The following is a 72,089-nucleotide window of genomic DNA, read 5'->3' as shown; positions in this document are numbered from 1 at the left end:
TTGATGTGAGCATATCATTCAATGAAACAGAACAGAAATTCCAGAAATAGACCCACACATATATGCTCAATCTTTTTTCACCAGAATTGTTGAAACAATTCAATCAAGGTAAAGGCTGTCATTTTACCAAATAGTGGCAGAATAACTGAATATTCATATGGAGACAAAAATACTTGATCCTCACCTCACACTGTACATTAAAATCAGTTGAAATGGATAATAGACCCAAACAGAAAGGCTGAAACTATAAAACTTCTAGAAGAAAAAATATTCATCACCTTAAAGTAAATATTTTTAGGACACACAAAGCATGAGATATGAAAGGAAAAACATAAATTTTACTCCACCAAAATTAATCTTTCCCTCTTGAAAGACAGTTTTAAGAAAATGAAAACCAAACCATAGATTGGGAGAAAATATTCATAAAATATATTCCAAACAAACAACTGGTATCCAGAATGTGTGTATGTGTGTAGGGTGTGAAGCAAACCTAACAATAGGTATTATTTGGGGACACCTATTGTATGCCTGGCATTCTGTATGTGTGTATATATGTGCACGTGTATGTGTGTATACAACTCAATAACAAGAAGATAAACAATTCAACTGAAAAATGGACAAAAGATTTGAATATTTGCTTCACAAAAGAAGACATACAATTGGCCAATCAGTACATGAAAAGATGCTGTGTTAGTTTCCTAGGGCTTTTCTACGTATCATAAAGTGGGTGACTTAAAACAATAGAAATTTATTCTCTCACAAGTCTGTAAGCCAGAAGTCTAAAACCAAGGTCTCAGTAAGGCCATGCTCCTTCTGAAGGCTCTAGGGAAGGATCTTTTCCATGACTCTCTCCTAGCTTCTGGTAGCTGCTGGTAAATCCTTTCCTTGGCATTCCTAGGTCTGTAGATACATCATTCCAACATCTGCCTCTGTCTTCACATAGCATTCTTCTCTATGTTTGTGCATGTATGTATCTACGTGACCTTCTTTCAAGGATACCAGCCACTGGATTTAGGGCCCACCATCATCCAGTTTGACTTCAACTTATCTTGATTACATCTGCTACCAAATAAGGTCACATTCACAAATACTGGAGGTCAGGACGTCAATATATCTTTCTGGGGGACCCAATTCAACCTGCAACATATTCCCAACATCATCAGGGAATTGCAAATTAAAACTACAATGAGAATGTCTACTTCAATGGCTAAAATTTTTCAAAAACATCTGACAGTACTAAGTGTTGACAACAATGTAGAACAAATAGAATTCTCATATAAAGCTGGTGGTTGGTAAAATGGTATAGCCACTTTGGAAAACAGCCAATTTCTTATCGAGTTAAACAAGTTATCACCCTAGGCCTAGCAGTTCCACTGTTATTTACCTAAAATAAGTGAAAACATATTTGTACTAAGTCCTACACATGAATGTTCACAGCAGCTTTATTTACAGCAATAGCCCAAACCTGGAATCAACCCAAATGTCCATTAACAAGTGAATGGATAAACAAATGGTGATAAATCCATACAATGGAATAGCAGCAATAAAAAAGAATAACGTACAGTTACATACAATGACTTAGATGCATCTCTCAAAATTAGTATGGTGGGTGCAAGACATCAGAGGCCAAACATTACATACAGTATGATTACATTTATATGAATTTCTAGAATAGAGAAAACTAATCTATAATGACAGAAATCAGATCAGTGGTTTCCTTGAGTGGGAGTTGGGAGAACGGAAATTCATTGAAAAACATCATAAAGGACTTTTTAGGAGTGATAGAAATGTCCTGTATCTTGATGATGGTGGTGGCTGCACAAGTGTATACATTTGCTAAAACTTAATAATGAATATAGCTAAATAGGCTCATTTTATTTCACATAAATTATGCATCAATAAAGCTAATTTTTAAAATATAGGCATCTGTTATTGGAGTGAGACTTCTATGGGATAACTACTCTCCCTAATTCACATTTAAGCCAGACAGTTATAACTAAATAGAACAGCACCTGCTACTAACCTGTACCCACCCTACCATACAGTCAACTGGAGCTCTTTCCTGTTAGGAAATTTTAGGACCTATGACATAGTGTTAATATTTGTATATATGTTTATTCAGTGGTGGCTAATTATTCTATTTCACAGATGTGGACAGTTACATCATTTTCTGAATTTTGCTGGTCTTGTAGCTTTTATAAATTACAAACTCCTAATATAAACTTGATTGTGGGATAGTGGAAAGAGCTTCAAGCCTAATCAGCCTGTGGTTGAAATTCCAGCTTTGCCACTTAACAGCTGTGCCACATTCATTCCTTCATAAAATATATCTAAGGTGATTATGATGTGCCAGGTATTTCCCCAGGCATAGGGAAATGCTCTTGACCTCGTAGAGCTTACAGTCTCAAGCGTCACCTCACTTACTGTCTCCAACTTTCTGGATTTTGCCATTTTGAAGATGGGGTTGTAATACCATCTTCACAGGGTGGTTGTAAGGATTAAGTAAGATCACCACCTCGTTTACTCAGAATGTGTTAGACAATAAGGGTTCCCCCTCCTGCTATACCCATCTTTGTGTGTTCCCAACTCCCTTATCGGCCCTCTCCTTCTCTTCTATCCTATCATAACCTACTCTTTTCCTATCCTTTTCCTCTCCTTTCCCATCATGAATTTGATGTCTCCTGTACTGTAATAATATACTACAAATGCCACCACTTGTTTCTTTTCGCAGCTAAAAAAGTCATTTGCACTTCTGAATGCATCCGTTCATCTTTTTTGCTATTTCAACTCTTTTATTGTTAAACTTAGGGTTGGATGGTATTTAAAAAACAGTTCTGGACTTGATTTTTATGCTATCCAAAATTAAACGGAGTATATTCTTCAACAATAACTCTTTCTATTCGTATGGCCTTTTACCTTTACAAAGCCTTTTTGTATCTATTGGCTCATTTAATGATCTCAACAATCTTATGCAGTCAATGAGGGGATTGACTGTACAGATTCATATACTGAGGCTCATCTAGTTAAAAAGGTATTTAGATCAGAGCTGGAATGTGCACCTGCTTGTGTTTTCCATTTGTTTATGTATTTCACCGAATTGATTGACTCCCGGTTGTATACTGGGCATCATGTGATGCTGCCCTTAAGAAGCTCATTGTCTGTAGGGGCAGGATTGCAGCTGGAGAACAGTGACTATGATAATTGTTGAAGATACAGCGAAAGGCCATGGACCAGTGAACAGGATGGAGGAGCAAAGGATCAGCCTTGCTGGGACACAGGGGAAAGGGTTCTATGATATACCACATAGGCAGAGGATAGAGGCTAGTTATGGTTTTTCCATGAGAATGAAGAAGGGAAAGGCCTTCCTAAAACACCCCAAAACTACTCACTGAATGGGCTTTTTTTTTTTTTTTGATAAATGGAGAAAACAAGGGCTTGTTTCCTGCAGCCATTTCTTGGGCCACTCTCCATGAGACGCAGGTCCCTGCTCAGGCTGGATGGAGCCTGTGCAGAAAGGCAGTGGGAGATGGGATTTGTGTCCATCAGCATACATTTCTTGAAACTGGCCACCAGTGAACAATCAGATCTCCTTGGAATATTCTTAAGCTTCCTTACATGTTTGATTAGTTTTTCCCAGTAGGGAATGAAAGAAAGGCAGCAGCAATTGAAAAAACTCACTCTCTTCATGGCCCAGAACTGGCTCCTGGAGTGACATTGATCTTCAGAACAGACAGGAAGGTCAGAATCATTCCAAGTTTTAATGGACAGCCCACTACTGGAAGTACTTGGTCCTGGTGGTAGATGGGGTGGAGGAAGCAAGAGAGTCTGAGGTCTCTTTCTGACTGTTCCACAGGCCCCTTAATATTCTTTCTTCTCAACTTCCCCTCCATAAAAGAAGATGGATTCACATATAATATTCTTTCACTTATTCATTCTCTTGCTAGCCCACAGAACCGGTACTACATAGCAGGCCCTCTGCTAGGTGTCACAGATATAAGGATACAAAAGTAAGATACAAGGAAGCTGTAGCTCCCTGCAGGGGCTCCTGGTGCAATGGGGCAGTGGACAGAAAGACTGGGTGGGGCAAGGGCAACGTGAGCCCAGGTTAAGGGGCCAAGTTATCCCCTAGGAAGCAGCAGAGAACCACGAGGAGAAGTGGGAAGGGAGAAGCTGGATGACTGTATGGCTTGAGCAATTTTGGTGTAGAAGAGAACTATCTAATGAAGATAGTTTACATTATTTTGGTGGGATATGTGACATAAGCCCTCTCTTTAGTATTGCTCATTAATATTTGGTGAAGTAGATTCTTTGAAAAGAAGTGCTGAGCCCTGCTTCAGGGTTTATGAGGAACATAAGAGGCTGGACATAAAAAAAGGAATGGAACTTAAATAAATACATATATACATATATATATATCATCTATATACCTAACTAATTAATAATAAGTACATACATATGGTATATATTTAGATCCCCTTAAAGCTTCTTGGGGAACAAAAAGGAGTGTTATTTGGACAATATGTTGTTAGTAATAACCTGAGTTAACACTTAAGTAGTCACTATGTACCAGATTCTTTTCTAAGTACCTTAAATGTAATACATCTTCTCTAATCTTTATAGCAACTTCATGAGGTAGGTACTAACATTATCACCATTTTGCAGAGAAGGAATATGAGACACAGAGAAGTTAGGTTACTCTCCCAAGGACACACAGCAAGTAAGAGATAGAAGCTGGGATTTGAATCTAGGCAGCCTAGCTCAAACCCCTCAACTCTTAACCACTATGCCTGATTATATAAGATATGGTTCATTTTTAATACTTTTGTGAGGAATTGAATCCTTCAGGGAGCCTAGAGTACAGATGGAGGAGGAAAGGAGGCTTTGATTCTCGAGCAGTCAAATGTGGGGAATGGAGGCTTCTGCTTTCCATGGTGCTTTAAATGGATTGCTTCCTGAATTTGATTACAGATCTTGGACAAGATTTGCCAATTTGGTTCTTTCATTCAGTAACTATTTATTGAGTAGCTACTCTGTGCCAGAAATTATTTGAGGTGGTAGAGAAAGAGCAGTGAACCAAATGAGCAAAACCCCAATTATTATGGAGTTTATTTTCTAGTGGGGAAGACAACAGAAGAGTGAATTGATGGTTTGTACAACCGTGGTAACTGCTATGGAAATAAGGGACGTAGTGAGAACACAGAGGAGGGAGGGGAGCTGCTATATAACACGGGGTGATCAAGGGAAACCTTATTGACAAGATCACATTGGAATGGAGACCCGAAGGGAGTGAAGGAATGAGCAAACAGTATCCAGGAGAACAGCACTGCAGGCAGAGGGAAGGGCAGGTGGGAAAACCTTGAGGTCCAATTGTGCTTGGCATGTGGGAGGAATAGACAGGAGACCGGTGCATCTAGTGTAGGGCGAGCTGGAAGCAGAGGGGTAGCATGACACATGAGAGATTTAATGGAGACTTTGGTTTTTACTCTGAGATAGGAAACCAACAGAGATGTCTGGGCAGAGGCATGAAGGAATGATGTCTTTCTGCCTTATGTTTTGAAAAGATTACTCTGGCTGCTGTGTGAAAAATAAACTCTTAAGGGCACGTGGGTGGGAACAGGGAGGGAAACAAAGTAGCTATAGTCCAGGCAAGGAATGATGGTGGTAGTATTGGAGGTGGTGAAAAGTGGTTAGGCTGTGTTCTGAAGGTAAGGCTAACTAAATTTGGAAGTTGTCCCCGGATAAATGATATTTAAGCCATAACACTGACTGAGATCACCTAAGGAGTTGAGTCTTTTTTTTTTTTAATAAATTTATTTATTTATTTATTTATTTTTGGTTGCATTGGGTCTTTGTTGTTGGGTCTTCATTGCTGTGCGCGGACTTTCTCTAGTTGCGGCGAGCAGGGGCTACTCTTCATTGCAGTGCGTGGGCTTCTCATTGTGGTGGCTTCTCTTGTTGCGGAGCACAGGCTCTAGGCGCGCGGGCTTCAGAAGTTGTGGCACGCGAGCTTCAGAAGTTGTGGCACACGAGCTAGGAGTAAGTCTTAGCAGAGAAGGAAAAGTGTTCAAGGATGGAGACCTGGAAAACTCTGATGTTTAGAGGTTGAGGAGGTGGGAGGGACCAGCAAAATGGGACTAAGAAAGGGTACCCAGGGAGGAGAGAAAAACCAAGGGGGAATGGCCTCCCAAAAGTCAAGTGAAGAAGGTCCTTCATGTAGGAGGTTGACCAGATGTGCGGCGTGATACTGACAGTAAGTAGGGACTGAGGACTGACCATTGGGTTAAGTAACAAGGAGGTCACTGGTGACCTTGACACAAGCTGCTTTGGTACAGTAGAGGTGGTGGGGTGAAGCCTGATTAGAGCAGATTTACAAGAAAATTGTTACCTCTGGATATGCTTTCACATGAGGCTGTCGTCTGAGTGGAAATGGAATCCGCTTTCACACTCCTCAGGGGCCTGAGACTTGTCCTTAGAAAACCAGCGCTCAAAGGCCCAGGGCTTTAGAAGCAGCAGATAATAGAGTGAAACCTTTGAACTTGGGAATAGTATTAAAGCTGTCATCTGGGCTTGATGACAGATCTTGCTCCAGGAACTAAAATGGACCAGTTGTTGGGTTTATTCTGGTTCTCTGCCTGGGACTACAGCTAAAGAGTCTCCTTTAGATATTTACCCAGGGAATATGTCCCCCCAGCCTTCCTTGACAACAAAATGCAGTGCCCTTAAAAGTCTGGACTCTGGAGAAAAATTATTCTTTCTCTCTCTGATGAAATTTTCTTTATAGTTCATAGTCTTCTTCATTTGTTGGCAGAGCGTCCTCTAAATGCCAGATGTGGTTGGTGTGAATATTGGGCTAGGATATCAGAGAAATGAATTCTAATCCCTGCTCTGTTACTAATTTGTTGGGCAAAATAATTGTAACATTATATCCCTATGTACCTCAGTATTTTCATCTAGTTTGGCAGGATAACTTTTGAATTCCCTTCTATGTCATATCTTCTGATCCCTTCTAAAATTCACTTATGTTTTCCAAGTTCCTAATTTATGTCAGCCATCCCTTCTTTGTATCAATACTAATCACAGTACCCTCTCACAAGAGGAATAAGGGATATTTTCCAACCATTCGATCATCTTTATGAATCTTCTATTGGTTTGGGAACCTATAAATTGTGGAGCACAGCTTTCAGTTTTGATGTATCAAAAACCCAAGACTGGGGGGCTTCCCTGGTGGCACAGTGGTTGAGAGTCCGCCTGCCAATGCAGGGGACACAGGTTCGTGCCCCAGTCCGGGAAGATCCCACATGCCGCGGAGCGGCTGGGCCCGTGAGCCATGGCCACTGAGCCTGTGCGTCCGGAGCCTGTGCTCCATAACGGGAGAGGCCACGGCAGTGAGAGGCCCGCGTACCACACACACAAAAAAAAAACCCAAGACTGGGCTCAGAATGGCAGCTGATACCTAGAGTCCCTCTGGGACTGGGACTGGTTGCTTCCTTTGAGCTCTCAGTGCTCTCAGCAAAGTCCCAGGTACCCATCACTGGCTTTGTGTTCTTGGTCAAGGTAATTAGCTTCTCTGTGCTTTGGCTTCTCAACTGAAAAGGGAATATCACTATCACATGTGTTGAGAGAACAAATGTGATAGTCCTTGGATCCTTCACAAGAGTAGCTACTATTACTTACCTATCTACTTACCTGATAGGTAACTGCTAATTGTAGGTACCTGGTGATATTCACTCTGTTCAGATTTTGCTGTGCAAAAATGACCAGAGAGGTTGTCTTCACTCAGGACTTTATGGAAACAACCAAGAAGTTAAATGAAAACCAAACACACTATTAGGAATGACATTGTCTGCAGCTCTGCATACTGTTTAGTGGGTTCTGAAATCGACTGCCTGCTTCCGCTCCCTTTGAACCATTTCTGTTTTGGTGTGGTCTACATCTCTCCCCCCAGATTCTGTTGGCTGCCTCCTTTTGTCTCACGCTGCTCTTTTTCTGTGTATGCTCTGGTACTGATCACTTCCCTTGGGTTCTTAGTATAAGAGTCAGTGAGATCGCAGCCTTTGCATAAGCAAATATTTAAAACACACTTTAAGAACCAAGTCTGCCTGGCTCAAGGGGTTTGTCTCCCTACCATGAGGTCTACAAATTTAGTGGCTGCATTCTGAGTGGCCTCTTTCTGCATCCTGCATTCTGTATTCCTTTGGCGCACTTCTAAAAAGAATAGGCATTTGAAATAGCTTTGGGGAGGAGAATTCAATCATTTGATCCCATTTGGGGTTCCCCACATTGAATAGAAATATGGATTATGTGATTTAGCCTGTGTAGCGTTATTCATCATTTCCTTTGCCCATTTGACAAAGAGGGAGGGAGTATGGAATGGATGGCAGGGCCCACTAATACCATTTCTATTGTCTCTTCCACTACAAGGTGAGCCACTTAGGGGAGAGCTAGTACCTTTCACTTCTGCACATCTGATGCCTCACGCACGGCCTGGCCCCCATGAGGAACATGGTCAGTAGCTGTTGGAATGAATTGTTGCGTTGAATCCACCATCCCTGCCTTGGGTAGTAGTACCAGGTGTCACAGCACAGCGGGATCAGAGATAAAGGGCTTCTCTTAAGGTGGTCCGGGAACAAAGGGTCGTGGGTGAGGAGTTGCATGGCATGGACTCAGCTTTGGAAAATCCCAGAGAAAGTCATGATTTCCTGAAGATTTGCAGGCTGAGTAGAAGTTCCTCAGTCTAAGAATGGCGGTTCCCAAATCCTGGTCCACAGAGTGGTGTTGGTCACCAGTGAAATGAAAATGGGCAAAGTAGTGACTTTTTTTTTATTTCAGTAAAAGAAAATTAATGCTTTTAATCTGAATTTATGGCCTCCTTGCATTATTTTTCCATATCCTGCTACATTGACGTAACCTTTAGGAAATTTATGGTGATGGTATATGGCAAGTGTTGTTCTTCATGCTACTGTTAGGGAGGAAACATTGTTACCTCACGTTGACTCCTAGTTTAGCTTAGTTTTGGCATTTTTCCACCCATGTCATCTCTCTAAGGTGTACTATTAGAGCAATGGTTTCTAATGAGACAGGGACTGTTCAATAATCTGAACTAAAGTTTTAGACCCTTTCTCCAGAAAAACCCTTATACATACACACACACACACAAACTTTTGCAGGTAATTTTGGAAGGTTCACAGGCCTCTTTAAGACCAGCCATGGGCTTTTTAAGAGTCCACAAAATCCATGTTAGGAATTCCTGAACCAGAGGGAGCAAACCTTTTCGTGAGAAAATGGCCTTTTCCTATTCATTTGCTTTTTTTTTTTTTTGCGGTACGCGGGCCTCTCACTGTTGCGGCCTTTCCCGTTGCAGAGCACAGGCTCCAGATGCACAGGATCAGCAGCCATGGCTCACGGGCCCAGCCACTCCACGGCATGTGGGATTCTCCCAGACCAGGGCACGAACCCGTGTCCTCTGCATCGGCAGGCGGACTCTCAACCACTGCGCCACCAGGGAAGCCCTTTATTTGTTTTTTGATGAAATATTCAATGTCAGTAAAAAGTTTTCCCTCACACCCTTTTAGGACCATTAAACATCCAGGGAACCAAGGATAGAGATCAGGGATTTAATAGATATTTTAGAAAAGCAAATGGCACTCTGTCTAAGGCAGCTGATATGCAGCATTTGAAGAAGCTTTCCGTGGATGCGGTGGTGCAGGAACCACTCTTCCCTCTGGCATTTTTTCCTGAGCGTATGTTGCAACCCATCACTAATGACAGGGCTCCGTGCATCTCCCAGGCTGTCTGGGGGAGTCTTTTTGAAGGCATTTCAGCCATCTGTTAGGGTTTCCTGCTCACAAGGGTGCTTTGGTGCCATAAGGAGATGTGACATGACATTTGGAATCTGGGCCCATGTGTCACAATGCCAAGGGCAGGGACAGCCCTGGGAGACTGACTCTGGCTGCTGTGTAGGGATGAGCATGTCAGTCAAATAGATCTGGCTGGGCAGTCATATTAGCAGCTGGGCCGCTGGAATTTAGAGGGGAGGGGGAATGAAAAGTCTTAGGAACCTTTGGAAGAGAAGGACAAATCCCTTCCTGCTCATCTTCCTCTGGAAAAGCCTGGGGTAAAAGTGAAGACCATAGCTGGAGCAATGAAGTTGGCAGTGATCAGATTTTACCAGACTTCAAGCCCCATAGCCATGATTTTCTGCCATCCACATGCTGCCAATAATTTGCTTTATATTTTCTTTAAATAGGCTCACATCTTTATTTAAATACATGTATTTTTTAAATTAATTAATTTATTATTTATTTTTGGCTGCATTCGGTCTTCATTGCTGTGCACAGGCTTTCTCTAGTGGCGAGCGGGGGCTACTCTTCGTTGTGGTGCGCGGGCTTCCCATTGCGGTGTCTTCTCTTGTTGTGGAGTGCTGGCTCTAGGCGCTCGGGCTTCAGTAGTTGTGGCACGTGGGCTCCGTAGTTGTGGCTTGTGAGCTCTAGAGCACAGGCTCAGTACTTGTGACACATGGGTTTAATTGCTCTGCAGCATGTGGGATCTTCCCGGACCAAAACTCGAACCCATGTCCCATGCATTGGCAGGCAGATTCTTAACCACTGCGCCACCAGGGAAGTCCCAATGCATGTATTTTTAACGAAATTTTATGTAGGTAACTAACTAGACGTCAGCATCACTGGCTATAAAGGCAATATAGTCACAAATAAATAAAATGAAAACAAAGCAATCTTTTGAAATTTTAGCTTGACATTGTGGCCTGCTAGCTCATTGTTAAAATGGGAAATCAGCAAGGGTCATGGGCTTGTTAAAGGCATGAACTCAGACTTTCTCCTTAAGGTAGTTGGCAATATTGAAAGCAAATTCAGTAGTGAACTATCATTGTAAATCAACTATACTTCAATTTAAAAAACGTGAATCATCATTAGTTTGTGTGCTTAATATTAATTAATGCTGTATCCAAGAATTCACTAAGTTTCATGTGCCACCTAAAATCATTTTGTGTGCTCCTTGAGGACTGCATTTCACACTGTGGATGACACCTGGAGAATGGAAAAGACTTGTCCGAGGTAACCATGGTTCTGTATCCAAACTTATACCTATGCTGTTTATCAACTAATTTTATAGCTTCTCTTGCTGGAGGCAGATTGTACATGCCTGTACCTTGACTTTGGACTCTGCCTTTGTGACTTGCTTTGGCCAACAAGATGTTAGCAAATGTGCTGCCGACAGAGACTTCAAATTGGGCTTGTCTGCTTTCTCACGCTTTGCCATCAGTGTGAGGAGGACGTGCCATGGTTGGCCTGTTGATCTAAAGAGGATGCCAGACATGTTGAGCAGACCTAGTTTCTATCTGCAGAAAAGTTCAGTTTGGGACTCCAGGCTGCTGATTTCTTTTGGTGCAGGATGGGAAGTGTGTGTGCATGTGCGTGTGAGAGAGAGAGAGAGAGAAACAGCAAACAGCAGACAGAAATTGAGAGAGAGAGAGAGGTAGGGGAAGAAATAAAGAAGAGAGGAGGGGGGAGGGCAAGGAGAGGAGGAAAGGAAAGACTGCCAGGGAAGATCCATGTCCTTAAGGGCATGGGCTCTGTCTCTTGCATCTTCTGTACTCCCAAAGCTTAACAGAGGCCCCCAAGTGTTGATGACAAGTAAATGCTTTGTCTTTTTTCCAACAACTTTCCAAATTCAAGGAGCATTTACCCAGAACTCTGTTATACACATGGGACTGGGCTAAATATACGCCGTGATGCAAAATAAGTCCTTTTTTGTGCTGTAGGACATCATCATGTATTTTGGTGGCAAGGCCACACTTAAATAATGTAACTAAGCACCCATTCGAAGCTGTATTGTTCTATGCAAAGTGACAAGTGCAGCGTCCCCCTAATAGGGCAGTGTCCTCTCCTGCGAGCCTTGATTGGGCACACTGTCAACCTGTGGTGCCATTCTTCAACACCCTGTGGGGAGTTTAGGTTCTCCACAAACCTGAGTCCCTCGTCTTCCTCCCTTTCCTCTTCTTCTCTCTACACACATTTCTGTTCCTTTCCTTCTGGGTTCTCTCTGCTTTTGCTCCAGAGCAAGTGTAGATACCTGCATCCATTTCAGTGAGTTGCCCTTCTGTCTGGTTGTCTTGAAACCCAGGAATCGTCCTTCACATCCCCCCTCCATGACTGAGTCCTGGGGAGTCTGTCTGCAATTTACAGGTTGAGTCCATTCTGCTCCATCTCCTCCCTCACCACCACGGGCCCCTGTCATGTCTTACCTACCTGGTTTCTTAGCATCACCTTCACCCAGCCTATTCCCCAAAGAGCAGTAGGAATAATCTTGTAAAATGCTAATCTGACCATTTAACTCCCCTGCTAAAAGGCGTCTCAGGTGCAGCCCTTACAATTTGGAAAAAAAAAAAAGACTTGTACTGTGGCTTATAATATTCCGCATTATATGGACACTGCATAGGTCCATTTCTCGGGTGAAACCAAGGAGATTCCACAGTCCGTAAGTGGCAACATCTTTTGACTTCAAGGCTATCGTTTTTCATGCCCACTAATCATAACCACCATCATAATTACCTTTTATTGAGTGCATACAATAATATACACATAATTAAGTTCTTTAAACATATTAAATTCCTTAATCCTCACAGCCAAATCTATGGATCAGTGCTGTTATTCTCCTGGTTTTACAGGTGAGGAAACTAAGACACAGAATGTTTAAGCACTTTTTCCAAGGCCACACAGCTTGAAAATGACAAAGCCCAGGCAGTGTAACTTCCTTACCCCTACTGGGCCCTGCAATGAGCATAGAATTGACAAAAAAGGAAGGAATATGTTCTCACTGCCACCTGCTTCCCCGTCACTATCATTCTTCTGGCTAGATATCAGGCTATCCAAATCTTTGTATAGTTTCTTAAGTTGGCATTGCTTCTTCCCCCTCAAGAGATAGCTAAGTATAAACAACAACATCAACAAATATTAGGAATCAACTGTTTAAAATTGATAATGTCTCTGAAGGCCTGAGATGGTCTTCTTCCAAAGAGGTAATTACAGGAACCCAGTAAGGATGGGAGGCATTTCGCAGAAAATAGAGTATGAGCAATCCTAACAGAAATGTCAAAAGGATAATGTGTTTTGCAAACGTTTATTGCAAACAGACAAAAGTAGGTTCAATTACTCATCACAGCCTACACGTTTCTCTTTGTTGGCTGGAAAACACTCAGGTGTTTCGTTTTTCAGGAAAAAAAAAATTATTTTCCGGGATGGCATGGAGGTATTTTTAGCTTTGAAATTTTGATTGTGAACTTCTATGGCCTATTAAAAACTGCCGATGCAGCCTTAAAACATGAAAAAAGATGACAGATGCCAATGAACATGATGAATCCACTGGACTCCATATATCATCTGTCCTTTGCCCCCTCTTTCCTCCAACCCCTGAGCTTTCTGAACGCCTCATCTCTGATTCTGGGCACTTTGAAACCAGAATCTGTATTCGGCACATGTGGCTGCACAATTAAATAAAAATAATCATCATCTTTCTCTGCTGTTGCCTCTGTAGGAGAGATTTTTTAACTCCACCTCTGCTGCCACAACCCCTAGTCAGGCCCTTTGGAGAAAACCGGATTTTAAATCTTAATGATAGTGAGACTTTGTGCAAGTTTCTTATCCTCATTAAGACTCAGATTGAGACTCAGTCTCTTCATGTATCCAGTGAGAATGATGACACCTGCATCACAGGGCAGCAGTTGTGATGTTTAAGTGACATGTATTTTAAGTGCCTATAATTCTTTTTTTAAAAAATAAATTTCTTTATTTTTTGGCTGCGTTGGGTTTTCATTGCTGCGCGTGGGCTTTCTCTAGTTGCAGTGAGCGGGGGCTACTCTTCGTTGTGGTACATGGGCTTCTCATTGCGGTGGCTTCTCTTGTTACGGAGTGCAGGCTCTAGGCAGGCGGGCTGCAGTAGTTGCGGTGCACAGGCTTAGTTGCTCTACGGCATGTGGGATCTTCCCAGACCAGGGCTCGAACCCATGTCCCCTGCGTTGGCAGGCGGATTCTTAACCACTGTGCCACCAGGGAAGTCCTAGTGCCTAATAATTCTTAACTATAATGGCTTGAGCCCTTATTGTGTGCTGGCACTTTACGTCTATTATTTCATTGAATTTAACCCTATAAAGGAAGAATCATCATCTCCACTGTACAGATAAAGAAGCTGAGGCTCAGAGTCATGCAATAACTTGCCTGTTATGGGTTGAATTATATCCCCCCACACACAAAAGGTATGTTGAAGTCCTAACACCCAGTATCTCAGAATATGACCTTATTTGGAAGTAGGGTCTTTACAAAGGTAATCAAGTGCAAGTGAGGTCATTAGGGTGAGCCCTAATCTAATTTGACTGGCATCCTTATAAAAAGGAGAAATCATGGTACGGACACAGACATGCACAGAGGGAAGACAGTGTGAAGACAGAGAGGGGGAAGACAGCCATGTGACTGGAATGATGAGTCTACAAGCCAAGGAATGCTGTAGATTGCTGGCAAATGCCAGAAGCTGGAAGAGGCAAGGAAGTATTCTCCCCCAGAGCCATCAGACAGAGCATGGCCCTGCTGATGCCTTGATTTCAGATTTCTAATTTCCAGAACTGTGAGAAAATAGCTTTCTGTTGTTTATGCTACTGAGTTTGGGGGAATTTGTTATAGCAGCCCTAGGAAACTAATACATTCCTTAAGGTCACATTGTTAATACATACCAATATACCAATACCAGGATTCAGTTCCTGGTCTGTCTGACTTAAACACTGGGCTGTTAACCACTGCTCTACTGTTGCTACTCAATGTATGGGCCCTGGGCCAGCAGCACTGACCTCACTGTGGAGCTTTTTAGAAATGGAAAATCTCAGGCCCCACCCCAGATCTACTGACTCAGAATCTGCATTTTAATAAGATCTTCAGAGAATTCTTATGCACTTCAAAATTTGAGAAGCACTGCTGTAGACTACCTTCTGTACCGATCAACCAGTATTCATTCCTTTCTCTCTTTTCCTGAGCTCCTCTTTTGTGTGCTATGGCAACAGGCTCCTAGTAGGTCTTTCCATTTCTAGGATGTTCTCCTTCCTGTCCATTTTCCACTCCACTCAATCCTTCCTTGATCTCCCAAGACTAACTTGTCCCTTAGACATGGTAGGAAAACTGGGTACAGTAAAAAGATAGGCTTTGGACCCTACTGAACTTACCCAAAATCCTGCTTTACCATCCCATTGGCGTATGGAAAGCAAGTCACTTGTCCCTTCTGGGCTTCAACTTTCTCATCTATTCCTGGTGCCTTTACTCTACTAGAAGCCATTATCATCATCCTTTGCGTGGACTACTGAAGTGGCCTCATAAGTGGACTTCCCACCTCCTCACCTCCCAACCTCAATCTATTCCCCTCATTGTTTCCTTGATGAGCTCTCCAAAAGCAAATCTGATCATGTCATCTTCCTGAATAAAAACCCCCCTGAGGTCCCTGCCTTTAGATAAAGTCTGAATTCCTTAACATGGCTCACTCGTGTTCCTTGCCTGATCCGCCCTCACCTATTTCTCCTATCTCATCTCTCTTACCACTCCCCACGCCCACTTTCTTATTTATTCTGTAGGTATGCTAACCTTCCTTTACTTTCTCAAGTTAGCAATTACCTCTTTCAAGGTCCTTTTCTGCATCACCCCTCCTTCCCCTAAATTCCTATGTCTTAAGTGTGCCTCCTCTCTGTTTTTCTTTATCATAATATTAATCAAGCTTTTTATTTGTTGCTTGATAAAAGTTGATTTGTGTATATTCCGCACTAGACTACATGAGCATGGGAGCAAAGACCATGACTATCTTTGTGATCTTTTGTATCCCATCACTTTAGCCCGGTGTTGGTCCATAGTAAGCTCTCAACACCTATTTGCTGAATAGATAAAAGAAGTTGAGAGATGACCCAGTTTTCAGGCCAGCATTGTGCCTTCTCTTTAAGAAACATTTATTTCAGAAACCCCACTGCTGTTTTACAGATTAGGTGCTAGGAGTAGAGTAAGTACAGGAACAACCAGTCTGTCCTTTCTGAAGTTTCTTTTTCTTTCCCACATGATGAAGGCTCCTAGATCCCACCTCATTGGACAAAGCTCAAGTATTTACTACTAATTGCTTTAAGTAAGGCCTGTGTGATCTACTTGCTAATCAGATGCTTGCATTTAAGAAAGAAAAATGGCTAATTAACAGAATCCAGTACTTCCAATATTAGGGATCAGAGCCCTGTATGTGGCAACATGGTGATGGAAGACACACGGTGACAGAAGACACACAGTGATGGAAGACACACGGTGATGGAAGACACACGGTGAAGTTTGGAAAGTCTTTGGGGCTTAAATAGCTTTTTCACTTTGAGAGAAGTTGAAACAACACACCCAAAACTACCAGGGAGGAGACATTCTGACAGAGGATGAGTCCATAGGTTGCAGGAACCTGTTCCTTCTGTGTATTGTCAGCAGTCAGAAATGCTCAAAGTTTAAAATGTAATTGTTAGCAACCCCAAAGGAAGGCTCATGAGCCACTTGTGAAACTGGCACTAGAAAAGCCAAGGTGGTTAAAGTTTGAAAAAATAGGAAATTTTATTCACATGGGCTGGGCCAGTTTGCGCCTCGCATACGCTATGTGCTCAGTAGATTCTTGTTGAAGGAATTTCTCGTGCGAGAAATTTACAGAAGAAAAAAATAGACATTTACATAACCTTTATTAAAAACCATAAAAGAAAAACCTGAATAAATGGAGACTATAATACCCTATTCATGAACAGGAAAACTCAATGTCATAAAGATGCCTCTTCTCCCCAGTTCATCTATAGATTCAAAGCTATTCCAATCAAAACCCTAACAGGGTTTTTCAGGGAAAATGACCAGCTGAACCTAAAATTCATGTGGAAGAGTAAAGGGCCAAGAGTAGCCAAGTGTTTTTGAAAAAGGAGGAGATGGAAAAGAAAGAGAACTGATTTGCTTTAATAGATATCAAGATTCACTCTGAAGCCTTATGCCATTTTGAGAATGGTTTTGTTTTAGTGTTTGTTTGTTTTGCAAGCTGGTCATTCAGGGAACTGGTTTTTGGCAAACTTGCCTAGAGTCATTGTATACTGAGGGATTAATTTGAATGAAAGTGAAGGCATGCCGTGTAAATTTGTTGTCTTGGAGCTCAGCTCTGATGGCTGTAAGCTGCAGCTCAGGGCAGGGGAAGGAGCAGGGGTCAGATGCACCAGGCTGAACCCCGGCTGTGCCTTCATGAGCTGTGAGACCTTGGGTCAGTTGCTGAACTTCTCTGAGTCTCAATTTCTTAATTTGTCACATTCAATTCTTAAAAGCCAAACTTGAAAAAAACACCACTGTTGGGCTGTATTCAGCTGCTTTTAGAATCTGTTTATTCAAGTTAAAAATTGCTTTCCGTAAAGTAGGGGTTGCAGTCTCAAATGTCTGCAGGGGCCAGGCAGATAATGCCCACGCGTATAGCAGCTGTAGAGAAGACGACAGGGAGGGAAGATTATAGCAAACTGTGAGTGAGCATAAAACAGGGTTGCAACCAAGCCAGCCCACACACCCCCAGTCAGCAACTTCAGTTCTAGAGCGAAGAACCTGGCTTTGGGGATGAAAAGAGGACAGAGATGAGATCAAGCTCTGCCTCAGACAATGGTGTGACCCAGGCACGTTAATTCACTCTCTGGGACTCATTTTCCCACGTTTAAAATGGGAAGATTGGACTCTCTAAGGGTGATTGTAGCTCTTAGATTCTAAATGCTTGTCCATGATGCTAATGTGTTGAGGCACTTGCCAGCCTCACTTCTTGAATTGGGAGTGAAAGAATCTCACTTCTAGGATTGGAAGACCAAGGTCCACAGCCCAGCTCTGCCACTTACTAAATGCCACTTGAGAAGGTCCCAGAAGCTCATTGCACTTCAGTTTCTATTACCAAAATATATGAAGGAAGAGTAATTATATCCTCCAAACAGAGTTGGGGGGACAACTCTGGCTCTGAAGGTGTTTTGTAAACAGAGCCATGATGGGAAGGGAGGTGAAGAACTGGTCTACCACGTCCCAGCTAGCCAATACTTGTGTTATTTGAAAATCCAGCTTTCCTGGGATGGAGGCCCTGCTAGTGTCATTTTACAGAGGAGAAAACTGAGATTTCAAATAGTGAACCCAGGTATTGAAATCTTCTCCTCCTGGTTCCAAGGCCCATGTACTTATTTCTCTGCCTGCTGCTTCCTCAGATGGACCAGCCGTGTCCAGTGCTGGGAGCCTAGCTGTTGTCACCAGGTCGGAGGCCATGGGCAGTGGGATCAGAAGAAGTTAAGAGCAGCAGTCACATTTCCAACCAACAGTCAGGCAGGTCTTAGATTCCTAAATGAGGTAATCAGCCATGTTTGTACAGAAGAAGATTGAGGGCTCTCTCTATGCCCTCTGTTTTAAATGTCAGGTTTCAGGTGGGCAGCCTGAGACCTACAGTTCTTGGGCACAGGCAGGAGAAGGCCAGGGACCCCAGGTGAACTCTCTCCTGACTCAGATAGGGCACAGCTGCTGAAAGGGATCACCTCTCATTCTCTTTATGAACCAACATGCTGCTATGGCCCCGGGGAACACAGGTCAGCAACTTCATGAATTACCCTTTTGCTTGTAATCCAGTTGCAGTGGTGAAATATTATGTTGCCTAGGGCAGGCTATTCCTGGCTTTTAGCTGTTTAAATTACCAAGTTTCCTTTTTGGAAGGTGGGAAGATTTATTGAATGCCTACCAAGTGTCAGGCATGGTGCCACTCACTTTGCATGGATGATTTTATTTAACCCTCGCGAGAACAGTACACATTAGATTCTGTCACTTCCGTTCATCAGATGTTAAAGGAGAGGCTCAGCTAGGATAAAGAAATGCACCAGAGTCCACAGATTTAGTGAGTGCTGGAGCCGAGCCTCAGAATCGCTGGCTTTCTGACCCCAGAGTCTTCCACAGCACCAGCCTGCCCATCGGTGTGACATGGATGACAAATATGCCTGTGAAAACCAAATAGAGTTTCATTTATTAATGGTCTGCAATGGAGGAAGACTGCCTGCCCAGCCGATAGAAAACTCATTTGTTTTGTAAACAGAGAATAATTCATTCATTTGCTAATGTTCTCTCCCTGCTAAACTTGTGCCAGTTCTGCCTTTAATCTGTTACAGAGCTTAAAAGCAAGGATGTCCCCACACCCCATGCCTTTGAGTATCCTACTTGGGACATGCAAGAATGGTTCTTCCTTTGTCTCAACACCGAAGGACAGTTTATGTCTTGACAGGTGTATATACCTGTCAACATATATATATGTTGAAAAATATAAAGAAGTACAGAAAATCAAACCCCTCGGGTTACCCAGTTGTCCCATTTTCCAAGAAAATAAAAGAGAGGATAACTTAAAATGAATAAAAATATACTCACCATTTGGAAGTCTGAAATTGACAGTGTTTACCAGAAATTATATGAGCGGAGAACTCAGGCTTCTATTTGATTGTGGGTTTGAATTGGCGCCTGGGCGCTGAGATTCTTCCTTTGTGAGAGATTGCTGTTGCTGGGGGAATTGGCAGTGTGACCAGGCTGAGAGAAGGGATAAAATGATTAGGTCCAAGGCTTCACTGCGAAGCTTCTTCCTCTGAGATTTAGAAACCATCTCTCTTTCAGCCTCTTAATGTTTCCTGAACACCGTGAATTTCTCCAGGAGGCTTTATGGCCAGAACTGATCGCATTCAATTCTCCAGGGAGGAAATAGGCAAGTTTCTCTTATTTATTTATTTATTAAGTAAAGAACACGAAATGGAGAGGAAAGTCCTCTTATCTTGATTGTAGTGTTTGAGGACAGCTAGAAAACCCGCAAGTGACCGGCCCTCAGCCTGGATCCAACTGCCCCTACCCCACCCTTCTTGTTCCTCTTCATCTTTTTTCCATCCATGCTTTCCTCATGCACTTCCTCACTTCCTCTTTTCTCTTTCTTCCTCACCCTAATCTTTTGCAGCAGACTTTAAGCCTCTAATATGGTCAAGCTCTTCTGGTTAAAAGTCAACAATTCTCACTCAAAGTGCTGCAAGGAAAAGCAATGTGTCATCAGGACTAGAACCAGAGAGCAATCAGGGCTGAGGGTGCATGGCTGAGAACAGGCACCTCCTCCATCTGCCACTCAGGACCCCTCGAGGGTTCACCCCTTCCAGACACATCGATGTCTCAGTACCTGCTGCTTCCTTGAACTTGGACTTGCTGCAGCCCCTCAAGTGTGTGACTCTTCTTCACGGCCCTCGCTCTTCCTCACTTTTCTCTCTACTTCATCTCACTTTGGGCTCCTGCTTCTAACAGGAGCCAAAAATCATGCCCTGCATAGTTCCTAGTTCAGAATCCCAAAAAGGAATCTGATTGCCTACATTAGGATTCTCTAGAGAAACAGAACCAATAGGATGGGTAGGTATATATAGAGATAGGATAGGTGAGATAGACAGATAGACAGATAGACAGACAGACACACACACACATATGGAAATTTACAATAAGGAATTGACTCACATGATTATGGATGCTAAGTCTCAAATTCTGCAGTTGGTAAGCTGGAGATCTGAGAGGAGCTGATGTTTTAGTTTGAGTCTAAAAGCAGGGAAAAAAATCAATGTCCCAGATCTAGGCAGTCAGACAGAAGGAATTCCCTCTTTCTCAGTCTTTTTGTTCTATTCAGGCCTTCAACTGATTGGATGAGGCTCACCCGCATTAGGAGAGCAATCTGCTTTACTCAAGTTGATACATAAATTAACCATCACATTGCCCCAGGTCCCTGGGGCTCTCTCTGCTTCCTCCCTCTCACCCTCCCACTTGGCTCCTCCCAGGCGTTGGTCTGGTCTGCCTTTGGATTGGCTACCATAAGACCGTATGTTCACCTCTATCCAGTCACCTGAGGCTGAGCAGTAAGCTCAGGGGACACATCAATCAGCCACCTATGGTTGTCCCTTAAGCAGCAGATTGAGGGGGGCAGTTTCCTTTAGGAGGACCTGGGGTGGGACTATTGTGATGATAAATTGTTAAAAGCAACCCTGCAGTCCTAACAACAGTAAATGAGAGGCGTTTGTGTGGCTAGAGCTGGCAAGTTCATCAGATATTTTTTTGAGTTGCAGGGTCTTGCTAGGCACTGTGGATGCAGAGGTGAAAGGACATGACTTTCACATCCAAGACTCACAGGGAGTAGGAGAGGCAAACTGAGGATCCCTGGAGCTCAGCAAACATAGAACATTAGGTTACAAGACATTTTGGAGATCTAGTCCAACTCTCTCTGTTTCCCAGGTCAAGAAATGGAAGCCCTGCTTCCCTGGTGGCACAGTGGTTGAGAGTCCACCTGCCGATGCAGGGGACACGGGTTTGTGCCCCGGTCCGGGAAGATCCCACATGCCGTGGAGCGGCTGGGCCAGTGAGCCTGCGCATCCGGAGCCTGTGCTCCGCAATGGGAGAGGCCACAACAGTGAGGGGCCCACGTACCAAAAAAAAAAAAAAAAAAGAAAGAAATGGAAGTCCAGAATGGTTAACAGACTTGCCTAGGGTCACACAGCCAGTTTCAGGTAGAGATTTTATTTCATTTACCATGTGTTAAATGTATATAATCTGTTGGAGATCAGGAGACCCTTTCATGTTATTATTTCATTTAATGCTTATCACAGTGGTGTGAGGTAGGCTTTATCCAGAGGAGAGACTTGAATTTCAGAAAGGTGCATTAACTCACTCAAAGGTAGGTCACATAGATAGATAGGAGAGACACGAAAGAAGGTCTCCTGTGATGTCAGTGTTGCAAACAAAGGCAGTGCTAGAAATTTTAAGTGTGGTGTTGAAATATCTTCAAAAAACTCATCCAGCGCTCACCAGTGTGATTCTTTCCTGCTCCTTGGGCGAGCAGGTGTTGAGTAAATAGAAAAAGAGCAGCAGGAGGGACATTTTTGAGAGACTGGCTAAGAAGGGAATGCAATAGAAACTCAAAAAGGGAGATGGGGTAGACGTCTCAAGATGATCAATACTGATGACGTTTTCATTGAGGACTTTTGAAAATCCCGGGAAAAGATCCATTTTACGGATGGATAGGATGACTTAGCAACAAAGAGGAGAGGAAGAGAATCAGGTAGGGCAGTGAGACGAGGCCTGCTCAGTGCACTAAGGACACATCTGTCCTGATTTTCCTTAACCTGAAAGACCTCTGCTGACCAAAGAGCTATTTGAGATGTCAGGCATATTGATTTTTTTCCCCCAGGCTGGGTTTACAGTCTTTTCTGAAATAAGAGCATTTAGACCAAAATGAGGACTGAACTACTAGCTTCTGCAAAATAGGAAGGCTCTACTGGTCAGTTGAGCAGAGCACAGAGGCAGGGTGACATCTGGTTGTGGTGCTTCAAGTTCTCGTGTTGGTCTTGGATCTCTTCATCTCCCACCTCCTCATCCCATTCCCTGTGCACCCCCTTTCCCTGTCCTATTTTCTCCCATCCATCCTTTCTTGCCCTTGATTTTGATAGCATAGTATATAAAGTAAGGATCACGACACAAACTGTTGCGAGTCAACGGGCCACTACAGTTAGGATGTAATACGATGTGGAATGGAGAAGACTACGCAACTGAAAAGGGCATGCCTAGGTCGTGAGAGGCAGTGACCGCTGAGGTCCACCTCATTGTTGCCATGCTCAACTATGGACCCAGTGCTGCCAACTCTTCCAACTTTTGAAAAGAACCTGGAAATGCAGATGTACCTTTTATAAAATACTCTGATTTTTTAGTGTGATCAATTAATTCAGTTCTCTTACAAATTCTTTCAGGCTGGTACTCACCCATGGGTCACCAGTTTCTGACCACTGGTCTACAGTAAGAAATATGGTTGAAATCCTAACTTCACCGCTTCTAGCTGTGTGACTCTGAGCATGTCTCTTAACCTCTCTGTGCCTTCCTTTCATGACTATCAAATAGTATTAGAAGATGGCATATACAGTACCAAGCTCACTGTCTCACTCAGAGTAGATACACCATAGATAATAACTCCCTCCCCTCCCTTCCACTCCATCCCACAATGATGGTGTTTTAATCATGTATACTCCTGATTCCAAAGAGGAATATTCAGTCTATTACAAGACCAATGACTTCTGCAACAACAGCCTGAGTTCCTCCTGCAAATGATCATATCACAAGAGCTCACAGTGTATTCTTACCCTGCTTTGTTGAAAGCCATTTCCCCAAAATGCATTTTACGTGGGCAATGAGTCTCTATTCATGCACAATTTCACATGAAAAGATTTGCCCTTTTCATCGTACGCATGGCTTGAATCAGCCAGCCTGCAAGAAAATATTTCCATTTATTAGCATGCCAAATGATGTCAGTGGCCTGGAACTTCACGGGTGGATATGGCCATGGACTCATAGCATCCTGGCACTCCAAGAATTCTCAGAGGAAGCCATCTAGTCCAGACTTCTACACAATGGTCCTTTAAATGCAGCTGAAACATCTCCTTAGGTGGTGAGGGCTCATTTTTCTGGGAAGCTGCCCTGGCCATTCTAGTTATTTGAAATATCTTCCTTGTCTCCAATTTTAATCTGAATTTTGGTTAACTTGTGCCCATTGGTTCAGATCTAACCTCCAGCAATACTGAGAGGAAGTTTAATCACAGTACAACCTGGTATCCCATTAAACAGCCATAATAGTGAGAATGCAAGTCACAAATCAGGACTGTTCTCGGTGTTTTACATATGTTTATTTCCTTAACATTCACAAAAACTCTAAAGCACGTAATAATAAAGCACTCTCATTTTAAGGATGAGGAAACTTGAGGCCCAGTGGTCTCATGGCTCATAAGTGGGAGAGGCAGGAAGGCAGCCCAGGCTATCTGGCCTCAGAGTCCACGTGCCTAGGGACAACATCCTCCTGCCTCTCCCTGGTGGAGGACCTGCACCAAGGTTTAGTGCACAGGACCAAGTGCTTTGATGTCATCCAGAGTCGGATTACGTCCTGACTCTGCCACTTCCTCTTAGAGCAAACTTGGCCAACATACTTCATTTTCCTGACCTTTAAATAAGGGGTATGCCACATCTCATATGTCTTGGGAGTCAAATCTCTGTAAATCATACAGCAGTACCTGACAAGTAGTAGACACGCAGTGGCTTTTTGTTGAATAAACGGCATTTATCTGGAATATTACTCAGTCATAGAAAAGAATGAAATGATGCCAATTGCAGCAACATAGATGGACCTAGAGATGATCATGCTAATTGAAGTAAGTCAGACAGAGAAAGATAAATATTATATGATATCACTTATATATGGAATCTAAAAAATGATACAAATGAACTTATTTACAAAACAGAAATAGACTCACAGACATAGAAAACACACTTACGGTTACCAAAGGGGAAGGGGGGTGGATAAGTTAGGAATTTGCTTTTAACAGATACACACTACTATATATAAAATAGATAACCAAAATGGGCCTACCATATGGCACAGGGAACTATATTCAGTATCTTGTAAAAACCTATAATGGAAAAGAATATCAAAAAGAATATAAGAGTATATATATATATATATATATATATGTATGTATAAATGAATCATTTTGCTGTACACCAAAGTCTAACACAACATTGTAAAACAACTATACTTCAATTACATACACATTTGAGTATTCATACTCATTTAATTAAACTTTCAGCAGACATTGGTGAGTACCTTCCCCTGTGGTAGGCACTGTGCTAGGTGGAAAGGACATATAGATAAGCCGCTTCCTTGGGAGTAAAGCACCAAAGCTGCGTTTTACTGAGTACGTACGCTTACCTCCAAATTTTCCCCCAGGTCCACTTTTGTAAGCATTCCCTACAACAATTCTGAGAATTGGATGTTACTATCCCCAACCTGCAAATTACTATATTGAGAGTAAGCCAGCCCAAGGTCATTGTCAATTAGTAAATAGCAACATTTATTCTCAGACTCAGATTTCTGACATGAGATTCCATGTTGCTAGAGCAGACTTTGGATATTTAAAAAGAAGAGAGATTAATGCTCTTTAGAGATGTACAGCATTCTGTTCAAAGCAAAACTTTCCAACCTTTGCTTTTGTCCTTGAAACTGAGAAATGAAATTGTCAGTGGAACTAATAGTCTTTGGATGGCAGGCCTGCCTACCATTTAGTTTTCCTTCCCATTGGGCAGGAACCGTGTCATCGCCATGGTTTGTTCTGTGCTGAGGGCGAGGATGCTCAGATGCTCAGATGGAGGGTGCCCTCAGGGCACGCCTTGCACCTACCAGTGATGAATTGTCATGGGGAGAGATCTGTGCGCGCCTAACTGGCTCTTCTTCATTCGGAGGACACCCCCTACCCCATGCAGGAAGTCCAAGGAGCAAGATGCTGAGGGACATAGGACAGAGAATCCAGACTCCCGATGTCACGGTTTCCTTCAGCTTCCTTTGTGACTTTAGCCAGAATGACCTTTCTGATCCTTAAATCTCATGTATTAAAAATGGTGCCAGGGGCTTCCCTGGTGGCGCAGTGGTTGAGAGTCCGCCTGCCAATGCAAGGGACATGGGTTCGTGTCCCGATCCGGGAAGATCCCACATGCCATGGGGCGGCTGGGCCCGTGAGCCATGGCCGCTGAGCCTGCGCGTCCAGAGCCTGTGCTCCGCAACGGGAAAGGCCACAACAGTGAGAGGCCCGCGTACCGGGGGGGAAAAAAATGGTGCCAGTTCTGAGATCACCAGTTTGTTTAGGGGGCTAAATTAACAGAATATGCTGGATAACAAACTAATTGTTGAAGATTTTCAAATGGTCTCTCCTGATCCTCAAGGCAGTCCTGTAATGTACACAGGAAAATTCCTAAAACTTCCATTTTACCGAGAAGACTCAGAGAGGTTGCAGAACACTCTAGTAAGTGGCTGTCATCAGAGGTATTTTTAGACTAAAGAGTACACGTGAGCCTTGACAGACTATCCACCAATTATCACACTAGGGATCTGACAACAGTCTTCCAAAGCTGCCTGGTGGTTTTGCCTGTTCTCTGAGTCAGGCATGGCTCAGCCTGACACCTGCAGATCCTGCTCAAATACTCTTTCCAGGGATGACACCTGGACAGTGTGCAGCGGTAGTCACCAGAGGATGTCCGTCAAGGTACCCTTTCTTTTTTTTTTTTTTTTGCGGTACACGGGCCTCTCACTGTTGTGGCCTCTCCCATTGCGGAGCACAGGCTCCGGACGCGCAGGCTCAGCGGCCATGGCTCACGGGCCCAGCCACTCCATGGCATGTGGGATCTTCCCGGACGGGGGCACGAACCCATGTGCCCTGCATCGGCAGACGGACTCTCAACCACTGCGCCACCAGGGAAGCCCCCCTTTCTTGAAAATACCTGAAGAGGCTCTCTTAATTCAGGACAGCACAGAAACAACTAAAGGAGTAGTCGTGAACAAATGCGGCCACAACATGGAGTGAATTTTGTATGCGTCACCCGTAACTGATTGTGTACACCCACAAGGGCCCTCACATCCTCATGAACCCAGGGGCGCACACTCCAGGACATAGCTGCGACATATCTGCCTGACCCTGATGCTCCCCTCTCTCCCACACTTTCTTACTGTGGCTGTCTTTGCACAAGTACCATCCTGGGTCGCCTCGGCTTCCTATCCCACCCTCCTAGCCTAAACCCTACCACTTTTCAGACGTCAGCATCCATAGCATTCCTCAGGGAGGCCTTCCAGGCCCTCCCACCTCCAGCTTCGGTTGTTCCCCACACACTCCCCGAGAGCTCATCCTTCTCCTTTTGTGATGCGTGACGGATCACATGGGTCACTGTTGTCATTGTCTGTGCTGGAGGAGGTGCAACAGACCTGGGGGAAGCACGAGAGTTTCTCAGGGACATAGACCCGTATTGATAGTTTTCACAGAATCAGGTCCTGTGCTCAGGGCAGTCCCGCAGGCCACCAGCCCCAGGACCACATCAGACATGGACTGTCCTTATCATGTCATTACCACACGGAGGATTCCAGCTGTGTTGTCCTCTCCCACTATATCTCACTGTCGCCAGCCAAGGTTAGGGTGACTTGCCTGCTTTTTCACTATGCCCTATCCTGTCGATCCCACATGCTGACAGAAAACTCTTTTCCCTGGATTCACTGTTAATCTTGTTTCTAAAATACCATGCTGTCTATTTTTCTAGTTTTATTTTACATCCCACCACCTACTTCTCCCCGGGCCATGGTTTCCCCATCTGTACAATAAGAAAGTTGGAGAAAATAAATCTCTAAGGTCCTTCCAAGGCTAATGATCTGAATCTGTGAAATGTCCCCTTAGTGCGTTGAAGAGCCCAAAGAAATTTCCCCCTATGTTACGTGGTTATCATCTAAGGGCTGTATAAGCCGCTTAAATGAACACTGTTTACTGTACACCAAAGATTCCATTGCCCTACTTATTTTGTCCCCTTCCAACCTGGTCCAGGTGGTTGAACCTCCACCCCTGTGGGCCTGCTAGAAGATTACTTCTCCTTTAGAGATCCGATACACACTGCTTGATGAAAGCCGTACACGGGGAAAGTTAACAGTGATTAGAATCTATTTGCCTTCACTTCATCTTATTACAGATTATACTTGTATATTAACTTCATAATTCTCTGATTACCAAGGAGTTCAACTGAGGTCCTGGGTCTCTTCAGTCCTAATTAGCCTTGTCCAGCTGAGCTTGTGCTTGACTGAACCATCAGTAGAGTATTTCTCAGTCAGCAATGGAAGCAAAATGATTCATTCTGGGAAGCTTGTTTCTGATGTTATAAACTATTTGCATACCATGCAGATTTGCACAGACCTAGCCTATGCCAGGACCTGGAAGCAGTGTGCTTTCACCCCCTTTCCTCATTCATCTGAGAAATGGCTGTGTATTATTCAGTAAATGGTCCCATCCAGGGAGTTGACATCACTTCCTCATGAAGCAGAATTTAATTCAGGCATTTTGAGGCACAGCGTGGCATAGTGGTTGTGGACACATTCTTGGGACAAGTGGGCTATGTTTTAGGCTAGTGGTTGATTTTGGAAGAGCTACCTGAACTTTTTAAGCCTCAGCTTACTTGTCTATAAAATGGGAATAATAACAATGCCCACCTGATAGGATTGTTATGAGGATAAAGTGAAATATATAAATTGTATAGCATATTGGAAGCATTCAATATATGTTAGTTTTCATTATTGTTAATATTAATTAGTCTCTTTCTGTGGGATAACAGAATAACAGAGAGGCAATAGAAAGAATGTTTATTTTATGAATAAGGAAATGAAGCTAGGTGAGGAGAGGTGACTTCATACCCTCCATAAACATTTATCAAGTACTTACCATGGGTCAGTCCCTCAATATTACAATAAAAAATCAATGTCCAACACCATTCTCTGCCCCTCAAACAATAAGTAGCCTTTAACTGTGCCTGTGGGACCAGGGAAGGCTTCCCAGAGGAAGTGTCCACTAAACTGGTCTAGAGGAATCAATCTCATCCTTCAACACCCCACCTCAGTCTTTCAAACCAAGCTTAATGTCACCTCCACTGTGAAGCCCTCCTTTATTCTCCCCCCACCCCACCCAATATGGAACCACTTTCTCCTCTTCTCCACGTCTGTACTTTGTCTATACTGACACACTTGCATATAAAATGCACAAAAAAGTGGAGATTTTTAACTTCTCTGTCAGTTTTCTGTATCACTAGCGCACAGCCTGGTGTCTGGAACACAGCAAAGATAATCATAATCGCTGACATCTATGATGTGCTTACTGTTTATAGACAGTCCTCTAAGTACTATATTTATATCAATTTACTTAGCCTCCCGGCAACTTTGTGAGGATGCTGAGACACTGAGCAGTTTAGAGATTTGCCCAAGATTGTGCAATACCAGGATTTGGACCCAGGCAGTCTGGCCCTGGAACCCTTGCTCCTAACCATGATGTCATAACTCTCCATAGGTATTTGCAGAACTGCACATAATGATGGTCATCAAGTTCTAGGCAATTTACACATATTACCTTATATAATTTTCACAACAGTGGTCTGATGTGAGTCCTGTTCTGATCTTCATGTTATGATAGTGTAAACTGAGGCCTAGCATGTGTAGGTACCTTGCTCAAGGAAGTAAGGCTAGTAAGTGGCTGGAGTTTAAATCCAAGCCTGTTGCCAGAGTCTGAAATCTAATCTACTATCCCCAAATTTCCTATAATGTGATATGGGAATCCCCAGCAGTATGTGAGATGATTTTTACGTCATTCATGGTTTAATAGTTATGTATGTTTTTTAATGTGTACCACGAATAATAAGACTACAATCTTAAACCCATGATTATATAGGTGTAAATGCGTAGAATGAGACTGGTGTATGTGTTTAAGAGTTAGAGTGTGTCATTTGAAAAACTGTTTAAGTGCAGTATAATACCATTAATGTTAGGGGTATGAGACTTGATGCATTGATGACTGAAGTTTGGGAAGCTCTGTATTGTACTCCCCTGCCTCCCCAACCTGTGAAAAGGACAGTAATAGAAAGAGATCTGAGAGCCTTCAGGTTGTGAAAATAGTGCAAGCACAAGGATGAAGTCAAGAAAATGTTTGTCAGTTTCACACAGGGTATTGTTTGGATTTGTCTGTCTGAAACTTTGAACTTTCTTCTACAGAAAATGAGTAACCTTCAAAGATTTAGGACCAGAACTAGATATGACATTGTCTATTAATATTTATCTTTTACAGTCATTGTGGGTTTACTATCCACCTGGATTTATAATAGCTTGAGGGTTTACCCATCGAGGGTAAACATTATCACAAATATGTGTTAACTGACAGCCCCTAAGTTTAGTGCTTAGGAGGTGGTTGCTATAAGACCCAGGATGCAATGATGCAAGCTTCGATGCGCATGTGCCATGCAGAGCCCGCCTCTACCATCCATGTGTGCATTTTACAAATTAGGCCATTATCCTCCTTTTCAAAAGTTGTTTCTAACTGCCAAGAGTGGTAATCTTGCCTCTTTATCCATTTGAAATCATAAAACTAATTGAACAATTCATTGAACCTAATGGCTTTAGAAAAATCAATAATCACATCCTGTTATTGATAGAGTAGAAGCACATGGAAAACATTACCCAATACAGAAAAAAGCCAGTTAAAATAAATAATTCAACAAGCTGCCTGGCAATCTATTCAAATTTTGAACTTGAACAATTATGTGGAGTTTCTTAAGTATAAATAATGAAAGCAATGCACTCAAGTGCTGCCAGGGTGTGGGCTAAAGTTACAGACAGCAAAGATGCCAATTCCTGGCATTTATCCCACTACTCCTGGCTGTGAGCAGTCAGTAAATAGGTACTTGGCTGTTTGGGGTGGGGTGTGTATAGCAACGCTGGTTGCCAATTAGTATGGTTAGTATTTGAGGTCAGAACAGAGCTGTAATAATATGTTCCTTATACCTTCCTCAAATATACATAGTAATTTGCAAAGCACTTTCACATCTAGCTGTAAGCCAGGTAGATATTTTGCAAATGGGAAAACTAAGGGCTAGCACGTGACCTGACTTGTCCACAGTCACAGTGCTAATCAATACAAGAATGGAAACTCTAGCACAGGTTTTTTAACTCCTTGTCTGTTGGTCAGTTTACGATGACGGCTAGCTTTGCCATCTGATTCCCTTCTAGATTCAAAAGAACCTTCACCTTCAGTACTCAAGTCTGATTTCTGTCTAAGAAACCTATAGTTAAGAAGGGAACTGTCATTTGGTCAAGGTCACAGAGCTCAGGCAGGATAGAGCTAGGATTTGATCACAGTTCTCTGGACTCCTGGTCCAGGGCTCCTTTCTTATACTTCTCAGCCATTTGCGTGTCTCTACCAGAGGCAAGGAGGTGAGGTGATCAGGGTGAACAGAATCCCTGGCTGAGGACTCTTGATGTTCCAAAGCAGAATGCAGGGCCTGGGACTGAGGGGGACTTCCAGCTGCTTCCTTGGGGTGACCTGCTTCTCTCCCCTGGTGCCACATCATCAGGGATGGAGGCAGGTGGGGACAGATGTTTGTAATTGACAGGAATCTGGCTCATGGGTTCTGATTTCATGAAGACAAAAATTGTAGCAGGACTATATGAGGGGAAAATAAAATGGAAAGACAATACTCCACTGCCTTGCTGGTCGTTCTCTATTACCTCATCTTCTCAAAATGGTCACACCACAAGCCATGTCTGAGAGCAAGAAAAAAAAGACATCAAGGAGGCGGTCCAGTGTGAGTTGCAGTTCAGGATGCTCAGGGAGACTTTCACTCACACCTCTTTCTTGTTCACCGTTGTATGCTATGTGAAATAGTACAAGCTGATGCTCATTAGGGAACTTGGGATATACCAGGCACTGCTCTAGGTGGCTATGAATACTAATTCATTTAGTCCTCCCAGTAAGCTATAGGTAGATACTTTTATTATAACCAGGTAACAGATAAGAAAATTGAGACATGGACAGATTAAGTGCCCCATCTGAGATACCATAGTGGGGAGAACAAGGATTCAATCAAACGCAAGCCCAGTGGCTCTCGAATGTTCTAAACTGCTGTATATATTCTGGTACCGAAGAGTCTGGGCTTGCCTCTTCAGATCCGAAGCTCCACCAATGTCCACAGGGCCCTCAGTGGACTGTATCAACTGGCCTCCTGGTTTTCTGGCTTCTGGTTGGGTTTGGCCAATGGAAAGCACCAGCAGAAATCAGGTGGAAGAAGATGGGTCAGGGCAGTTAGTCTCCTTCCCTGCCAAGGCCATGGGTTCCTCTGCCTGCGGCCACAGCTCCTGTTGAGAGCCCTCTCCCATAGCTACAGTTATACCTACGGCTCTCTCCTGGCTTCAGAAAATGCTCTTTCCCCTGGGAAAGGGAGGGAGGGAGGGAGAGAGGGAAAGAAGGATGGGAAGACAGGGAGAGGAGAATTAAAAGTCCTCATTAGAGCGATTTAGAATACTGGTCCACCTCACTTCACCTGGGACACTTTCTTTTCTTCACTTGGGTCATAAAGCTTTATCACGTTATTTCATTTTTAGCATATATAGTAGCACATCCACTTTACAGTCCACAAAACTGATCCTCAAAGAGGTGAAATAATTTGTCTAAGTCCGCATTTCGATGCAGGATCTAAGCTTTGACTCAGCCAAGCAATTCTGATTTCAAATTCAACCTAGTTGCCTCTCCCAAGCTGCAATTTCTGAGCGTTCGGTGTCTCCTTCCCAACAATGATCAGATATTCAGGAAGTCCAAACCCCCTTGGAGGAAGGTCTCTTTCTTCACGATGGCTTCAGTCATGCTGGGGATTTGATTTTGGTTCCTTTGCTTCAGCCACTGAGTTCTGGCCCCTTGTGTTTGCTCCTTGTTCTCTGGTTCCCCTGAATGCCAGTCTTAGCTTGATCTTTGAAAGGGGGACAAAACATCTCAAATGCTGAAAAATATATTGGTTCTATGTGGTTCCTTTCTTCTCAGACTTCCAAGGTTAGCCCAAGAACCATTTTTATAAGCAGAATATAGCAATCGATGTAGGGAGACATTAATGTAATTTTCTGATAGCCTACTTTGAAAAATGTAGGTCTTTTTTTAAAACTTAGATATTGATATTTGTACAGATGGGTGACATTTGAATGTATCACTGTGAAATCCCCTGAGGACCTGGAAGATCCCTCTGAGAAATGTTTATTTGAGAATCAAAGGGGCCATCACTTCTCCACATCCCATTGATTTCATTCTCCTAGAAGTATATTAATCCTGGGCCTAGACAGTGCCTTGAAAGTAGACTGGAAATACCCAGTGTTAAGAAACCACATTTTTTTTTCTGATATGAGAAAAATTTTTGATTATGTCTGTGAATATTTACATTCTAAACAAAGTGGCCAAAAAAATGAACCATATAAGCATCTATTTGTGTGGACAAAGGTTCAAGATTGAATGGATTATTTTTGGACAAAACCAAGCTGTTGTTTCATTATCTATTGAGACTCTAAAATCAGGAATTTTCAAACTAAAAGGGAAACAACAGAACAGGAAAGAGAGCACATGTAACCCAAAGAGGTGCACTCACTCTCTTATCTTCTCCCCTCCACAGCAGCTTCTTGCTAGAGAGGCATCTTCACTTGTTTTCTGTGCTGGGTGCTGCCATTCTGCCTAGACTATAGTAAGTGCTTATTAAATAATAATTGAGTGATTGACTGGCTAAATGAATGAATGGTTTACATATTCCTTTCTTGTGAGATAAGCAGGGGGAGGGATTATTCTTACTCCCATTTGATAGATGCAGAAACTGAGGCCCAGATAGGTAATGGACCTTGCCCAAGGTCACACAGCAAATTAGTGGCAGATCCAGAAGTAAAATCTTGATCTTTTAATGACAAGGCTAGTGGTCCTTCAAATTCCTTGACCTGGTCTCACTTTTTGTTTGTTTGTTTTAGCCTTCATTTCATACACCAAATTACACAGTGAAAATGGCATTTGGGAACTGGAGATGGAGTGGAGTGGAAATGGCATTTGGGAGCTGAAAGACTGAAAATGAAGCTCTTCCAATTGAAACCATGAAATCTCCAAATGAAAGGGAAGGCATTGAATTCCCCTGATACAGAGATCAATGTAGTAGAAGAGAAATGAATGACAGACATGAAATTAATGGCATTTAAATTTATGCAGTTACAATAGAAAACAATTCTTCTGGAATGCCTTCCTGAGGCTTTGATAGGTAGTGGTAATTAAAAGAGCTCCTTTAAATCACTTATTATAATTATGTTTTAAATGATCCAGTCCTGAATGTAGCCAGCTTTTTGTTGTTTACTGGTAGCTGGTGACACTTGGAATTGACCAGACATTTGCAATAATTTGACTACTTTTCCTATACAGAGAACTGAACTGCCTCTTGCAATTGAATTGGGGAAGTGTATCAGGTTCCCTGTGGACCCCTCAGTTTCTACCCTACCCCAGTATTATATTGTATATTATATACAACCCGGGCAAAAGGAGTCAGCAAGAGGTAAGCAAAGTTGGGACTTCAGATCAGGCACATTCTGCAACTTTCAAAGGCAAAACTTTTTATGAAAAAGTGCAGAACTGATTACATGCTTTGGTTGTGAGATTTGATCCTGTGCAGGTCCAGGCTGATTAGGAGTGAAATTTGCAGAGATGGCTAAGACCTTGTGCTAATGGGGTTGAGGTTATAAATTCAATCCACATGCCAGCCATTTTCCTCACCCTATTAGCTCTCTCTTTGCTTAAGGCTTTGTGGCTTATAGGCAAAGAAACTGAGGCTCAGAGAGGTTGAGAGGTTTACCTAAGGCCATACAGCTCTTAAGGAGTTGGGAAAAAGGAGGAGATACTTTTGGCTCTGGGTTCATTGCTTTCTCCAGCCTGCCCCAAGGGCTGCTCTTATGATGTTCAGTGTTTCTCAAGCAACACCACAGTGTGATACATGTTGTAAAAGCGCACCCACATATGAATGGCTTGGTCCAGAGCAGTGAGGTGACTGATTCACCCAAGGCCACACCAAGAGAGGCAAGGATGGGACTTCGATCCAATTTCCTGGATCCAAGTTCAGGATTCTTTTCATTAAAGCACAGCTTTTTGGTTTAGAGGTCACGTATGTGATGTGTCCTGTGTCATCAGGGGGCTGGGGGAAGGTCACGGCTGGGTGAGTAGGAAGTCATTCCCTTCAGATGTGGGGCTAAGTCTCAAGAAAATGCTCATGTTTAATGAATTCCTAAGATAATTTCTGAGGCCCTCCCCTCCCCTCCCCTCCCCCCTCCACCCTTTCCCCTCCCCTCCCCTCCCCTCCCCTCCCCTCCTTTCCCCTCCCCTCCCCCTCCCCTCCTTTCCCCTCCCCTCCCCTCCCCTCCCCCCTCCCCCTTTCCCCTCCCCTCCCCTCCCCTCCCCTCCTTTCCCCTCCCCCCTCCCCCCTTTCCACTCCCCTCCCCTCCCCTCCTTTCCCCTCCCCTCCCCTCCCCTCCTTTCCCCTCCCCTCCCCTCCCCTCCTTTCCCCTCCCCTCCCCTCCCCTCCCCTCCCCTCCTTTCCCCTCCCCTCCCCTCCCCTCCCCTCCCCTCCCCTCCCTTCCCCTCCCCCTCCCCTCCCCCTCCCCTCCCCCTCCCCTCCCCCTCCCCTCCCCCCTCCCTCCCCTCCCCTCCCCCCCTCCTCTCCCCTCCCCTCCCCTCCCCTCCTTTCCCCTCCCCTCCCCCTCCCCTCCTTTCCCCTCCCCTCCTCTCCCCTCCCCTCCCCCTCCCCTCCTTTCCCCTCCCCTCCCCCCTCCCCTCCTTTCCCCTCCCCTCCCCTCCTTTCCCTCCCCTCCCCTCCCCTCCCCCTCCCCTCCCCTCCCCTCCCCTCCCCTCCTTTCCCCTCCCCTCCCCTCCTTTCCCCTCCCCTCCCCTCCTTTCCCCTCCCCTCCCCTCCCGTCCCCTCCCCTCCCCTCCCCTCCTCTCCCCTCCCCTTCCCTCCCCTCCCCTCCCCTCCCTTCCCTTCCTTTCCCAAGCTTCATCTTCCCAAACAAGCCACTTTGAACTCAGAGTATGGTTTCTCTCCCACGCCAACCCCACCATCAGCTGTCTCCCCCACTTCCTCTTCCTCACTCTCTCTGCTTTTCTTCTCCTTAGGATGTTCATCCACTTCCGAAAAAGCATGGATTTTCTCTATATTAACATCTGGCAGTGGACTCAACCTCTCTGACCCTCAGGGTCTTCATTGTAAATGGGTATCTCTAAATTGCTAATACCTAAGTTGAGGGTGGGTCAACTGACTTCTTTATATTTGTGCCCCTAGGACCCAACTTGGCTCCTATACATAGTAAATAATTGACCAAGTCTTGTAAGGTCCTGATAAGGATTAGATGAGATAAACCATGGAACTGACCTAGCATGGGTCTTAGCACCTGTGAGGTGCTTGATACATTCTTTCATCTACGGAAAATCCATTTAGGGCTCACAGAATGCCAGGGGGTGGTTAGGCACATTGGATTCAACAAATGAACTAAACAGCTACAGATTCCTGCCCTCTTGAAACACATGTTCTAGGAGGATGAGACAAACAAAATAAGCATGCTAGATAAATAAAGCAGGTAGTAAATGTTATTGAAATTTTTTTTGAAGTAGAGCTGAGAAATGGGGGTCAAGAGAGGGGTTACAGGGAGGAGGTTGCAATTTTAAATAGGGTGGACTTGGGCAGCCTCGAGGAAGAAGTAATATTTGAGTTTAATAGTTAATTTCCTTATCTTCATCTTTTTTCTCTCTCTCTCTCTCCCTCTCTTCTTTTTCCTCAACCCAAGATCCTCCTATGTAGTTCTTGACTCCCTGACAAGATTAGAACATACTGGAGAACCTGGGCATTTAGTCATATCATCCTGTCTGCAGAACTGGCTACATAATTTGCAGGGCCCAGTGCAAATGAAAATCAGGGCTCCTTGTTAAAAAAATTGCAGATTTCAAGATAGCATCAGCAGAGCATTAAACAAAACGCAGGGCCCTTCTGTGCGAGTCATATATACGTGAAGTGGCTGTCATGGACTACGGCCATGACTACAGCCACCAAAGGTCTGTCTGATCATGACTGAAATTGCATTGACTTACACCCAGTCTCTCCTTTCTCTGGTCTATGGGCCATGCCAGCCTCCCACCTCCTTTCGACCTGCGCCCTATCCTGGACCAGGAGTCGGCCTCATTCCACATCATTGTCCAAAGTCTGACCCTGGCCTCTACTACCCTGAAACAGGCTAACCTGACACACAGGTACTGATGGATTTTTAAGGTCAACCACTGTCCTTAGGAATCAGTAAACGTTCCTGCACAGGGAGTTTATATTCTCCAGATTTAATGGCAAGGGAACAGAAGTAGGTGGAAGATTTAAGGATTTATTTCCTTCCGATGATCAAGAGTGCTCTCTGCAGTGAGTGGTCCCAATGACCTGGTAGATCGTAGCCTTAGTCTCAGTGCTGATGAGCCTCCGACCTGCTCTGACTGCTGCCTGGACCTGACACTGAGCCATCTACTGCTTCTGTGCTGAGCCCCACACTAGATGGAGCTGCCGGCGCTAATGGAGTGGCCTTATAGGAGCACAGCACTTTACAGTTTATCCTTTTCCTCCACCACCCTTGCCCACCCCGCATCTCACAGATCATGATACTGAAGTCCTAGAGGTGACATGACTTACACACACAATACCCCACAGTTATGGTACTGGGGTTTCCAACCAGGTCTTCTGACACCAACACCCCTGTTCTTCCCAAGGTTGGTTTATTACCTGTGCATCTCTTCTGCACACTCTGCCTACTTCCCCTGAAAGGACTAGACCACAGGATTCTTATTCCAGAATGCACTTCCCCACTAATGCCCTTATCCTAATATCACGTGATGTGAGGTGCTGGAATGCAGTCAGTTCCTTGCCCAGGCTCGTATTATTATGAAGAAGTGAAGATAATTCTTAAACATATACACATCCCTGTCTAAGTAAACAAGAGGGACGAGAATAGAAAAAAAACCTGTAAGAAGTGCACTTACGATATTCATCCATCTAGTCATTGATTCTTTTTCTTTTTTTTATTATGGTAAAATATATGTAACATGAAATTTATCATTTTCACCAGTTTTAAGTGTACAGTTCTGGGGTATTAAGTACATTCACGTTGTTGTACAATCATCAACACCATCTGTCTTCAGAACTTTTTCCTTCCAAATTTTTTTCTTGAATACGAAATGCTACTGGCTGAAACAGAATACGGCCCACACTGGTGTTTGCTTCAGTCCTCTGCCAATTTAATAAACTCTCACAGGATAGAATTCAGAAAGGGCCAGTCAGCAACCTGCCTAAGGGAACTGTGAGAGCGGTAGGAACAGAGAGGTCAAGTGTGTTTGCCCCCGTGAAAAATGCAGCCACAATCAGCTAACTGGGGCCACCACATATCTGCTTGTAGGAATACAGGTCCCCTGTGTGTGTAGGAAAAGCTTTGTGCTAACCAAGCCAGCCTGGGAGAGGGCTCTACCCTGCACACCCAGAGACTTCTTTCAGAAGGGCAGAATATCTTTCTGGTCTTGGGGATGGGGTCTGAGAACTTCAGAGGGAGACCCAGAGGCAGACACAGACAAGTAGGGGTAAACAGCAGAAAGCTGTGAAACAGACATACATTCAGAGACATACAACGGACATGGAAGAAAACACACGATCCAGAACACTAATAATCACTTGCATTTACTGAGCACTTTCTCAGTGCCAGGCACTGTTCTAAGTGAAGTGAGTGAAGCACAGAGAGTTTAAGGAACTTGACCGTGGTCAGCCAGCTCTTTTGGGGATCTGCAAAGTGTCCACTTTAACTATGGAATTTAAATAGGTTGGATTAAATTTGTAAAGCCTGTGAGTTGAGAATAGGAGAACCAAGATTGTAATAGCCCTAGCAGATCAAGGAGCTTGGTGTTCATCTAGCAGGCCATAGGGAGCCATTGAAGGCTTTTGAGGATGGGCATGACATAGTCACAAGAGTGCATCAAATGATCCCTCTGACAAGGCTGCCTTCCATGCTTTGGAGTGGGAGAGGTTACCAGTGCTCTTCTCAGGTGGAGAGGTTTGTGGTTTGGGAAGGATAACTCAGGTGGGCTGAGTCCCATAGATCTAAGGCTACTCCTACTCAAAGTAGCATCAAACCCATCATTTTGCATCCATATATCAATGTCATGTGTGATGGGCCAGCTTTCAGGCTTGTGGCTCTTCCCTTCCAGAGGACTCTTTCTTGCCCACATGTCACACATGAGCTGTCAAGTTCCCTCAGTTGGAAAGGCATATATAAAATGTCAGTGCAGAAGAATGCAATATATTATGGACAGTATCACATTGGACATGAGATGGTATAAACATACTGGGTCCACTTCTCAGGTTTTTCAGGGATGGAAAATAGGTTCCATGTCCACATGCCTGGTCTCATCAGTGGGTATCGCTGCGGGGAATAGCACGCTGAGAAGTCTGAGTGGGCGCTGTGCTCAAGGCATGCAGGCAGCACTCTGTGGGCTGGGCAAGCCTTCAGAGGGTACAGGGGAGGGAAGTGATATCAACTATGCCATGTATTTGCCACTATTAGGCTACTGGAATAAGCCAAGTGTGCTTCTGCTTCTCTGGAGTTCTTATCCATCCCTAAGGCTGCAGCATTTCAGGCTTTATCTTGGAGCTAGAGTGTACAATCAACTCAGTTCACCAGAACTCGGCATGTCTGCTCGAAGCACTTGTTCTGTGTACAGCATCCTTGTGGCTCTTGGCTCCACATAAATTGTGAATTACTCCCTGCTTCTGGATGTTACACTGATTCTTTTGAGACAATACTTATGAGAAATGGGGACAGTGCTTATGTCTTAGGAAGGCAAAGTTGGTTCTAGAAATTCTGTGTATAAAGACTGATCTATAGTTTAAGGAGACTTCATGACACTGAGAACCTTCAGCAGAAGGTGGGCTGAGAATTCATACAGCCCTAGCCTAAAATCCTTCCTTGGACAAGTTATGTATCTACTCTGTGTTTCGTTAAGTATTCTATGGAATGGGAAAAATAATTATAATAATACAGAAGATCATATCTTATATAGAGAACAAATGAGTGGTTACCAGTGGGTAGAGAGAAGGGGGGCAGGGCAATATAGGAGTGGGGAAAAAAGGGTTATTATGGGATTATACAAAATTACGTGTGTGAAACTTTTGAAAACTGTAAAGCACTATAGAATTTAAAGCATCTTTTATTCAATAAAAAATTAAAATAAATTTTAAAAATTAAAAAAAGAATCGGGAGTTTGAGATTGGCAGATGCAAACTATTATATATAGAATGGATACACAACAGGATCCTACTGTGTAGCACGGGGAACTATATTCAATATCCTGTAATAAACCATAATAAAGAAATACAAAAAAGAATACATATATCATATATACATATATATAATACACACATATATATATATATATCTGAACCACTTTGCTGTACACCAGAAACTAACACAACACTGTAAATCAACTATACTTCAATAAAATAGATTTTTTAAAAAGATCATATCTTAACAGTCTACTTCCTTAACCAACTGGTCAGATTAACCAACACTCTCCTTTCCTTCTGTGCATCATACGGACGCCCACAGCACGGACACCCACAGCATGCTGACTGCTCACGACTAAGGGCTGCTCCCTAGTATACCCACTCATTTCTGTGGCAAGTGACAAGCTCCCGGTCCCCGTCACATTTCCTAAGAAGTTCCTGCTTTCTCTATGCCAAGAGGCCCCACAGTGTGATGGCTAAGAGCCTGGATTCAGAACCCAGGCTGCCTGGGCTCAGATCCTGCCTCTATCACTTAGCAGTTGCGTGGCCTTGAGCAGATTGTCTAACCTCTCTGTGTTCAGTTTCCTCCTTTGTAAAACGAAGAAGTTAATCATATCTATCTCAGAGTGTGGTTGTAAGGATTAAATGAGCCAATGTTTTCAGGCTTCCCTGGTGGCGCAGTGGTTGAGAGTCCGCCTGTTGATGCAGGAGACACGGGTTCGTTCCCCGGTCCGGGAAGATTCCACATGCTGCGGAGTGGCTGGGCCTGTGAGCCATGGCCGCTGAGCTTGCGCATCCGGAGCCTGTGCTCTGCAACGGGAGAGGCCACAACAGTGACAGGCCTGTGTACCAAAAAAAAAAAAAAAAAGAGCCAGTATTTTACAAGCACTTCAAACAGTACTTGGTGCATACTAAGTGTTAACTACTGAGTTAACTACTACGTTTTTTATGACAATAAAGAGGCTGGCACATAGTGGATTCTTATATATTAGATCCTCCTTTCCCTCTGAGTCCAAGTACAGTGTTCTTCATAATTTGCTTCTCGGTTTGAAGAAAGGCATACATCCAGAGATGTTCCATTTCTCAGTTCCGGGCAACTGCATTAATGATAGGATGTGGTCTCCATTCTAGTTAATCGCTCACCCATTTTCTTGCCTCCAGTGGACATATCCTTTGCTGGTGGCATCACAGAACACCACTGGCCACATTTGACAAGGTGGAGTTCCTCAAGGAAGTTGCCTGGGAGGAGAGCGTGGCTGCAGGTCAGGAGTGAAGAGCTGAGGGAAGCCTGGGTGGGTGAAAAGTTGACTAGAAAATTGTAACGTCAGTATCAGTAAACAGGCTAATGAAGGACTGCAATTTGCAGATGCGTATCTGGTGCTTTCTCTCCCTTCAAGGGAGATGGCATATGCTAATCAGGATCATGTGAGCCTGGCCCAGGAGACGAGCGGGGCTGTATATGAGAGGGTGCCTGTAGTATGGCATGGTTACCTCCCTCCTGACTGAACAAATGGTGACCTTTAAGTGTTTGCAGTCTCTATAGACAAACCATGCACACAAATAGGACAAGCAGAAAACTGGAAAGAAATTGGTCAGGGCCTGAAAAAAAAATGGGGACACAGGAAAAGAGGATGGTGAGAGGAAGGAAAATAGCTCATATTTATGTACTATTGGCCAAACATTTAATATTAGCTTCTTTATGCCTCAACATAACCCTACAAGGTGAACGTTGATATCCCCATTTACAGATGAGGAATCAAGCCTGGAGAGACCAGCATGACACAGGTACCATGGGGCAGTGTTATGATAAAGCCCCAGGTCCATCTGACTGCAAGCCTAGTGATCTTTCTCTTACACCTCACTGCCTTCATGGGTTAAAAACCAACCTCAGGCTAATTTCCCTGTTGTTGTTATTGGCAGGATGGGGCAGTGGTTAAAAGCTGCGATGCCAGGCTTCCCTGGTGGCGCAGTGGTTGAGAGTCTGCCTGCCGATGCAGGGGACACGGGTTCATGCCCCGGGCCGGGAAGATCCCACATGCCGCGGAGCGGCTGAGCCTATGAGCCATGGCCGCTGAGCCTAGACATATGAGCCATAGACAGAATATCCTTCCTCTTGGTATTTTCAGTTTATTCTTTTGATCATTAATTTAGTTCATCATCTCAGGTGTGCCAGGCATATGGATTTTGTGTAACTCTGAGCTCATTGAGGACTGGGAGCCCAAACTGGAAACTCATCGAGGTTTGAGATCCAGAGAGAACCACAGAAAAGCCATTCAGTTCTAACCCTGCATTCTACGGATGGGAAAAACGAATCTCAGAAAAGGGAAGTCATTTGTCCAAGGTCGTGGAGAATGACAAGTAACACCTCTGGCATCATAACACCTATCAGGCTTCTAGGAGTGTAGAAAATAGTTTTCTAAGAAATACTTATTCAGCTAATTCTGCTTTCTTCGTCTTCTTTAAGTTCAGAGAAGCCTGTATGGTATTTCTCATTCATGAGCTTGCTGTGAATCTTGTTAGGAGGCTTCATCTGAATCGAGGGGAAGTGTTTGTGGTGGTCCTGGCCCACCTGCCTCTGGCCTGTGGCTTCTCTTCCAGTTCCACAAACCCTGCTTCACTTTTCTCCAGGGGAAGACAAGAAATTAGCAGCCGTGTTGGCCCCTGTGAATAGCAGAGCAGTTTTGATGGAGAACAGAGAAGAGTTTTCTACATTGTGGTTCTTTGGGGAATTTCATCAGCCAACAATGTAAATTAAATTAGTTAAAAAACATTGTACATTTCTAATTCCAACACTGGATTCACTCAGTGGCAGTGGAAATTTTGAATAATGGATAATAGTCGTCTCTGATTTCTCAGCGTATGTTTTTTCACTTACACAGCTGTGAAAAAAATTATATTTATATTTTTGTTGATGCATAATTTCCAGTCTGAAAACAGAATTGATATTAGCATTAAACTGCCAACAGGTTTTTTTTTTTTTTTTTTTTCCTTTTCTTTCTGGTGAGATGGAATAATCCTTTCTTTGGCAGGAAGTCAGTATTTTTTCACAGTCATTTTTGCATCCTTAAGAATGCCTTTAAAATTATTTTCTACTTGATGAAACACATCCTCTCAAGGCTTCATTATTTTCACCCTGGTGTTATCTGATTGAATATTTCAATCACAAAAATCTTGGGAAATTTGAGTCATTTCCTACTCAGAACTGCTTGGAACATTTTGAAGGTTTTTTTTGCTAAGAAATAACCATAAGTTTAATAACCCGACTGCATTAAGCCTGGATACTGTTTATTTTAACTATTGATTACAAAGTATCTTTTAGGTAAAATGAATCAAGTCAAATACAGCTGATTACTGCATCCATTCAAGATGGCCAGTAGAGAAAGAAAGATTCCCAGGAGACTTTGTCAGTTTCTGCAAAATTGCTTCTTTTTTTTCTGGTCTACCAAAAAAATTCTCCTGGACTCCAACAGAGTAACAAAGCAAAGTGGAATGGAAATCTGATAGTTATCCTAAAATTTAATCCTCTTCCCTGTGTACTCCTTCCCAGTTAGTATTACATCATCCATCTTTACCTCCTCTTCCCCCACCCCCAACATCCTAGACTATTTCTAAAGGTCCTTTAACCTCTTTTCTCCCCACCACCTCCTCAAACTCAGGTCCACCCTTGTGGTTGAGTTCTTTTACATAAAGTCACATTTAATCTGAACTGTCTTACTTAATACCCTACAGTGGCTCTCACTCGCCCTGGGGATAAACTTGGAATTCTTGAGATGTACACACAAAATCCTTCATTTATGATCCGGTCTCCTTTGCCACTCATTTTCCTATGTCATCCTCAGTCATCATCAGTTTTCCTATGTTGCAGCCATATGGAGCTTCCTGGGGTTCCAGGAACAAATATGTTTTTCCATTGCGAGCTTCAGTGACTTTATTCAAGCCACCTCCTCTTCCTGGTTGCCCCATGCTATACTTGTCCAGACCATCTTCCTCAAAACCCAGTTTAGGGGGCTTCTCCCTGGCAAAGACTTCCCTGTTTTATCACCAGCACTATTATCACCCTGACACCCTTCCACCCACACTGTAGACAGAGTGACTTTCTCCTCTGATGTTTCACACTGTCTTTTTTAGTTCAGAAGGGAGTAGATCTTAGTAGTTAAAAGCTTGGATTCTAGAGCCAGATTCCCTGGATTCACATCCTAGATCTGCCATTTACTAGCTGTGTGACATTAGGTAAGTTATGTAACCTCTCTGTGCTCGATTTGCCCACTGTAAAGTGTGAGAAATAGTTACACTTACCCGATGGGGTACAGAGAGAATTAAATGAGACAATATATGTAAAGGACTTAAAACAGTAGCTGGCTGGTAGTATGTGCATAACTATTAATACATATAGCTTGGTTCTTATCTGTTTAACTTTACTGTATCTCTTTAGAGTCTTCTTCCTCCACTAGAGTGAGAGTTCCTTGAGGGCTGGAACGTAGTTCTCTCATATTTTTGTCTTGAGTGCCTGGTACTGTGCCTGGAATATAACAGGTGCTCAGGAACAGATGTAGGTGGAATGAATGAATAAATCAATGTAGACAGACAATCTGGAAATTCAGCAAGCAAAGAGCCATTTCCCTCCCTCAGTTATATAATGTAGTTATGATGTCCCTGACACTTCTTCTTCTTACTTTTTTTGTTTTTAACTAAAAAACTCTTCTCCTTTCATGTTTCCCCACTCAAACATGGGATGAGTGTTTGCTGCACATTTGCAAGAGGGTTTAAGTCCAACATCCACACTCTGGTGTCCTCCCTTGTTCTCTTTTACTTTCCTTTGCCATTGCCAAAGTGAATATCCATTGATGGGATTTCTAGTATTCATCACATGCAGCCACCAGATGGATCTGAATAGTTTCTCTAACAACCAATTTGCATTTGGACTCAGCTTCCAAAATGCCTTCCCATTATAGCTTCCATTCGCTCTCCACACACTCTGCCATCTTCCACTCTGTTCTAAAGGCCACACCTCTAATTTTGAAAATCGTGGATCGATTTGGTACCACTGAGCTGTACCAAGTTAAAACAAGAATTATATTTTATTGTCAAATCATGACTTGCTTGTATATTTCAACTTCTACCATGTAATCTAACAAAATTTTTCATTATAATCATCTTTGGAAGAGATTCCCCAAGGTATTGTTGCAAGACAGATTTTTTTTCCCCCATTGCCTCTGAGGCTTCATCTTGGGATTACGTTGCCTAGTGGGCATGGTTCTTCAGCCAAGATCTTCTTGTTAAGGTTGTTATGTTTATTTGGGGCTCTGTTAGGTTTCATGAACTTAAATGAAGAGTAAATAATAAATTCATGGAGGAAATTGGGTTAGCATGCTATTCACATCCCGGCTGTTGCAGACGGGTGTACCAATGATGGGAACATGTGCTTGTATCATGATGAAATGCAGATTAGAGGCCCTGGAGCCAACCCAAGGATATCTGCCCAAAACGGTTTCATCTCTGTCAGCTTTAATCTGATCGAAAGAGAGCATGCTTCAATGCAGTGAGAAAAATGTGAACTCCTAAAATAACCCAGCGGCACTCTGTTTTCCATTTAGATGCTATTAAAATACTCACTTTTCATTTGTGGTATAGTAGAAAGTATACTAACTATAACTTAGAGGATCTGAATTCAAATCTCATCTCAGCCATTAACTTATACTGTGAAATCTCACTGGGCCTTAGCTTCTGCATCTGTAAAATGAATGGGCTGAGCTAGACTAATGGTTTTCAATAGTTTTTTTCTTCATAAAACAAATGACAAGTGATATTCACACATTCCCAAGGGCAGCCCCACGGTTGTGCACAATTACCCACGTACTGGTTATAGCTCTCCCCTTTCTTCCCGCTCAAGTAAGCATATCGGAAAGTGCCTGAGTAAGATTGACATTTCAAGATGACCTTGAATCTTGTTCTGTCTAATTTATTTTAAAAATTAAAAATCAAATAATTTGGAAGCTTGGGTACATCATTATTAATTTTTAAAAGGTGATTTGCTACACAATTCCCAAAAGGTATATCAGAAAACTCGATTTCAACAGTCCCTTGTGATGCTATCATTCTACATTTCTGTGAGTTAATAATCAAGGTGCCAGTAGAGAAAAATCCACCGAGTTGAGTCTTTAACTATTTGGAATAAAAATAACGAAGAATAATATATTTTTGTAGGTAGTCCTCACTTTGGTGGGTATTCTCCTTGTCCCTTGGAGAACTGCTTGTGACAGTAGTAACTTCCTGATTGTTATGTTGGCATGTTAAGCAAAGCTATGTTTCTAAAATGAGGTAATACCATCATCACATGAAAATAAGATAGAATCCTTTTTAAGAATTGAAAATATATGGTACTTGACTAAAACAGTGTGTCGTATTTTGGAATGTCTCATTGTGAAATGTTTATCTGCAGGGGAGAAAAAAACCACAAAAATTTGTAGTATGGTAGTTATTAAAATTTTGAGTAATATAGGAAAGGGATTAAGATAAAAGTTGCCAAAGGGCCATTGAAGTTTAATATAAAACTTACATGTAAAAATGATGTATTCAATTCTTCATCTCTAACAATATGGTGGTCTAGATAACCTGAAGAGCTTTACACTATCAAATACTTGGATAAAGTAAACTTTGTAAATGCAAGACTGAGATTACAAGAAATAAGGGGGAGAGGGTTGTGGGAAGGATGGAGTGGGAGGTAGGGGTTAGCAGATGGAAGCTATTATATATGGAATGGATAAACAAAAAGTCCTACTGTATAGCATAGAGAACTATATTCAGTATCCTATGATAAACCGTAATGGAAAAGAATATTAAAAAAAGTATACTTTTGTATAACTGAATCACTTTGCTGTACAGCAGAAATTAACACAAAATTGTAAACCAACTATACTTCAGTTAAAAAAAAGAAATAAAGGGAAACTATAAGAGTCCTGAGCCAAAGAATGAACCCAAAATTAAAACCATTAAGTTGAAATAGTGACAGCTGTGGAGTGGAGAGAAAAAGTGGCAATACTAATAACATGGGATGTAGGTTTTAAGTCCACATTGGGAAAAGATACTAGTCCTTAGATTTTCTCCATTTAAACTGCAAAAACCCGCATAAAGCCTGCCTGCCTTTATATAAAAAAATGAATTAAGTAAAATTGATTAACCCATCAGATTAGAAATACTATAGCGAGGTTTGTACATTGTTTGGGGTTATGGATGGTGGAAAAAATTGCTTTAATTTGCATGGAATTATATTGGAGACCTTACATGTATATTATCTCATAGTATGAAATTCTAAACCAAGAGCAAACTTGACCGTGGGATACCTGGCAGAAGTAAATAGAAAACTTCTGGAGGGATACACCTTCAACCCAGGCTTCCTAAGATTTCCATAGAGAAATATGATGATGAAATCAAAATCCAGAAATGGAAAATGTACAGGGAAACACATTACTATGAATGAGAGTCAGCAGGCACCAAACAACAAGATTAAACACTCAAGAACTTCAGGTGATGTAAAGGTTGAATAGAGATTATAAAAGAGGCATGTTTAAATTAATAAAATCATATAAGGGACTTGGAAAAATAAAAATCTAGTAAGGACACAAGAAAAAAGAAATTGAAAATCTTTGGAATTATCTAAGAGAATTTCTACAAATAAAAGATATGGTCTTTAAAATAAGCAAACTCAATAAATCAGTTAAACAGTAGTGTAGACATAGTTGAAAACATAACTAGTTAACTGGAGTACAGAAGTACTTGAAATGCACAAAGAGAATTAAAGAGGTAAAAAACATAAGGAAGAGTAAAAAATAGTTATGGAGAATAGGAGGAAAAATTCCAACATATTTAATTGGATTTCTAGGAGGTTAAATAGAAAAAAATGAGGAATAAAAGATACTCCAGGGCTTCCCTGGTGGCGCAGTGGTTGAGAGTCCACCTGCTGATGCAGCAGACACGGGTTCTTGCCCCGGTCCAGGAAGTTCCCACATGCTGCAGAGTGGCTGGGCCTGTGAGCCATGGCCGCTGAGCCTGCGCATCCGGAGCCTGTGCTCCGCAACGGGAGAGACCACAACAGTGAGAGGCCTGCGTACCAGAAAAAAAAAAAAAAAAAGATATTCCAAGAGTTAATGGCTCAAAATTTTTCAGAATCAATGAAACTACATGAATCCATTGAATCAGAATATATAAAACATATAAATCTATGCTTAGATACATTGTCTTGTTAATTTAAAATGGTACAGCAATTCTGTAAAATAGTTAGGCAGTTTTGTATAAGACTAAACATACACTTACTCATAAAACATATTCCTGGACATTCATCCCGAGAGAAATGAAAACTTTGATCTACACACAAACTGTACATGAATATTTATAACAGCTTCATTTTGATAACCAAAACCTGGAAATAACTAAAATGTTCTTCAGTAGTTGAATATTTAAACTGTGGTACATTCATACCATGGAATTCTACTCAGTAACAAAAAAGGTATGAACTAAGGATAGATACAGTAATTTGAATGGATTTGAATGGATCTCAACAGCTTTATTCTGAATGAAAAAAAATCTAATTTCAAAGGTCACATACTGTATGATTTCATTTATATAAAATTCTCAAAATGACAAAATAGTAGAGATGAGAGCAGATTAGTAGTTGCCAGGGATTAAAGAAGGTGGTGCAGAGGAAGTAGAGGAGGCATAAGGAAGATTTTGTAGTGATAGAGTAGTTCTATATCTTCGTTGGGGTGGTTATCACATGAATTCAAAACTTTTCTGATTTTGGTAATGTACCATAATTATGTAAGATTTAACTATTATGGGAAACTGAATAAAGGACAGACAAGACTCCTCTGTATATTTTGCAACTTTTTGTGAATCTATAATTATTTAAAAATAAATTACAGGAGGAAAAAACATTGGAGACTAAGAAAAGATTTTAAAAGTGACCTGAGAGAAAAGACAAATTATCTATGAAAAAATGACAAACAGCAAACTTATCGAAAGTAATATTAGAAATCAGAAAGCAATAAAATAATATCTTCAGGGTTCTGAGTAGGAATAATTATCAATTTAGAATTCTATACCCAGCTAAGTTATCATTCAAGGTATGGTTAAAAAAAAGACATTTGCATATAAAGCTAAGAATGTTTACTAACAAATTTAAATGCTATATTTTAAGATATATTTCTGAAAAAAATAACATAAACCATGAAAGAAGATACAAGAAGGGATGAGGAAAAAAGATATTGATAAATGTGGGAGTAAAGCTCACTTATTTATTCAGTCCAAAAAATGTTTTAAGTACTATGTGTTAAGCACTGTTGTAAAAGGGTATGTATCACTGTTATATTTTTAGTAGGAGAGAGATATGATAAACAACTAATCACTAATTTGTGGATTTAAATATAACATATACCTACAATACTAGGCAAAATATAAAAGGTAAGAAATGAAAGGTGACTAGAGTTAAAATTGATCTAAAATCCTTTTCCCTTTGTTTTGGAGTAGAGAGAGCTTTTCTTAATTAACTTTAGATTTGAAATTAAATGTACTTATTTAAAGTCTATAAATGAATGAATATCTTCTAAGCTGGTGGAGAGAAAAATAGGGAGTAAAGAAAAACTTAATCCAATAGAAAAGAGAAAAGAAGGGGACTTTTTTTTAATGCATAGCAGATAGAAAACACAAACCATTGTAAAAAGTTTTAGGTATCAGTAGTCACTATATATATATAAAACTAAACTCAGTTAAAATATGCAGATCACATTGGATTAAAAAATCCAACTATATATTACCTAAAGAAATCTACCTAAACCATGAGGGTCCTGAAATCTACCTAAACCATGAGGATCCTGAAAGATTGACAGTTTTTTGAAAATGGAGAAAATATACAAACTGCTGAATACTATTTAAAATATACCCTCTGGACCTACAAAAATATCAGAAAAAAAGTACATATTTTTACTGAAAAAACATTAAGAAATAAGGTAGTTGCTACATAATGGCATAAGAAACAATTCCCCAAGAAGATATACCGATTATAAACATATATGCACTTAATAACATCTGCTTAAAATCAGTAAAGCATCAATTGGTAGAGAGGTAATATGGTATAGTAGTTAAGCACACAGACTCTGGAAACAAATTACCGTGAGCTCAAATCACAATTCCACTACTTACCAGGTATGTGACTTACGTAACTTCTTTTTATTTCATAGTTTTCTCATCTGTAGAGTGAGATAATGGCATTAGAACCAACCTCATAGGGCTGTTATAAAAACGTATACATACATACATGTATACTAAAGCTGTCAGTACCTGTTATTTATACCATCAGCATCAAACAGTAATAACAAAAAATTCAAATTTGTGACAAATTCTCATACACCTCTCAGTACTTAATAAGTCAACTTGCTGGTCATTTGCCTATTTATTTTCAGATTTATTCTTTGCCCTTTTCTTGCTCTATTTTGTATTCCTCTGCTCCGTACTGTAGGAAACTCTATTTCCAAGCTTTCTTGCCTGTTGTCTTCCAGAGAGGTGCTGACAAAAAGAATAAAGAGTAGTAGGAGGAAAGAACACCGGCGTTATCTCCACATGACTCTAGTGTGGTGTCTCCTCCTTGGCTAAAGCTCCAGCCAGACAGTCTTCTCTTTCTGGTCCCCATTCCCACTGGAATTTTCTTCTGTGGTTCTAGCTCCCACCAGATGGCCTCAGCTTCTGGGCTCTGCTAATGTTACCTCCTCTCCTTGTTCCTTCAGAAATAGTTGTACTCTTCCATAACTTAGGTAACCAAATCCCTGAGCAAAATACCTAGAATTATATCTGTTTTCTTGACTGGAGCCTGAATGATATAATCAGTAAGACAAAAATACTAAGAATACAGAAAACTTTAGTACCCTCTCAGCAGGCTTAATCTAATAGACACATTCAAAATGAACAAGCGAAGTGATTTCCAAGTGAAATTCCAAGAAATGACCAATTCTGAAGTTGTTTCATATTTTTATGAGAGAGGGAAGCTTTATGGGGTTATGTTTACTGTGGCAGTGAAGTAGAGAGAGAGCACATGAATGATAGCTTTCTGGTTTTCTATTATCTGATTTTATAAATTACAACCATTTTTTCTCCCAGATGATCTATTATGTGATTGCCTCTTCATCATCGCAGAACTCAAGAACTCATCCTGAAATATATAGATAGATAGATAGATAGATAGATAGATAGACACATACATACATATACACTGTCTTGGTTAGAGATGAATACAAGATTATTCTCTCTGCATGATTGTACTTTACTTCTTTAGAGCATAGATTTAAATAATTTAATCAAATATCCACTGAGCCTCCACTATGTGCAAAGCACTAGGTTAAATATAGAGCCAAGGGACTTAATCAAATGTATCCTTTACTTTCCAGGAGTTCATAACTTATTTGGGCAGACAGATATGTGTACAAAAATTTCCAGTGCCAAGCAGAGATGAAAAAGTTAAACCACAAGTTACAAGAACATAGGAAAAGGGAGACTCCAATTGTGAGGATGTTGGAAGGCAACCGTGAAACCTCAACTTTTCTATGTATTGTAGATCACAGCATCCTTCTCTAACATTATTTAATATGATTTTGAAGTATATAGGCAGTTATTTTTACATTTTTACCATCAAATAATCTGAGATGTGACCAGAAGGCAAGTCACTTAACTGCTTAGAATGGAAGACTAGTTTGCCTGGCTCTTAGACCAGGCATTTATTCAATAGATTCACTGAATACTACTATGAGCAAAACACTATGCAAAGGACTATGGGTGATATAAAGATGATAGGCTGCTGCTTGTGACCACTCTCCTCCCATAAGTTAGTACAATTTCCATAACATCACACTAAAGAGCTCAGATTTTCCTTTCCCAAATCATCTATACCTTTGGCTATAGAGGGAAAGTCACTTTTTTGTACTGAGCATACATACCTCTTCAGAAGGTGTATACGTGGAATAATAAGGAAAGAAAAAAATGGTCCAACCAATCAGATCAGCCAGTTCTTCTCTGGAATTCAGTGGGAAGACAAGTGTTATAGCCAGATCACCAAGTCCAGCCTCCACTGTTCAAATCGGGGCTTTAAACAAATCAGGGCTAGTTCCCAGGTCCTTAATGTAGGCTCTAGAAATTCTAGATAATTTTTACATTAAAAAAAAAAGGGAAGGGAAAGGAAAGGAAGGGAAGAGAGGAAGGGAGGGATGGAGGGAAGAAGGAAGGAAAAATGACTTTTCCAAAGATTCAGAGTACTTCAGAGTCACACCAACTGCCAAAATAGTAAGTTCAATAGACTAATAGATCTATTGGAAACATTTGCATAATGCAATTAGAGACAATTAGAATTGTCCTACTTTTCAAATTCTGCCTCATTTGTCAGATACATACAAAATTACATATTGATCAACACAGGAATAAAGTCTGCATTACTTTCTTGAGTTGGCTCTTTCACCATAATGAATTCTCATAAACTTGTATTTTAACTGAATTTTTCAAAAGATCAAATAGGTAATAATGTCTTGAGTCCTGCTGTTTTAGAAAGGAGCTCAAAACTGGAGTTGTTCAGTTTCCTTTGCTGATCTAAATTACTTTTTACTTGAGAACAATGCTCAGAATCATAGCACCTCAAGGTTGGAATAAACCATAACTAAAACTGAGTTTATCTCCCATCTCCAGTTGATGCTGCAATGTATATTCCAAAACAGAAGGCCCTCAGAGCCAGGGAGGTAACCTAAATGGGTGAAGCTAGCTAGGAGAAAGCAAGAGAGGTTGGTGGGGACTGCAGCAAACTAGAGAGTGCTTAGCCCTTAGGGAATCCCTTCTGTAGCACAGGAAATCAGGTCTAATCTTGACAGATCTTCCAATTTTTCAGGAGAAGCCAGAAATATAGATTTTATAAGGAATTATCTGACTTACTTAATTAAAAAGTTTTATTAAATATCTTCCATATGCCAAACCTTGCTCTTGAATCTGATCATACACAAATGACTAAAACATGGTCTATGTATTCAAGGAGCTCAGATTATTGTTAATTAAGACATGTAATGGAGAAAATTAAGCCATTCTATGCACACTAACACAGAGACAGATGTAAAGTATTAGAGGAAAGCATGAGAATTTGAATTATTTTTCCAAGTTGGGGGCAGGGTAGACTTTCCTCCAGGAGATGGCTTCCTGGAGAAGCTATACCTTTTGAATTATGTTTTAAAAGATTAAAGGATACTTACCTTTGTATGAGAAAAGGAATAGTGTTATAAATATCCATGGCATGTACAGCCAAAGATGAGAAGGATGGTGGAGTAGCTGAAGATAAGGAAATTGAGGTAGGTAGTAGTTAGATCAGGGATGGACTTATACTCCAAAGGAATGAGTTTGTTCTCTGTCCTGGGAGAATGGGACACATAAAATGCTTGTAGCCAAGGTTATTATTTTTCATAGTAGTAGTAGTAGTAGTATTTTATTTGAAGAAATACCATCATGGTAACTAAGAGTACATTAAGGATATTAAACTGGAGTTGAGAAACCAGTTGAGAAATAAGGAAGATCTGAACTCAAGTAATGACCTGAATGAAGGTCTGGTTCATCTAAGTGAATCTAGGTACACCTAAGAGGCAAGGAGACGGAGAAGTCAAATTAACTAGGAAATTGAGTGACTGGTGGTGCTGCCAGTAAGTTAGAAAAGGAAGTAGAAGAAATTCAGGAGGGGAGGAGAGCAGGAAAACAGTGGCGAAGGGGCAATAATACTATTAAAATGCCATCTTTGAATTTTACACTAGAATGTTTTCTTTTAAGTTCTAACTGACGAGTCCTTCTCTTTGAGTTTTTAAAAATTTAGAATCACTTCTATGAAACAGCATCTCTCTATTTTGTTTTGCATCCTCATCACCCCAACACTCCACCCTAAGACTTCTTGATCATGCATGGGCAGCCTAGTGTGGGCACATCAAGGTTACTCACAGAATGGGTGTTCACCAGCTCTGTGTGGTGTGTCTTCTTTTTACTGGGGCCTGTAAAGGTGATCCTGGAGAAAGAGCCACTTTCTAGTTAGGTGATTGAGGGCAAGTTTCTAAACTTCTCTTTGTCTCAATTGCTTAATTGTAAAGTAAGGATAATAATAATAACCCTTATTTCAAAAAACCGTGAAACCTTAATGAGTTATTATTACAAGTAAAGAACTTACTATGGAGAATATAGGACTCGAGTGTCAGTCTTTGTTGATGATGTTGTTATATTTAGTGAATCTAATTTAGATCATAAACCAATATAGACACTAAATGAGAATTTTGAAGATAGTCATATTCCTTTCATTCCCTTATGAATTTAGTAAGGAGAAAGAGAAACTCTAAATGCCAAAGAAATATGGCTCCTGCTCAGCCTATGCAGACATCTCTGCTGAGGGAGCCATATGCTGATGAACATATTCATTCATTCATTCATTACCTTGTTCATTTTTCAGTTATCTCTCCACCTACCCATTGATTTGCTCACTCAATTGACAGTTGTTGCAGGTCTACTATTTGCCAGGTACTGGGCTAGACATTAAGAACTCCCAGCAGACATAGGCTTGTTGGAAACAGAGATGAATTACTAAGTTATTATAATATCACGTGGTAAGTGATACATGGACTGTCCCCCCCCAAAAAAAAAAAAATTCATAGGAAGCACAAAGGAATAAGTTGTTTTTCCTGAGTCATTTGAGTTGGGTCTTAAAGAGAGGAGAAGTTTATTCAAGCAAAAAAAGGGGTATAAAGTATTTAAAACAAGGGGACCTGCCTATGCAAAGTCAGAGGCACTAAAAAGCAAAGTCATCTAGAGAAACTGCCTGGATGTAAGTTAGTGTGAGAGAAGAATGCAAGGAGAATGGAGGAGCACTGAAAAAATGGAGCTGGAAGTCAAGAGCTTTGAATTCAATGCAAAGGAGATTGGGCTCTTTCCTGTGGGCAGTGGGGGAACCCTGGCGGTGTTTGAGTAACACACTGAAACTTGCGTGTTTAGAATAATCTCCCTGTAGCACTGTGGATAATAAGGAAGGAGGCCAGGCTAGTGGTATCTTAGGTATCTCTCTTCAGCTCTCCAAGAAAACTGGAAAGTGATTGTTCACAGGGTATATTTACTGAGCCTGTGCAAAACTGAAGGAATTTCCTGCCAACTCTTCCCTACCTTTCCTCCACATCTTTAAAATTCAGTAAGTATGTATTATCTTAGGTCTTGAGATGTTAATGACTTTAACTAATTGTCAACACTGGCAATTACAATGACTGATACCTTATCATTTCTCACAATGAGCAATATTAATTAAAATTGATTGTGCTGGAGCTTTAGCTGCAATTGTACTCCCCTCCCCCCCACCCTTTTTCGTTTAAAACGTGAGCTTATTATGCTGATTTTGTGAACTACACAAGGTAGGCTTATTATCTGGGTGTTTATTTCCCAGTTCTGCTTGTGAACCACATTAGCAACAATTATAAAATGTCAGGAAAACAGTAGAAATAACTGAATTTGGGCCATAAGAAAAATCCCAAATTTTGACTCATTCATTCATTCATCTGATGGAGCTTTTATTGGACATCTATTATGTGCCAAGAACCATGCTAGGCCCAGGGGAAGCAAATGAACAAGCTATGAGTTGAATTTGCAGCATAGTGAGAAAGACAGACTCATTACAAGCTAAATTGCCTGTAGTATGTAAACCCTACAGTTGTCAGCCATTAGCTCTGCCTGTGAGAGTGTAGTCAGGTTTCACAGAGAAGATGACTTTGAGATGGGTTAGGGTTAGGGTTAGGGTTTGGGATGGGGGCTTCAAAACACAAGCAGGAACTTCTTTCTTTGACTTTTATTATTGCCATTTTTCTATACCTGCCGAATTTACAAAACTTTATAAAGTGTCTCAAGAGAAGAGGACGTAATGATAAATTAGCCAAAGAATTCAAGAACCAAGACCAGGAATTGTATTCTGGAAAATCCAGGCTGAAAAGAAAGGCAAGGCATACCAGTCAAATGGCATGAATTATGTACAAACACCTAAGGAAAGTAAGTGGAATCAATCATATTTTCCAAGAAGGACGCAAAGTTCTAACTTTGCGTTAGAACTTTGCTGAAGTGCGAGGGCCTGGAGGACCATGGCAGGCAGTAGCTCTGGCTCTGCAGTTCACATAGGCACACACCAATTGAGCATTGTAGAAGTCCTCTGCCCAGAGCCTCCCTTTAGGGCTGGGGTGTTCATATTCCCCTGGTGCTGGGAGTGTTGGCAGATGTCGCTCCTCACCGAGTCCCTGTCTAGCTACTGCCCTTGGCACAAAAGAGTTGTTTTGCCCGAGGGTAAGCCTCTGCCTAAGAGGCAGCTTGTATTCAATGATTAGTTGATGGGATGGGGTTCCATGACCCTACCCTTGCCTACATTTGGAACAGTTACGAAGAATCATCCCAACCCCACAGCTCCCCGTAAGATCAGCTGAGGCTTCTGTTCCAGTGCGTCACAGTTTACCTTGTCCCTCTCCCAGTCCTACTTACCACATCTGCTACAGATATGGTTTCAGAGAGCAGCCCTAGGTAAACCTCCCATCTTCAGACTTCTGGGTCTCAGATCTCTTCCCCGGAAACTAAGTTTAAAACAAGCATCTACTATGTGTTCAATTTGGGGGATTCAGCAATGCAACAGGTAAGGTCTCTAACCTCAAATGATTTACAGTTTTGGGGGAAGTTAAGACTTCTGAAAGCAATGCAGAGGCTTGGAAAACTGTTAAACCTGATAAATATATGAATGGAAGAATAAGGAGGAGAAGAGGAAAAAAAGACTTCTGAGTACACTGTCTAAAACTGTGCTCATAGACAAATAGCTTTTGGGTGTAAGGTTTATCTGTGAATTCATAATGTCTTTAGAGTTAAAGAATGGGGTATTATTAGGGACCATAGGAAAAAAAATCTCCCTCCTAAGACAACTGGTCATCCAGGCTCCATTTGCCTGTTTAGAAGGACATGAATTTGTGACCTCCCAAGGCAGCTCATTCCAACAGTTCTCCTGATTGAGAAGTTCTGATATTTCACTGAAACTTTTTCTCTATTTCTGTTTTCTCTGTAGTTATACAGACTGAATTGGTTCCTTTTTTAATGCAAGTCTTTTATTTATTTGAAAACAAAAAAAAAGACTTACACATTAAAATTATTTTAAAATTTAGGGGATAATGGAAATTTTGAGCATTTACTAGATATTTGTTAGTATTAAGGAGTTTTTTTAACGTATGCTAGTAGTTTATGCTTAAGTTAAAAAAGAATTTGTATATTTTAGACATATATACTGAAATAATTAGGGATGTATATATAATATGTAGGTGTTACTTCAAAATAATATGGAGGGGGGAAATGGTTGGGGATATTGATGAAACAAGATTGGCAGTTGAGTCGTCCATTGATGAGAATGAGAAGCTGAATAACTTATTTTCTCGTACTTATAGAAATGCTTGAAGATATTGGTATACACACACACACACACACAATGGAATACTACTCAGCCATAAAAAAAGAATGAAATGTTGCCATTTTCAACAACATGGATGGACTTGGAGGGTATTATGCTAAGTGAAGTAAGTCAGACAGAGAAAGAAAGACAAATACTGTATGGTATCACTTATATGTAGAATCTAAAAAATACAACAAACTAGTGAATATAACAAAAAAGAAACAGACTCACAGATATAGAGAACACACTAGTGGTTAACAGTGGGTAGGGGCAATATAAGTGTAGAGGATTAAAAGGTACAAACTATTATGTATATAATAAGCTATAAGGATATATTGTACAATGCAAGGAATATAGCCAGAATTTTATAATAACTATAAATGGAGTATAACCTTTTAAAATTGTGCATCACTATATTGTACACCTGTAACATGTAATATTGTACATCAACTATACTTCAATTTAAAAAAACTTAGAAATTTAAGAAAGAAATGCTTGAAAGTTTCCACAATAAAAACATTGCATTGTATTTTTATGTTGCTAAAATAATACATGCACAGCACTGGAAAAAATCCTAAGGACAGAAAGGCTTATAATGAAAAGTAACAGTCCTTGCCTACATCCTTCCCATAGTCCCACTCTCCAGAGCCAACTCGTTTTCACATTTGGTGGGGGCATGGGGGGCAGCTGGGCAGGGGAGAGCATCTTTCTGCAGACTATGTGTCTAAATTAACTGCTTATCAAGTTCTTAATTGTTGTCTCTATATTGTCTGCAGACCCCTGCAGTAGCTGATGAGGATTTTGTCCATTTCATAAACCCACTCCTCCCGGTCCGTATTCCGGTTCCTCTCTGGGTCACCTTTGCTCCTCCCAGCACACTTCACATCCATTTCTTGTCCCACCACCCACATCCAGTCTCTCTTTACTCCTCATTTTGTAAGACGATGCCATTACTGACCTCACCCTTCTACCCATGTTTCCCCCCTACATCCCAAATTGATGGCGTCTGCTTTCCACCCTGCAACCATGACTAAGTCTTCAGTGAATTTTTGGTGGCTTTATTCCTAAACTTAAAAATGAATCATGGGGGACTTCCCTGGTGGTGCAGTGGTTAGGAATCCACCTGCCAATGCAGGGGACATGGGTTCAAGCCCTGGTCCGGGAAGATTCCACATGCTGTGGAGCAGCTATGCCTGTGCACCAGAGCTACTAAGCCTGCACTCTAGAGCCTGCGAGCCACAACTACTAAGCCCACATGCCACAACAACTGAGCCCGTGTGCCACAACTACTGAAGCCCATGAACCTACAGCCTGTGCTCTGCAATAAGAGAAACCACTGCGATGAAAAGCCCGCGCACCGCAACAAAGAGTAGCCCCCACTCACCGCAACTAGAGGAAGCCCGTGGGCAGCAACAAAGACCCATCATAGCCAAAAATAAATAAATAAATTTATTTAAAAAATGAATCATGGATCTTGAATTATTATCACTATGTAATAGTGTTCACAGCAGAGCCAAGTATCATGTCCAGATTAGGTCTCCTTCTCCTAGATCCTATGTCTCAATTCTTGCATCACTCAGAAGAGGAAGACTTTAGCATCAAGTTTAAATGGAATCTCCTTTTTCATACTCAGCCTGTTGCCTTAAGTACCAGCAATTCCCATCTTCTAGACGATACTATTTATTTATTTATTTATTTATTTTTAGTAAATTTATTTATCTATTGGTTACATTGGGTCTTTGTTGCTATGCGCAGGCTTTCTCCAGTTGCGATGAGCAGCGGCCATACTTTGTTGCGGTGCGTGGGTTTCTCGTTGTGGTGGCTTCTCATGTTGCAGAGCACAAGCTCTAGGTGTGTGGGCTTCAGCAACTGTAGCACGCGGGCTCAGTAGTTGTGGGTTGCGGTCTCTAGAGTGCAGGCTAAATAGTTGTGGCTCACGGGCTTAGTTGCTCCGCAGCATGTGGGATCTTCCCAGACCGGGGCTTGAACCCATGTCCCCTTCATTGGCAGGCGGATTCTCAATCACTGTGCCACCAGGGAAGTCCCTAGATGATACTATTTAATTCTTCAAATCCCATCACTGCCTTCACCTCTACCTGCACCTGATTTTACCTGGTGACTTCCTTCCTTAGCCCTGGGCTCCTGAGCCAATCTGGATGCTTCTAATCTTCCAGCTGTTGTCCTGTGACCTTCTTGGGTAGGATATTCTGTCACGGGGGTCTTACGGCATTCTCTTTCTTGGTTTACTACCTTGTTTTACAAGGTAGCTTCCTAAGAAAGGCAGGTGAACTTCGTGAGTCCTTGCCTTCCTGAGTTCTAAGTCTACCCTCACTTTTAATTAGCAAAGAATTTTAAGTTAGGACTCATTTTCCCTCGGAACATTTGTTCTTAACCTTATTTCTTTGTCCTTGTTTTCTTTACTACAGATTTTCTTTTTCTTTCATTGTTTTATTGGCAATCACATTTTTAATTTCCAAGAGTTTGTTCTTATTTTTACCTGTAAAAATGCATCTTTTTTTTTTTTTTTTTTTTTTTTTTTTTGCGGTACGTGGGCCTCTCACTGTTGTGGCCTCTCCCGTTGCGGAGCACAGGCTCCGGACGCACAGGCTCAGCGGCCATGGCTCACAGGACCAGCCACTCCGTGGCATGTGGAATCTTCCCGGACCGGGGCACGAACCTGTGTCCCCTGCATCGGCAGGTGGACTCTCAACCACTGCGCCACCAGGGAAGCCAAAAAATGCATCATTTTTAATGATTACAATATCTTTATGAATGTTTTAAAATAAACTAGTGAGGTTTTAAAATTTTTTCTTGTTTCCTGAATATTTTTGTGGCTTTTTGTCATGATCTTTTCCTTCATGTTGCCAGTGTTCCTCAGGTAGCTGAGCATCTTTGGTTGTCTGCTCCTGTTTCAGGAGGAGACTTAACGAAGCCGAATAAGGGCTCTGAGGAGGTGGGGCTTGTAGGCTGGCCGGTGCTGCTGAGATGAACAAGCAGGGGCCGGTCTTGGTCAGATGCCTATTGGCTGGCTAGTTAGTGCATTGGGGGTATAGGGCTATTGATCCATCTCCAGGCTTCTAGCCCATCCCCCTGTTTTCATCCTCACATCTCACCCCACATCTTCCATCACACTTACTTTTCCAAGTATGGAAACTCTTGGGAATTCAGTAGTGCAGGTGGGTTGTCTTTATTCATCAGTAATCAGTCTCTACCCTCTGTATTTCAGAAACTTTTTGAAATCTCTCATCTACTCATGATTCCATTTCTGTATTTGACATAGTTTTGGGTTTATACTCTTCTTATTTCTTTACCATATTTTTAATGTAGTACCAATCCATGTTTTTTTTTAATAAGAGTAAGTTCCTTAATTTGATTCACCAGATGTGATTAAAGGACATTGAATTTTGAACAAATAAAGACAATTACTTTATGCAGTTTATAGTAATAAATGAAACTTGCTGCCAGAAGAGGTCATTGAGCCAATTCCTATGGCTGTACTTTTTTTTTATTAGTTTCTGCTTTATAACAAAGTGAATCAGTCATACATATACATCTGTTCCCCCATCCCTTCCCTCTTGCGTCTCCCTCCCTCCCACCCTCCCTATCCCACCCCTCCAGGCGGTCACAAAGCACCAAGCTGATCTCCCTGTGCTATGTGGCTGCTTCCCACTATCTATCTACCTTACGTTTGGTACTGCATATATGTCCATGCCTCTCTTTCGCTTTATCACAGCTTACCCTTCCCCCTCCCCGTATCCTCAAGTCCATTCTCAAGTAGGTCTGTGTCTTTATTCCTGTTTTACCCCTAGGTTCTTCATGACATTTTTTTTTCTTAAATTCCATATATATGTGTTAGCATACGGTATTTGTCTTTCTCTTTCTGACTTACTTCACTCTGTATGACAGACTCTAGGTCTATCCACCTCATTACAAATAGCTCAGTTTCGTTTCTTTTTATGGCTGAGTAATATTCCATTGTATATATGTGCCACATCTTCTTTATCCATTCATCCGATGATGGACACTTAGGTTGCTTCCATGTCCTGGCTATTGTGAATAGAGCTGCAATGAACATTTTGGTACATGTCTCTTTTTGAATTATGGTTTTCTCAGGGTATATGCCTAGTAGTCGGATTGCTGGGTCATATGGTAGTTCTATTTGCAGTTTTTTAAGGAACCTCCATACTGTTCTCCCTAGTGGCTGTACCAATTCACATTCCACCAGCAGTGCAAGAGTGTTCCCTTTTCTCCACACCCTCTCCAACATTTATTGTTTCTAGATTTTTTGATGATGGCCATTCTGACTGGTGTGAGATGATATCTCATTGTAGTTTTGATTTGCATTTCTCTAATGAGTAAAAATGTTGAGCATCCTTTCATGTGTTTGTTGGCAGTCTGTATATCTTCTGTGGAGAAATGTCTATTTAGGTCTTCTGCCCATTTTTGGATTGGGTTTTTTTTTTTTTGTTATTGAGCTGCATGAGCTGCTTATAAATTTTGGAGATTAATCCTTTGTCAGTTGCTTCATTTGCAAATATTTTCTCCCATTCTGAGGGTTGTCTTTTGGTCTTGTTTATGGTTTCCTTTGCTGTGCAAAAGCTTTGAAGTTTCATTAGGTCCCATTTGTTTATCTTTGTTTTTATTTCCATTTCTCTAGAAGATGGGTCCAAAAGGATCTTACTGTGATTTACGTCATAGAGTGTTCTGTCTATGTTTTCCTCTAAGAGTTTGATAGTTTCTGGCCTTACATTTAGGTCTTTAATCCATTTTGAGCTTATTTTTGTGTATGGTGTTAGGGAATGATCTAATCTCATACTTTTACATGTCCCTGTCCAGTTTTCCCAGCACCACTTATTGAAGATGCTGTCCTTTCTCCACTGTACATTCCTGTCTCCTCTATCAAAGATAAGTTGACCATATGTGCGTGGGTTTATCTCTGGGCTTTCTATCCTGTTCCATTGATCTATCTTTCTGTTTTTGTGCCAGTACCACACTGTCTTGATTACTGTAGCTTTGTAGTATAGTCTGAAGTCAGGGAGCCTGATTCCTCCAGCTCCATTTTTCGTTCTCAAGATTGCTTTGGCTATTCGGGGTCTTTTGTTTTTCCAAACAAATTTTGAAATTTTTTGTTCTACTTCTGTGAAAAATGCCAGTAGTAGTTTGATAGGGATTGCATTGAATCTGTAGATTGCTTTGGGTAGTAGAGTCATTTTCACAATATTGATCCAGGAGCATGGTATATCTCTCCATCTATTTGTATCATCTTTAATTTCTTTCATCAGTGTCTTATAATTTTCTGCATACAGGTCTTTTGTTTCCTTAGGTAGGTTTATTCCTAGATATTTTATTCTTTTTGTTGCAGTGGTAAATGGGAGTGTTTTCTTGATTTCACTTTCAGATTTTTCATCATTAGTGTAAAGGAATGCAAGAGATTTCTGTGCATTAATTTTGTATCCTGCTACTTTACCAAATTCATTGATTAGCTCTAGTAGTTTTCTGGTAGCATCTTTAGTATTCTCTATGTATAGTATCATGTCATCTGCAAACAGTGACAGCTTTACTTCTTCTTTTCCAATTTGGATTCCTTTTATTTCCTTTTCTTCTCTGATTGCTGCGGCTAAAACTTCCAAAACTAAGATGAATAAGAGTGGTGAGAGTGGGCAGCCTTGTCTTGTTGCTGATCTTAGTGGAAATGGTTTCAGTTTTTCACCATTGAGGACGATGTTGGCTGTGGGTTTGTCATATATGGCCTTTATTATGTGGAGGAAAGTTCCCTCTATGCCTACTTTCTGCAGGGTTTTTATCATAAATGGGTGTTGAATTTTGTCGAAAGCTTTCTCTGCATCTATTGAGATGATCATATGGTTTTTCTTCTTCCGTTTCTTAATATGGTGTATCACATTGATTGATTTGTGTATATTGAAGAATCCTTGCATTCCTGGAATAAACCCCACTTGATCATGGTGTATGATCCTTTTAATGTGCTGTTGGATTCTGTTTGCTATTTTGTTGAGGATTTTTGCATCTATGTTCATCAGTGATATTGGCCTGTAGTTTTCTTTCTTTGTGACATCCTTGCCTGGTTTTGGTATCAAGGTGATGGTGGCCTCGTAGAATGAGTTTGGGAGTGCTCCTCCCTCTGCTATATTTTGGAAGAGTTTGAGAAGGATAGGTGTTAACTCTTCTCTAAATGTTTGATAGAATTCGCCTGTGAAGCCATCTGGTCCTGGGCTTTTGTTTGTTGGAAGATTTTTAATCACAGTTTCAATTTCAGTGCTTGTGATTGGTCTATTCATATTTCTATTTCTTCCTGATTCAGTCTTGGCAGGTTGTGCATTTCTAAGAATTTGTCCATTTCTTCCAGGTTGTCCATTTTATTGGCATAGAGTTGCTTGTAGTAATCTCTCATGATCTTTTGTATTTCTGCGGTGTCAGTTGTTACTTCTCCTTTTTCATTTCTAATTCTATTGATTTGAGTCTTCTCCCTTTTTTTCTTGATGAGTCTGGCTAATGGTTTATCAATTTGGTTTATCTTCTCAAAGAACCAGCTTTTAGTTTTATTGATCTTTGCTATCATTTCCTTCATTTCTTTTTCATTTATTTCTGATCTGATCTTTATGATTTCTTTCCTTCTGCTAACTTTGGGGGTTTTTTGTTCTTCTTTCTCTAATTGCTTTAGGTGCAGGGTCAGGTTGTTTACTCGAGATGTTTCCTGTTTCTTAAGGTGGGATTGTATTGCTATAAACTTCCCTCTTAGAACTGCTTTTGCTGAGTCCCATAGGTTTTGGGTCGTCGTGTCTCCATTGTCATTTGTTTCTAGGTAGTTTTTTATTTCCTCTTTGATTTCATCAGTGATCACTTCGTTATTGAGCAGTGTACTGTTTAGCCTCCATGTGTTTGTATTTTTTACAGATCTTTTCCTGTAATTGATGTCTAGTCTCATAGCATTGTGGTCGGAAAAGATACTTGATACAATTTCAATTTTCTTAAATTTACCAAGGCTTGATTTGTGACCCAAGATATGATCTATCCTGGAGAATGTTCCATGAGCACTTGAGAAAAATGTGTATTCTGTTGTTTTTGGATGGAATGTCCTATAAATATCAATTAAGTCCATCTTGTTTAATGTATCATTTAAAGCTTGTGTTTCCTTATTTATTTTCATTTTGGATGATCTGTCCATTGGTGAAAGTGGGGTGTTAAAGTCCCCTACTATGAGTGTGTTACTGTCGATTTCCCCTTTTATGGCTGTTAGTATTTGCCTTATGTATTGAGGTGCTCCTATGTTGGGTGCATAAATATTTACAATTGTTATATCTTCTTCTTGGATCGATCCCTTGATCATTATGTAGTGTCCTTCTTTGTCTCTTCTAATAGTCTTTGTTTTAAAGTCTATTTTGTCTGATATAAGAATTGCTACTCCAGCTTTCTTTTGATTTCCATTTGCATGGAATATCTTTTTCATCCCCTTACTTTCAATCTGTATGTGTCTCTAGGTCTGAAGTGGGTCTCTTGTAGACAGCATATATATGGGTCTTGTTTTTGTATCCATTCAGCCAATCTGTGTCTTGTGGTGGGAGCATTTAGTCCATTTACATTTAAGGTAATTATTGATATGTATGTTCCTATTCCCATTTCCTTAATTGTTTTGGGTTTGTTATTGTAGGTATTTTCCTTCTGTTGTGTTTCTTGCCTAGAGAAGTTTCTTTAGCATTTGTTGTAAAGCTAGTTTGGTGGTGTTGAACTCTCTCAGCTTTTGCTTGTCTGTAAAGGTTTTAATTTCTCCATCAAATCTGAATGAGATCCTTGCTGGGTAGAGTAATCATCGTTGCAGGTTTTTCTCCTTCATCACTTTAATTATGTCCTGCCACTCCCTTCTGGCTTGTAGAGTTTCTGCTGAGAGATCAGCTGTTAACCTGATGGGGATTCCCTTGTGTGTTATTTGTTGTTTTTCCCTTGCTGCTTTTAATATGATTTCTTTGTGTTTAATTTTTGACAGTTTGATTAATATGTTTCTTGGTGTATTTCTCCTTGGATTTATTCTGTATGGGACTCTCTGTGCCTCCTGGACTTGATTAACTATTTCCTTTCCTATATTAGGGAAGTTTTCAACTATAATCTCTTCAAATATTTTCTCAGTTCCTTTCTTTTGTCTTCTTCTTCTGGAACCCCTGTAATTCGAATGTTGGTGCGTTTAATGTTGTCCCAGAGGTCTCTGAGACTGTCCTCTGTTGTTTTCATTCTTTTTTCTTTATTTTGCTCTGCAGCAGTTATTTCCACTATTTTATCTTCCACCTCACTTATCCATTCTTCTGCCTCAGTTATTCTGCTATTGATCCCATCTAGAGTATTTTTCATTTCACTTGTGTTTTTAATCGATGCTTGATTCATCTTTAGTTCTTCTAGGTCCTTGTTAACTGTTTCTTGCATTTTGTCTATTCTATTTCCAAGATTTTGGATCTGGGAAATAGAATCTTGGATCATCTTTACTATCATTATTCTGAATTCTTTTTCAGGTAGACTGCCTATTTCCTCTTCATTTGTTAGGTCTGGTGGGTTTTTATCTTGCTCCTTCTCCTGCTGTGTGTTTTTCTGTCTTCTCATTTTGCTTATGTTACTGTGTTTGGGGTCTCCTTTTTGCAGGCTGCAGGTTCGTAGTTCCCGTTGTTTTTGTTGTCTGTCCCCAGTGGCTAAGGTTGGTTCAGTGGGTTGTGTAGGCTTCCTGATGGAGGGGACTAGTGCCTGTGTTCTGGTGGTTGAGGCTCGATCTTGTCTTTCTGGTGGACAGGTCCACATCTGGTGGTGCGTTTTGGGGTGTCTGTGGACTTTTTATTGTTTTAGGCAGCCTCCCTGGTAATGGGTGGCGTTGTGTTCCTGTCTTGTTAGTTGTTTGGCATAGGGTGTCCAGCACTGTAGCTTGCTGGTCATTGAGTGTAGCTGGGTGCTGGTGTTGAGATGGAGATCTCTGGAAGATTTTCACTATTTGATATTATGTGGAGATGGGAGGTCTCTTGTGGACCAGTGTCCTGAAATTGGCTCTCCCACCTCAGAGGCACAGCACTGACTCCTGGCTCCTCAATTTGGGATGATTCGTTGTCTATTCATGTATTCCACAGATGCAGGGTACATCAAGTTGATTGTGGAGCTTTAATCCGCTGCTTCTGAGGCTGCTGGGAGAGGTTTCCATTTCTCTTCTTTGTTCTGACAGCTCCCGGGTCTCAGCTTTGGATTTGGCCCCACCTCTCCGTGTAGGTCGCCGGAGGGCGTCTGTTCTTTGCTCAGACAGGACAGGGTTAAAGGAGCAGCTGCTTCGGGGACTCTGGCTCACTCAGGCCGGGCGGGAGGGAGGGGCACAGAGTGCGGGGCGAGCCTGCAGCGGCAGAGTTCGGCGTGACGTTGCACCAGCCCGAGGCGCGCCGTGCGTTCTCCCAGGGAAGCAGTCCCTGGATCCCGTGACCCCGGCAGTGATGGGCTGCACAGGCTCCCTGGAAGGGGGGCGTGGACAGTGACCTGCGCTCGCACACAGGCCTCGCGGCGGCAGCAGCAGCCCCAGCATCCCACGCCCGTCTCTGGGGTCTGCGCTTTCAGCTGCGGCTCGCGCCCTTCTCTGGAACTCCTCCAAGCAGCGCTCTTAATCCCCTCTCCTTGCGCACCAGGAAACAAAGAGGGAAGAAAAAGTCTCTTGCCTCTTCGGCAGGTCCAAAGTTTTTCCCGGACTCCCTCCCGGCCAGCTGTGACGCATGAGCCCCTTCAGGCTGTGTTCACGCCACCAACCCCAGTCCTCTCCCTGCGCTCCGACTGAAGCCCAAGCCTCAGCTCCCAGCCCCGCCCGCCCCGGCGGGTGAGCAGACAAGCCTCTCGGGCTGGTGAGTGCCGGTTGGCACCGATCCTCTGTGCGGGAATCTCTCTGCTTTGCCCTACCCAGGTACGTGGGGAGTTTCTTGCCTTTTGGGAGGTCTGAGGTCTTCTGCCAGCGTACAGTAGGTGTTCTGTAGGAGTTGTTCCACGTGTAGCTGTCCCAATCCATGTTTTTCTCCTGGCATCTTGGACTAGCTGCCTCTCCTTTTAGTTATTATTTTAAATAAAGAGTCCCTGTTTCTCCATATATTCTTTGTAATGTCTTCATTGGTCACTGTAGAAACACATAGACAGTAGTTTTATGGATTGAAGTGTGTCCCCCCCAAAACAAGCCATGTTGAAGTCCTATCTCCCAATACCTTAGAATGTGACCTATTTGGAAGTAAGGTTGTTGCATATGTAATTAGTTAAGATGAGGCCATACTGGAGTGGTGTAGTCCCTTACTCCAATATGACTAGTGTCCTTATAAGAAGATAGCCATCTAAAGACACAAAGACACACAGGGAGAATGCCGTGTGATGACAAAGTCAGAGACTGGTGTTATAGAGCTGCAAGCCAAGGGATACTAAAGATTGCCTGAAAAACCACAAGAAGCAGCAGAAGTCAAGGAAGGAGTCTCTTTTATAAAAGTTTCAGAGGGAGCATTGTCCTGCCAACATCTTGATTTTTGACTTCTAAACTCCAGAATGAGAGACAATAAATTTCTGTTGTCTTAAGCCATCCAATTTATAGAACTTTGTTATGGCAACCCTGGAAAACTAATGCAAATGCAGAGACAGCAATTAAGAGCTCGATAAGCATTCAATTTAGAAATATAGGGGCAACTTGCAGAAATACCCCCCCCCAAAAAAAGAAAAAAAGGTTGAAAATAGTTACTTCTAGAAAGTGAGACTGTGGCTAGGAAGTAGGCAAAGGACTGTCACTTTTCATTATAATCCTTTCTGTACTATTGCATTGCTTTCAGCCATCTTCTTGCTTCCTTAGACATCATTCTGACTTGTGATCTTGTTTGTCAACATCTGTGGCAGGCAGAATAATAGTTCCCCTGCCCAAAGTTGTCCATGTCCTAAACCCTGGGACCTGTATATAGTCACCTTATATGGTAAGGGGGAATGTAGGTTCAAGATAGAGTTAAGATTGCTAATAAGCTGACCTTAAAATAAGGAGATAATTCTCAGCCTGATGTAATCACAAGAGCCCTTAAAATAAGGGGGCATAAGACGAGTCAGAGAAAGAGATACGACATCAGAAGCAGGTCCCTGGAGTGAGGGAATGATGTGCTATGAGGATTCAACCATTGTTACTAAGTACTTTGAAGATGGGGGAAGAAGGACATAGCCAAGAAGTGTGGGTGGCCTCTAGACGCTGAAAAGGCAAGGAACTGATTCTTTCCCAGAGCCTTCAGAAAGGTGTGAGGCCCTCCTGACACTGTGATGTTAACCCCCTGAGACCTGTGTCAGACTTCTGACTGAAGAACTATGAGATAATTAATGTGTATTGTTTTAGGCCAGTAAATGTGTGGTCATTTGTTACAGCAGCTGTCGGAAACTAATACACCATCTCTCTAAAAATGTACGCTCAGAGCTAAAGCATAGTACCCCGGATGGGAGCTAGCCATTGCTGAGTACCTTGGAATTCTTCTCTTTTTCCTATCTTATCTCTTAATCTAACTATAAAGCTAACGTTTGCTTTTGTAGCTGTCACCAGATGCTATTTTCTCATACTAAACTTGCAGAAAATGAAAGCCCATAGGCTATCATGCCCATGGAGAGGTAACATTTACCATATTGCCATTTCCATTATAGCATACTGGCTAAGGGCATCGACCTTGGAGTCAAAAAGAGCTGGGTTCTAATCCCCATTCAACTATTTACTAGCTGTGTGATCTCAAAGGAGCCCATTTAACTCTTGAAGCTTCCGTTTCTTCATCAGGAAATCAAAGCTAGCAACAGTACCAGCTCCTGGGGTTCTCGTGGTATCTAAATGAGATGATGTATTTCAAGCACTTAGCACAATGCCTGGCCCATGGGTAGTGCACAATAAAGAGTACCTTAAACTTGAAAAGTGAAGGAATGGGCTGATGTTGGGTTTACACCAGGAACTCTGATTCCTGTTGCTATTCCCAAGGGCTTCAACTGAAAATTATCTGACTCTCTCACTTTGTTTTGTATATATGGTAATATATATGGTATCCTGGAATACCAAACAGGTGTGTGTGGGTGTTGAACCCAACACATGGCTCACAAGTGTTCTTAGCATAATATTAGATGAAGAAGTTTATATAGTCAAAACACAAACTTGAATTCAGTGGTTAGTGCATGGTAACCGCTCCTTCTCCCTCATCCCATCCCATGGTGTGAAGACTGTCAACAGTGCTCCTGGGATGGCTGAAGATGATGAAGTGCTCCTCTGCTTTTCCACCTACAATCCCTTCGTGCTGAGGTCTTCATTCTGGGGCCTTTGCTCTGAGATCTACAGTCTAGATGCTTTTTAGCTATTGGCTACCTGCTCATTCTTTAAACAATCCCCATCGACCACCTCACCTACAGAACCTGTTCTGATTTCAAGACATGGAGGGAAATTTTAATTTCTTTACTTCATCCTCACTGACTTGTCTCCCTACCTCATCCTCCCTTAAAAGAATGCCTAAGATTAAGAGAATGGGCTCTTGAGTCTCATTCACATCAGACCTAGATTCAAAACCTAACTTGGCCACTTGGGAGCTGTTTGCCTTTGAGCAAGTTGTTTGACTTCTCTCTGTATCATGTTCTTCTTCTATAAAATGGGAATACCATTTAAAATAGAATGCACACTGGAGATGATACATGGGAAACACTGAGCAGGATGCCTGGCGCTGTAAGGCTGAATAATAGTGACAGTGATAATAATGCCATTACTACTTTATTGCTTCTTTATTCCTTCAGCCTCTCTACAGGTCTCTTTTCTCAGCCTATCCCCTGAGACTCCATATCTGGCAGCATTCCTCTGCTAAGTTGAGTTAGAATCCTTACGATGTTAAGTGTATAACTGGTCCCCATAGTTTATATTATTATACATTAGTTTCTGATTTAAGCAAAGAATGTACTTCAATATGGCATCATTTAATAAAAGCCTAACCTGCCCCCTACCTGGCAGAGATGATGGGAGCTTATTAAGATAATGTCTTTTCTAGTACTTACAGCCCCTTGAAAGACATTCACTAAATAAACAATGGTGTTTGATTTTTGTGTTGTTTGTTTTAGTTCTTAATGCATGCTCTCTGAATTGTATTAATAGGTCCTCTGCTGTGCTTCTCACAATATGGGCACTTGTTAAATGCCGCTAAATGGGGAATGGGAGTGAAGGTTGCTTCTATGTGCCTCTGCTTTGCTCTCACCCACCTCCCTCTTTCTCTCTCCCTCCTCCCTCTGTCTCTCTCCTTCTCTCTATTAAACCTGGAATCCTCCTCCTCCTTCTGTGTTGCTAGTACACTGATTTTCAGCCTTGGCTGCACATCAGAATCATTTGGGGAGCTTTTTAAGCTTCTTGATAGCCAGGCCAGATCCTAGACCAATGAAATAGAGACCTCTGGAAGTGGGACCCAGACATCAATGTTTTCTTGAGTTTCCTAGATGATTCCAGTGTGTAGCCCAGGCTGACCAGACCCCAATCAAATGACACATGAGAACAGAAAATTAGTATTTAATGTTTACTTCTACTCAAGCACAAGGGGATGTCCAGTGCAATCTCTTTTCTTCTTCCAGTGCATAACAGTACCTGGCAAAGAATGAGCATTTAATACACATTTCTTTTTTTGCCTGAAAGTATACCCTACCCAGCCCAAAGGATTTCTCCATGTCTCTGGACTTCTGTAACAGTTCATGTGAATACCTCTTATTAATTATGATGATCTATCAATTTGGTTGTTCAGATTCTCTGGGGTAAATAATTCTGCCATTTACGAGTAATTTTATCACACTCTTTAACATGGAAAATAGATTATTCTCATGTGGTGTGAAGACTGCTATCACCCAGAGGTGTACTAGGTACTGCCTGACAGTCCAGAGGAAGGCCTGGGAGGCAGGGATATGGAGGAGAAAGAGCACAGGCCTTCCAGGGTTCAAATCTCCACTCCACTATTTGCCTACAGGGACATAATCTCACCCTCAGAGCTCTGGTCTCCATTTCGTGAAAGAGGGGGAATGATACCCACTACTCTGGTGGTTAGAGTCATTGAAGGCACAACGTAAGAAAGAAAACACTGACTGTCCTAGTCAGCTCAGGCTGTTGTAACAAAATACAACAGAAATTTTTTTCTCATAGTTCTGGAATTAGGAAGTATAATATCAGGGTGCCCACATAATTGAAATCTGGTAAGAGCCCTCTTCCTGACTTGCAAATGGCCACCTTCACTGTGTTTTTACCTTTGCTGTGTCCTCACAGAATAAGAACAAGCTCTCTGGTGTTTCTTCTTATGAGATCACTAATCCTATCCTACCAGGGCCCCACCCTTATGACCTTATTTAACCTTAACTATCTCCTTGTAGTACTGGTCTCCAAATACAGTCACAGGGAGCCAGGGCTTCAATACCTGAATTTGGAAGGACACAATTCAGGCCATAACAGCAGGCACATAATATGAGCTCAATAATATTAATATCCCCTCTCTAGGTAGGTCGGTAGGTAGATAGATAGATAATGTATAGATATAAGAGCTATCTATGTATCTATCTATGTATCTGTTTATTTTTCTTGAGAGAACCAAAAGAGCAACAGGGAAGAGAAATCAAAACTAGATCTTGTAGGTTGAGTAGGAATGTCTTAGGCAAACGAAGGTATTCCAAGCAGAAGAAACAGCAATTCAAGTCTTTTAAAAGACATAGCATGTTTTGAAATTAGTGAAAACATCACCAGTTTTCACCAGAACTTG

Source organism: Mesoplodon densirostris, chromosome 2 (assembly GCF_025265405.1).
Source record: "Mesoplodon densirostris isolate mMesDen1 chromosome 2, mMesDen1 primary haplotype, whole genome shotgun sequence".
NCBI classification, from domain to species: domain Eukaryota; kingdom Metazoa; phylum Chordata; class Mammalia; order Artiodactyla; family Ziphiidae; genus Mesoplodon; species Mesoplodon densirostris.
Note: the sequence above shows the minus strand (reverse complement) of the source record.